Source organism: Trichomycterus rosablanca, chromosome 8 (assembly GCF_030014385.1).
Source record: "Trichomycterus rosablanca isolate fTriRos1 chromosome 8, fTriRos1.hap1, whole genome shotgun sequence".
In the NCBI taxonomy this organism is placed as follows: domain Eukaryota; kingdom Metazoa; phylum Chordata; class Actinopteri; order Siluriformes; family Trichomycteridae; genus Trichomycterus; species Trichomycterus rosablanca.
In genome coordinates, this window is record NC_085995.1 from 20,214,272 (window position 1) to 20,286,360 (window position 72,089).

Consider the following 72,089-nt stretch of genomic DNA (forward strand, 5'->3'; position numbering starts at 1 on the left):
TTCCCAGGTGGAGCAGGCCAGGTCCTTTCTGTGTGGAGTTTGCACATTCTCCCCATATCTGTGTGGGTTTCCTCCCACAGTTTAAAGACATACAGTCAGGTTGACTGGAGCTATTGAAAAAAATAGGTGTGAAGGTATGTGTGTGGGCGTGCGTGTTTGCACTGTGATGGACTGGTGACCTGTCTGAGGTGTTTCCTATGTATCGCCCAGTGGAGCCCAGTAAAGCAGTGGTAAAACAGATAATGAACGAATTACAAGCTTCACACTGAACCCAGGCCCATAGTACCTTGGAGCAGTGTGGTACGCACACGACGTACAGTGCCAACCTTTGTTTATATCTATCTGTTTATTAGCTATTTTATTAGGAACTCTTGCACACATGTGTATCCTTTTGCAGCAGGATAACTAAAAATCATACAGGGGTTAGACAGATGATCTTGGATTTTCATGCACCATCTCAGAAGTACACAGAATGGTTTGGACCAACACATGGAGTGGAGGTCGGTTGCCAAAAATGCCTTGTTAATAATGAAAATGTCCAGTTCTAGCTGATAGGAAGGCTAAACCTTTACAAATATTATGAGCAGAAAAGACCAATTCCACTTCTGCTGGAGCCTATCCCAGCTTTTCAATGGGTGCAAGGCACACAGTCCATCGCAGGGCAGACACATACACACATACACACACCCATTCACCTATAGGGCAATTCAGTGTCTCCAATTAACCTGACTGCATGTTTTTGGACTGAGGGAGGAAACCAGAGCTCCCGGAGGAAACCCACAGAGACACAGGGACTCCGCACAGAAAGGACCCAGACTGCCCTGCCTGGGGATCGAACCCAGGACCTTCTTGCTGTGAGGCGACAGTGCTACCCACCGAGCCACTGTGCCACCTGTTACTTAAACTAGACAGATAAAAATTGCAAAAGGCCGAAAAAAATTTAGATGGTTGGGCTGAGATGGTTGGGCCAGAGTTCAGAGTAAACGGCATGTATCCATGGACACAACTTGCCTTGTGTTTACACCACTAGATGCTACTGGTTGTGTAGTATTATGAGAAATGTTTCCAGAAATATACTTGGCCCCTTATACCAATTAGGTTACAATTTACCATCCTATGGTGCCCACTTGAAGCATGATAAAGTGTCATGTGAAAAAACAAGATGCTGATTTCATGAATGTATTTAGTGTTTACCATATAGCAGCACTTTGTAGTTCTACAATTACTGACTGTAGTCCGTCTGTTTCTCTACAATTTATTTAGCCTGCTCTTACCCTGTTCTTCAGTGGTCGGGACCCCCACAGGACCACTACAGAGTAGGTATTATTTAGGTGGTGGGTCATCCTTAGCACTGCAGTGACACTGACATGGTGGTGGTGTGTTAGTGTGTGTTGTGCTGGTATGAGTGGATAAGACACAGCAGCGCTGCTGGAGTTTTTAAACACCTCACTGTCACTGGTGGACTGAAAATAGTCCACCAACCAAAAATATCCAGCCAGCAGCGCCCCATGGGCAGCGTCCTGTAACCACTGATGAAGGTCTAGAAGATGACCAACTCAAACAGCAGGAATAGATGAGTGATCGTCTCTGACTTTACATCTACAAGGTGAATCAACTAGGTAGGAGTGTCTAATAGAGTGGACAGTGAGTGGACACAGTATTTAAAAACTCCAGCAGCGCTGCTGTGTCTGATCCACTCATACCAGCACAACACACACTAACACACCACCACCATGTCAGTGTCACTGCAGTGCTGAGAATGATCCACCACCTAAATAATACCTGCTCTGTGGTGGTCCTGTGTGGGTCCTGACCATTGAAGAACAGGGTGAAAGCAGGCTAAAAAAGTATGTAGAGAAATAGATGGACTACAGTCAGTAATTGTAGAACTACAAAGTGCTTCTGTATGATAAGTGGAGCTGATTAAATGGACAGTGAGGTGGTCATAATGTTATGGCTGATCGGTGTAAATACCTCCATCATGGGTTGTGATGCATCATGGACTAAAATCTCAATACATTTGTCTTAGTACAGTATTCAGTACTTCTTATGAAAGGGCCAAAGGGCCAGTGAGTGTAATTTTCTGTAAAAATTAAACGTATTACCGTGTTGGGAATTATTTCAATGTAGAGGTCAGGTAAGAATGAAAAATAATCTAATTAGCATAACGTCCCAATAAAAAAACATGTTTCATTTACAGCTCTTGGTAAATGTCCTTACCAAAATGCTCTGCCTCATGAAAACTGCTTGTTATTCATAAGCAGCTCTTCGCTGTGAATATTCATGAGCTGACCAGCTGGCACTGGCTGTGGAAGCACACATGTGGCCAGATGGAGGCTCTCCTGCACTGGCGTGCTCTGTAACACTGAGTCGTGCACAGCATTCTCAGTATTTATTATTAATAAAACTAAAGAAAATGTGGCCCAACATCAGCTCTTAATCCTGGTCTTCTTTACTTTTTTGATGACTGGACATGATTAAAAAGGGCATGCCTGGTTGTACAGCTGGACCTACTCTATTCCAGAAGTGTGGACATTAATATGAACTTGCCCCTCCACCCCTCCATCCATATGGCAGCCCATAGTCTTCTATAAAGTCTGGCGACAAGCTTTTGGGATGCATATGTAGGCATTTTGGACAAAAATGCCTTGCTCATGGCTGTTCAGGTGGTGTGGCGGTAAAAACACGCTGGAACCAGAGCTGTGATCTCGAATACATTGTATCAAATCTTAGCTCTGCCTGCCGGCTAGGATGAGCGGCCACATTCACAACGATTGGCCTGTTGTTCAAATATGGGTGGGATTAAGCTGGATAGGCTCTCTCTCATAACTAATGCAATTACGACCTCTGCTGGCTGATTGATGGTGCCTGCACAGAGATGAGAAAAGAGTGCTCTCAGGGTGTGTCTCTCTGCACACAACGCTGAGCTGCACTGCACTCGTCAAAGTGTAAGTGATAAGATGCATACGGCATGCTGCCCATGTGCAGGCAATTGGACCCACTAAAAGGGTTCAAAAAGGGGAGAAAATGCATAAATTATATATATATATATATAAATAAATATATATAATATTATCCAATATATCCCAAAGCTCAGAGTTAGTCTCTCTCTCTCTCTCCTCTGTCTGTCTGTCTGTCTGTCTGTCTGTCTGTCTGTCTATCTATCTATCTATCTATCTATCTATCTATCTATCTATCTATCTATCTATCTATCTATCTATCTATCTATCTATCTATCTATCTATCTATCTATCTATCTATCTATCTATCTATCTATCTATCTATCTATCTATCTATCTATCTATCTATCTATCTATCTATCTATCTATCTACGTATATATCTATATATATCTATATCTATATCTATAGTGTTCCAATATAACCCAAAGCTCAGAGTTAAGTTAAGGCCAGCTGATCCTCCACTACAAACTACTCAAACCACATCTCTAGAACAGTCATGCTGCAACAGGAAATGTTTTTTTCTAAACAGAGCATATATTGTTATTTTATACACCTGTAAGCATGGGTATAGCTGAAACACCTGCTGTCAATAATCAGAAGGTATCTTCACATAACTTTAGCCATATAGTGTAACTTTAATCATTGTAGCTATCTATGTACTTGAGGATGAAAAAAACCAAGAAATTATGTAATTTATTATTATTTATGTAATTAAAGCTTTGCATACAACTGCATTACCCCAATAAAACATAATTGCCGCCATGGTACCTCATTTAACCATTACACTTAATTTAAAAAGATTGATCAAGGTCAAACAGTCCCCCCCTAATTTCAAGGAAAGACCAGACAAAGGGCTCCAGGACTCCACCAAACCCCAGAGCCAGTATCTCAAAATAACTGAAATTCAGAACAGCTGTGAATCTACCTAGAAGGGGCCAACTTGCTAAAATTTCTTCAGGACCTCTGCTCTTCTAAAACATTAGATTATTACACCAATAGTGAAACATGTTGGTTAAGTGATGTAAGGTTTTAAATGCCTCAATACAACTATAACTATTTAAAGATTTGAAGTAAATGTGAAGCCATTCCTCTACAAGCTGACACAGGCGGAACTGGCGTATGCAGCAAGCCAGATCCAAAAAACAAAGGCTACACTTACATATCTACTTGTATCTATTTCCTCGGCCGCTCCCGTTAGGGGTCGCCAGCGGTTCGTGATCCGCATTATTAATTTGGCAGTTTTTACGCCAGATGACACAACCCTCCCTATTTATCCTGGCTTGGGACCGGCGCTACAATGCACTGGTTTATGCATCCTAGCGGCAAAGTACCTATAGGACAATTCAGTGCCTCCAATTCACCTCACTTGCATGTCTTTGGACTGTGGGAGGAAACCGGAGGAAACCCAAGCAGACACCGGGAGAACATGCAAACAGCACAGAAAGGACCCAGACTGCCCCACTTGGGGATCGAACCCAGGACCTTCTTGCTGTGAGGCGACACAGTGCTACCCACTGAGACACCGTGCCGCTCGCTTAGAATTTTAACATCATGTTTAACACTCTTTGGTTACATTCATGACAGGAACGGTAGTTACTCGTTACACAAGATTTATCAGTTCACAAGTTCAATGTCAAACACAGTCATGGACAATTTAGTATCTCCAATTCATCTCACTTGCATGTCTTTGGACTGTGGGAGGAAACTGGAGCACCCGGAGGAAACCCAAGCAGACACGGCGAGAACATGCAAACTCCACACAGAAAGGACCTGGACCGCCCCACCTGGGGATCGAACCCAGGACCTTCTTGCTGTGAGGCGACAGTGCTACCCACTTAGCCACTGTGCCGCCCTCACATAGATAAATAAATAACTCATAAAACTGCTGTTAAAAAACCTAGCTGGCGAGGCAAATCCTAAGTGACTTCATAATATCTACATATGAAGCTTTTAGCTGTACCTTGTGTAACATAAGTAAGCAGAAACTACAACCCCAAATCAGAAAAATAGTTGGGACAGTCCATCTTCCATAGCAATGTAAAAAAAAAACAAATGTAAGTGCTGAGCTCTAGTCATTGCTGCTAAGAGTGGTGAAAACACATGGGTGTAGGGTTACTTAGATAGAAAATCTCCTGTTCCTTAAGTCATCATTGCACTTTTAATCATAAACAACTCCTAATTTATAAACTAGTCTTCAATTGCCAGCTTAAAGCTGGTTTACAAATATTTTCTCATAAAGATGAACATTATTAGTGGTAATTTTAAATGAAGATTGAAGAACTCTTGAAAACACTGTAGTTTCCTTATTAAGGTGGGAAAAAAAACATCTTCAAAGTCCACAAAAAAATCAGCTCTTTAATCTCTTACATAAAGGATCATGAGTACAATTAAACAATCAAACCAGTGTATGAATCAGATTACATACACCTGAAAGGAGGGATGTTTTGTCGGTTGTTTTTGATTTGCATAAAAGTATAAAGTATAGTGTTGTTCAGTATAATCAATGATCCCATACAGCACACCCCAACATACATACATACACACTAGAATCTAATAAACTCTGCTAGAAAAAACACAGAAACCCATCCCTTGGAAAAGTAAGGAAGAGAAAAGAGAAAAGGCAGAATTTGGTCGTCTGTGTGTGCATGTAATGCTTCTGAATGGCATGGAAGGCTTTACTAGAGTCCCTGCTTTTGACAATACACAGATGGTCCACAGGTACATTCCACTCGGGAGCTGAAAAGGGGGCCTTGCAAACCTTCACGCATCCTCGTACAACTCGCTCATTTCCTAACTTGCATAAAATAAATTTTTCTATGATTTACTCCATGAAAAAACAAATATATTACAGTAAAATATACGAGCCATGCACAGAAAAAAGGGAAAACCAGACACACACAAAATATGAGAATGTGCATACATGTTTGCTTGATTTCCTACAGTACCCAAAATAAATACTGTAATATTACATTGTCTTTGTAAAAAAAAAACTGAATAGAGAAATTTATAGGCAAAAGGTTAACAGGCACTGTGTGTAAGGACACTGAATGACAGCAGTTTTTACGCTTGGGTGAGATTTAAAGAAAAATGCAAAACATTACATTTCTTATAAAAATATTACATTTCCTATGCTATTTTGAAGGCAGCAGCGTTTGCTCATAATTTTATTACTCATGCTGTCTTTCTTTAGTTATAAAATGCATTATTCATTGTTATACATTGTTTTTTATTTTCTTTATGCATTTTCTCCCCTTTTCCTCCCTTTTTAGCGCGTCCAGTCATGCTTCTTCTCCACCAATGCCGATCCCTCCGACACGTGGGCAGCATGCCATATGCATCTTATCACCTACACTTTCTCTGTGCAGGCGCCATCAATCAGCCAGCAGAGATCGTAACAGCACCGGTCATGAGAGAGAGAGAGAGACCCCATCCGGCTTAGTCCCGCCCATATCTGAACAACAGGTCAATCGTTGTTCATGTGGCCGCTCAGCTTCAGCCGGCAGGCAGAGCTGAGATTCGATACGATGTATTCGAGATCCAGCTCTGGTTCCAGGGTGTGTTTTTACCGCTGCGCCACCTGAGCGGCCGTTGTTATACATTTTTAATATTTGAATGAAAAATCTTGCATTTTAATAACTTATTGTCTTGTTGCAAGTATATTTACAAGGTGCAAGTTACTATATAAAAGAAAGTAAAGGATCTTTCCAACATGGGCTTATATATATATATATAAAAAAATGGTATAAAGGGGCTACTCATCGTCATTCCAATGCATCATAATTCTTTTAAGATTTAAAGCAACAACCGAACCTAAATGGAAGTGCAATTACATATTACTCTCTTGTACAAAATCATTGTAACAATTCTGAATGTGGCTCCTTGGTCAGACTGATTACCAGATTTACATCCCCATTGTGTAAAAGACAGAAATTCCGGGTGGGTGTAACTGACATCATTCAAGTACTCTTTGTTTGTAGCTCTTCAAAAATCCTTCATGGTTATGCCTTCCAGAAAGATTGTCCTACCGCACAGCTTCCGACTCCTCTCTTTACTTTCCAAAGTTGGCAAAGTCAGCGAAGGCATCTTGCTTTGGTTGTGCCATGGCAGTGCTCATACCCATGCCTGGCATTGACATTCCCATCCCCATGTTGCCCGTCATGCCCATGCTGGCCATAGGCATTCCCATATTCATGTTCATTCCCATCATCCCTTGATTCAGCGGCATGCCTCCCATGGGGGCCATACCCATGACACCTCCTGTCATGGTAGGTGACATGGCCACGTTTCCCATCATGGGGTTCGCAGGAGGCCGGGCGGGGACAGGAGTAGGTTGCATGCTTAGGTTCATCCCAGCAAAACCCTGTGTCATTATGTTCACTCCTAAAGGATAAAAAGATGAAAAGGAGTTTATTGGGCTTTTGTTCTAGATTGCTTGGTTGCATATCGAATGTTTTGACATGTTGCTACTAATCTACACCGATCAGCCATAACATTAAAATCACCTCCTTGTTTCTACACTCACTGTCCATTTTATCAGCGCCACTTACCATATAGAAGCACTTTGAAGTTCTACAATTACTGACTGTAGTCCATTTGTTTCTCTACATGCTTTGTTAGCCCCCTTTAATGCTGTCCTTCAATGGTCAGGACTCTCCCAGGACCACTACAGAGTAGGTATTATTTGGGTGGTGGGTCATTCTCAGCACTGCAGTGACACTGACATGGTGGTGGTGTGTTCAGACACAGCAGCGCCGCTGCAGTTTTTAAATACTGTGTCCACTCACTGTCCACTCTATTAGACACTCCTACCTAGTTGGTCCACCTTGTAGATGTAAAGTCAGACACAATCGCTTATCTATTGCTGCGGTTTGAGTTGGTCATCTTCTAGACCTTCATCAGTGGTCACAGGACGCTGCCCACGGGGCGCTGTTGGCTGGATATTTTTGGTTGGTGGACTATTCTCAGTCCAGCAGTGACAGTGAGGTGTTTAAAAACTCCATCAGCATTGCTGTGTGTGATCCACTCATACCAGCACAACACACACTAACACACCATCACCATGTCAGTGTCACTGCAGTGCTGAGAATGATCCACAACCCAAATAATACCTGCTCTGTAGTGGTCCTGGGAGAGTCCTGACCATTGAAGGACAGCATTAAAGGGGGCTAACAAAGCATGCAGAGAAACATATGGACTACAGTCAGTAATTGTAGAACTACAAAGTGCTCCTATATGGTAAGTGGAGCTGATAACATGGACAGTGAGTGTAGAAACAAGGAGGTGGTTTTAATGTTATGGTGTGTGTATGGAGCTGAATTATCACCTTGCTGCTGCATCATGTTAAGTGTAGGCTGAGCTTGTTTGGGAGGCTGCATGCCCAGGTAGTCCAGACTGATGTTCACACTGGAATCCGACCAGGTGGACGGCATACTGGCTTTTTTGGCTTCTTGTTTTTGAACTGCAGGCTGATGGGGCATCAGCGGAGTCCCCATACTGTGCAGAGGCTGGACACAACACAGAGGTGGAAAAAATAAGGTCAATTGGGTCAAGACATTTCATTACCATCTTCTAATCATACAAACTTTAAGACACTACTTCTTATATTACACATAAAAACAGTGCGAAAGGTTGTCAAAGTGGAAGGGATTCGTAGTCAGATGATTTTTAATCAGGTTTGTTTATTTGGATTTTAACGTCATGCTTTTTACAGTCTGTGGTTACATTCATGACAGGAACGGTAGCTAATCGATACACAAGGTTCATCAGTTCAGAAGTTTATATCAAACACAGTCATGGACAATTTTGTATCCCCAATTCACCTCACTTGCACGTCTTTGGACTGTGGGAGGAAACCGGAGCACCCGGAGTAAACCCACGCAGACACGGGGAGAACGTGCAAACTCCACACAGAAAGGACCCGGACCGCCCAACCTGGGGATCGAACCCAGGACCTTCTTGCTGTGAGGCGACAGTGCTACCCACTTAGCCACCGTGCCGCCCTTTTTAATCAGGACCTTATCTTTAGTGTCAATCGGAGTCAAGTGTGTATATACTCTGGCTCCCATAATTCATGATTCCTTTTTATTTACTTAAAAATTGTTTATCACGTTAATGCCTAGTGAAACAAAATCAATGCTGGGGAGAGTTCAGTGTAACTCAGAGTAAAAAACTTCCCTAAAACTACGCTGAAACAGTAGAGGCAAATCAGTTATATATACACACATTCTGTTAAATGAAGTCCTACCACCCAGTTCTAGTTGGGATGAGATATAATTGCTGTCAATTGTCTTTGCAATTATGGCAAGACTTCTCTAAAGCGGGGATAATGAAAATATGAAGGTCAGTAAGAACAATTCAGAAGCCCCCTGAGGTTATCAAGTTTCTTAACAGACTGTAACAATGATGACTAAGAAGCTTTGGTTTATTGTTTGCGTGTGCGGGGGCTTTACTTTGTTCTTCAGCCAAACAAATGTTGCCATTTTAAAGTAGGTCAGGTTCTTAGCATGCAAATATTCACTTTATACCAGGCTTTTGTTTCAGTTTAATGGTTTTCTAACTCAAACTTGTTCCTTTTCATTCTGCCAGTCTCTGTGATGGGTGTCCCAGGGGGCAGGGGTTGGTGGATAATGTGGAGGGGGTGGGTGGAAATTGTACCGATGCTGTACGTGTACCCTCTTTGTCTTGCTTTGCTGTAACTTTGCTCTTAAAAGCGCTGGCTTGAAATTTCATACGATATTGTTCTTTCTAGTGTAAATTGCCATTAGGAGACATTTTCACTCTAAATGTATGTCTAATGCTAACTGTTATTTATTGAACAACACAATTAGAGTACATGTCCAAGTGACACCGCGACAGCTTGGAGACCGAGGAGCTTGGGTGCAGTGGTAAATCATGCTAGCTCTAGGGTTCGAATCTCAGCTGTGCTATTGGGCAGTCAGATTTGAGGGAGGGTGGCTGAACAGAGTAGCTATTAGGAGGTGCACTTGTCACTAAACCGGTCCCAAGCCTGGATAAAATAAGGAGAGGGTTGAGTCTGGAAGGGCATCCAGCATAAAAATGTGCCAATACAGGTATGTGGACTAGAATGATCCGCAACCTCTAATATGGGAGCAGCCAAATGACAGCAGAAATAAAACTTTGTTAGCCCCCTTGCTGTTCTTCCATGGTCAGGACCCCCACAGGACCACCACAGAGTAGATATTATTTGGGTGGTGGATGATTCTCAGCACTGCAGTGACACTGACATGGTGGTGGTGTGTTAGTGTGTGTTGTGCTGGTATGAGTGGATAAGACACAGCAGTGCTGCTGGAGTTTTTAAACACCTCACTGTGACTGCTGGACTGAGAATAGTCCACCAACCAAAAATATATCCTGCCAACAGCGCCCCGTGGGCAGCGTACTGTGACCACTGATGAAGGTCTCAATTGTCCCTGACTTTACATGTACAAAGTGGACCAAATAGGTACAAGTGTCTAATAGAGTGGACAGTGAGTGGACACATAAAAATGTGCCAATACAGGTATGTGGACTAGAATGATCCGAAACCTTTAATATGGGAGCAGCCAAATGACAGCAGAAATAAAACAAGGAAGCAGAGGAAAACATATTTAGACATAATCTGTTCTGGAAAACTCTCTCACTTTCTTAACTGCTTATCCAATTAGGGTCGTTGGGGGGGAGGGGGGGTGCTTGAGGGTGCTGGAGCCTATCCCAGCTTTTCAATGGGCGCAAGGCACGCAGTAACACCCTGGACGGGGCGCCAGTCCATCGCAGGGCAGACCCACATACACACACCCCCATTCACCTATAGGCCAATTCAGTGTCTCCAATTAACCTGACTGGATGTTTTTGGACTGTGGGAGGAAACCGGAGCTCCCGGAGGAAACCCACACAGACACGGGAAGAACATGCAAACTCCGCACAGAAAGGACCCAGACCGTCCTGCCTGGGGATCGAACTCAGGACCTTCTTGCTGTGAGGCGACAGTGCTACCCACTGAGCCACCATGTCACCCATTCTGGAAAACTATTTATAGTAAATTTATGTAAAGTAGGAATCAAATTAATATATATTTTGATGGCAAAAATAACAGCTTACTATAAACACCTAAAAATATCAAGATGCTTAAAACGAAAAACACAGACGAACATAAATACAAATACAGTTTGTACAAAATAATCTCTTCCTTATCTTTCTTAATAACCACTATTTCCTCCTTGAACGTTGTGGCTTTTCTAAGCCTTTTTTTTTGTTTTTGCTTTTTTCTACTTTAAATGGCTTGCACTCAGTCAACTGTCAGAGCTGTATTTTGTGGAGCTTTTCTTTTAAGATGGAACTGCTTGTTTGTCTGTCTGGCTGTCTGTCAATCACACCCTCATTAATGCATGCAAAATGTTTCTTGTTGCTGTTCTTTATGTGCATTAGGTCCTGTCAAACTGGTGCTTTTCTTCAATGACATTATGGCTCTGTGTATAGCATGGTCCAGTAAAAATATAAAAATACAAACCACATTTCCAGAAAAGTTGGGACATGAATGCAATAAAAAGAAGAATATGTGATTTGTTAATCAGCTTGAACACTTGTTTTCACTGTGTTGATGCCTGCAACACACTCTAAAAAAGTTTGGATAATAAACAAGAAATGTTGACTGAATATTGGCGGTACAGTGCTTTGAAGCATTCCCCAATAAGCAGGTAAACTGGTAACAGGTGAGGGAATCATGATTGAGTATAAAAAGAGGATCCGCCAAAGGCTTGGTCTGTACAAGCAATGATGGGTCGACAAGAATTGACAATGAGTTCAAAAAGAACATTTCTCAATGCAAGATTGCAAATAATTTAGGTTTTTAACCAGTAACCTTACATAATATCATGAAAAGATTCAGGGAATCTGGAAAAATTTCAGTCAGTGTAAAGCAAAAGCGTAAACCACTACTGAATACGTGTGACCTTCAAGCCCTCAGATGACATTGTGCGAGAAACCATAATGCTACTGTGATAAAAATAGCCACCTGGGCTTGGAAGTCTTTCAGAAAACTGTCACTTAAAACAGTAAACCACTGCATCAACAAATGCAACTTAAACCTCTATTACACAAAGAGTAAAGCCAGACATCAATTCTATGCTGAAACACTGCCAAGTTCTCTGGGCCCAAGCTGAATGATGAACTGATCATCTTCTGTTGTCAGATGAGTCTACGTTTTGTCTCGTTTTCTTAAGAAAAGAACATGGAGTTCCTTATGACAAAGACGAAAAAGACCATCCAGACTGTTCTCAGCGAGAGCTGCAAAATCCAACAACTGTATTGCTATGAGGGTTGCATCAGGTGATTTGCATATGTGTGAAGGTATCATTGACGCAAAGGTGTATATTTAAATTTTTTAAAAGCTTTGTTTAAGAGTTCCGTGCTCCTATAAAGGTGACATCTTTTCCAGGGAAGTTTGTGGTTGTTTCAACAAGACAATGCCAGACCTCATTCCATACACGCTAGAACAGTGTGGCTTCATAGACACATAGTGTGTGTGCACTTGACTAACCTGACTGCATTCCAAATCTGTGTTCTATTGAAAATGTATAGTGCATCATGAAGAGGAGAATCAGACTGTGGCGAAAACGGACTGTTGAGCAAGTGAAGTCTGAACTTTGTTGATTATAGAAAGTACTATAACTGCACTGAAGTTTAAGGCTTGGCTTCCTAATTTCTTGTTAGGGATGATTAACAGTAGGTGGTGACTTTTCTGTGGTCATTAAAATAAGAATTATAAGACTACCCCCACTAAGAAGCACATGGAACAGTGGTCTACATGTACAAACAAACTATAACCTTATGCTGAGGAGAAATGAATAGATGCGATTCAAGAATCGTTAACACCAAGACTTGCTAAAGTGGGTTTTAATCTCAGTGGTGCTTTCAGCCAGCCAGGCTGAAAAAAACACCGCATGTGCGTCATACATAACTTTATCAATTGTAAATATGAGTTGTATTATATTTTTTACTCACTTTTTTGGACAAGAACATTTGCCTTCTGATTTTTTTTAACTACAGAGAAACAACAATTGCAAAAATTCTTAATATCCCAAGACTGCATTGACATACACTATATTGCCAAAAGTATTCGCTCGTCTGCCTTCACACGCATATGAACTCGAGTGACATCCCATTCTTAATCCATAGGGTTTAATATAATGTCGGCCCACCCTTTGCAGCTATAACAGCTTTAACTCTTCTGGGAAGGCTTTCCACAAGTTGGGAGCATGAAATTGTCCAACATTCCTTGGTATGCTGAAGCATTAAGAGTTCCTTTTACTGAAACTAAGGGTGCGAGCTCAACTCCTGAAAAACAACCCCACACCATAATCCCCCCTCCACCAAACTTTACACTTGGCACAATGCAGTCAGACAAGTACCGTTCTCCTGGCAACCACCAAACCCAGACTCGTCCATCGAATTGCCAGATGGAGAAGCGTGATTCCGTGAGTCCAGTGGCGGCGTGCTTTACACCACTGCATCCGATGCTTTGCATTGCGCTTGGTGATGTAAGGCTTGGATGCAGCTGCTCGGCCATGGAAACCCATTCCATGAAGCTCTCTACACACTGTTCTTAAGCTAATCTGAAGGCCACATGAAGTTTGGAGGTCTGTAGCAACTGACTCTGCAGAAAGTTGGCGACCTCTGCGCACTATGCGCCTCAGCATCCGCTGACCCCACTCTGTCATTTTACGTGGCCTACCACTTCGTGGCTGAGTTGATGTCGTTCCCAATCGCTTCCACTTTGTTATAATACCACTGACAGTCGAATGTGGAATATTTAGTAGTGAGGAAATTTCACGACTGGACTTGTTGCACAGGTACCACGCTGGAATTCACTGAGCTCCTGAGAGCGACCCATTCTTTCACAAATGTTTGTAGAAGCAGTCTACATGCCTAGGTGCTTGGTTGTATACACCTGTGGCCATGGAAGTGAATTCAATGATTTGGATGGGTGAGTGAATACTTCTGGCAATATAGTGTACATGTCCCATACAAGTATATGTAAACTTTTGACTTTCACTGTACAGAAAACTGATCACTGATCCATACCATAAAAACTACCAGCCTGATATCGTGCAGGTCCCCATGATGGCACTGAAACTCATTGAGGCATGGATCTCACAAGACCTTGGATGATGAGTTGTACTACGGTATCTGGCACCAAGTAGTTGGCAACAGATTCAATAAGTCCTGTAAGATGCAAAGTTAGGCCTCCATGGACCAGACTGATTGTCTGTCACATCCCAGATACTCTATCTGAGGAATCTGGAGGCAAGTCAACACCCTGATCCACCTATACAAGGCCACTGCCAATCGGGAATACTGTTGCCATGAGGGGGTGTACTTGGTCTGCAATGATGTTTAGGTAGGCGATGCGAGTTAAAGTAACATCCACATGAATACAGGACCCTAGGGTTCCCAGTAGAACACTTGCATCCTGGTGCCATTTCTTACCTAGGTAAGCAACAGACACATCCTTCATGATGTTCACCAGTTGTCCATTAAACCACTTTAGGGATCACTTAATAGATTCAAACCCTTGACAAGTGCCATTGTAACATGACAATCCATGTATCCAATATTTACTTCACCTGTCTGTGGTTTTAATATTGTGGTTAATGGGAGTATGATCGTTACACTTACCTGTGATTTAGACAAAGGAAGGTTTGCGTTTTGAGTGCTGGTCATGGAGAAGCTCATGCTTTGGGAGACATTAATGCTGGTACTGACAGAGGGACCCATGAGATCGAAGAGGTCAGCAGAAGGCACTGTGGAGGCAGGAGCAGCGGGTAGCAGGTCTGTTGCTGCAGGGTTTACAGGCTGAGCTGCCAGCTGATTCTCTCCAAACGCATTCCAGTCCCCAAATCCCCCATTTCCACAAGCTGCTGAGGCTAAACAGAAAAAGGGGTTTAATAGGTTTTATAAGAAACAAAAATTGACATGTTAAGCTTTATATTTTGACACTGCATGAATCTGCTTCTTGGAGCTGAAAGTCAGAAATACGACAGTAAAAAAAAGCCACTTTGAATGCATCAACTGATGACCATGTCATTCCTCTCTCACCAAAAGAGACAGAAAGAAATGTGTTATGCCCAACATGAGCTGAAATGTGTCTGCCCTCATTAGATTTAGCACAGAGCTCAACCATATGGTTTGCCCACCCTTTCCTTTTCAATATTTAGGAGTGTTATGCTCTCTGCATTTCATAAACAGGCAGATGAGGACAACAGGCTGTGGCCCCGTTGCAAATACCAACAGCCTTCTGTTACATTTGTTAAATGATCACAACAGAAAAAAATAAATCATTGGGGAGGGTGAGGGGATATGTAAAATATTCCAGCCAATCCATGTCAAATTTAACCACTGAATTCATAATGTCTGAACCTAAATACATTTATTAAATACAAAATGCATTTGATTAAAATCTACATCTTAAAATTAAGTAATTAATTCCCATAACTATTTTTTGTTTATTTTATTTTATTTACTAAGTTTTGAGTAAATGTGCTATATACATAATTACAGATATTATTACTTGTTTTTACACTCACTGTCCATTTTATCAGCTCCACTTACCATATAGAAGCAGTTTGTAGTTCTACAATTACTGACTGTAGTCCATCTGTTTCTCTACATACCTTTTTAGCCTGCTTTCACCCTGTTCTTCAATGGTCAGGACCCCTACATGACCACGACAGAGTAGGTATTATTTGTGTGGTGGATCATTCTCAGCACTGCAGTGACAATGACATGATGGTTGTGTGTTAGTGTGTGTTGTGCTGGTATGAGTGGATAAGACACAGCAGCGCTGCTGGAGTTTTTAAATACCTCACTGTCACTGCTGGATTGAGAATACTCCACAACCAAAAAAAATCCAGCCAACAGTATCCTGTGACCACTGATGAAGGTCTAGAAGATGACCAACTCAAACAGCAGCAATAGATGAGCGATCGTCTCTGACTCTACATCTACAAGGTGGACCAACTAGGTAGGAGTGTCTAATAGAGTGGACATTGAGTGGACACGGTATTTAAAAACTCTAGCAGCGCTGCTGTGTCTGATCCACTCATACCAGCACAACACACACCAACACACCACCACCATGTCATTGTCACTGCAGTGCTGAGAATGATCCACCTAAATAATACCTGCTCTGTAGTGGTCCTGTGGTGGTCCTGACCATTGAAGAACAGGGTGAAAGCAGGTTAAAAAAGTATGTAGAGAAACAGATGGACCACAGTCAGTGATTGTAGAACTACAAAGTGCTTCTATATGGCAAGTGGAGCTGATAAAATGGACAGTGTGTGCAAGATTTAGACAGAGTTATTGGTTATGGCTTTACAAATAGAGCAGGTGATTTTACAGTTGACCCCTAGCTGCAAACATGCTTCAAAACTGTAGTTAGAAAAACATACCAGCTGCTGAAGGTAGACTGGCTGTAGCTTCAGCCGATGAAAAATCAGCAAACCCGCCAAATAGGTCTGGACAAAGTAAAAGAAAAAAAAAGGCACATATTAAATATTGCATTAAATACTCCATATTTAAGAAAATTACTATGACATGTATAAAGTAGTTGTCATGGTTTCTTTGGGACATCTAAAAGACAAAGCAAACAGGCTTTGATCTATTACTCTGCAGACACATGCATGCACACACTTTCTCCAGTCGTGTTGGATTCAGTGGCTTGTGGTTAGATGGCTGATGCTGAGAGACAGAAGCAGCTGTCTGACTGATGGATATGAGTAAAGTGGGGGAGAGAGAGAGAGTGAGATGGCTGCACATCTGCTTAGCACTCCACTTCCACCAGGGAGCACTTTAACATCTGGTCCTGGCAGCTAAATGCTCCAGTGGACAGGGGCTACTGGAGAGCCCATCTGCTACAGTTTGCACACACACATCAAGCCCCCACAACCACAAGGCCATGCCAATGTCTGTTTTTATAAGCCTTACTGTCAACCTTGATTATGCTTGCTTGCCCTTAGTACTGGGTCACAAAGGTCTGGATTAATATACAGTGCCTTGCAAAAGTATTCAGCCCCCTTGAACTTTTCAACCTTTTGCCACATTTCAGGCTTCAAACATAACGATATGAAATTGTAATTTTTTGTGAAGAATCAACAACAAGTGGGACACAATCGTGAAGTAGAACGAAATTTATTGGATATTTTAAACTTAAAAAAAAAAAAAAAACTAAAAAGTGGGGCGTGCAATATTATTCAGCCCCTTTACTTTCAGTGCAGCAAACTCACTCCAGAAGTTCAGTGAGGATCTCTGAATGATCCAATGTTGACCTAAATGACTGATGGTGATAAATAGAATCCACCTGTGTGTAATCAAGTCTCCGTATAAATGCACCTGCTCTGTGACAGTCTCAGAGTTCTGTTTAAAGCGCAGAGAGCATCATGAAGACCAAGGAACACACCAGGCAGGTCCGAGATACTGTTGTGGAGAAGTTTAAAGCCGGATTTGGATACAAAAAGATTTCCCAAGCTTTAAACATCTCAAGGAGCACTGTGCAAGCGATCATATTGAAATGGAAGGAGTATCAGACCACTGCAAATCTACCAAGACCCGGCCGTCCCTCTAAACTTTCAGCTCAAACAAGGAGAAGACTGATCAGAGATGCAGCCAAGAGGCCCATGATCACTCTGAATGAACTGCAGAGATCTACAGCTGAGGTGGGAGACTCTGTCCATAGGACACAATCAGTCGTACACTGCACAAATCTGGCCTTTATGGAAGAGTGGCAAGAAGAAAGCCATTTCTCAAAGATATCTATAAAAAGTCACCTGGGAGACACACCAAACATGTGGAAGAAGGTGCTCTGGTCAGATGAAACCAAAATCGAACTTTTTGGCCACAATGCAAAACGTTATGTTTGGCGTAAAAGCAACACAGCTCATCACCCTGAACACACCATCCCCACTGTCAAACATGGTGGTGGCAGCATCATGGTTTGGGCCTGCTTTTCTTCAGCAGGGACAGGGAAGATGGTTAAAATTGATGGGAAGATGGATGGAGCCAAATACAGGACCATTCTGGAAGAAAACCTGTTGCAGTCTGCAAAAGACCTGAGACTGGGACGGAGATTTATCTTCCAACAAGACAATGATCCAAAACATAAAGCAAAATCTACAATGGAATGGTTCACAAATAAACGTATCCAGGTGTTAGAATGGCCAAGTCAAAGTCCAGACCTGAATCCCATCGAGAATCTGTGGAAAGAGCTGAAAACTGCTGTTCACAAACGCTCTCCATCCAACCTCACTGAGCTCGAGCTGTTTTGCGAGGAAGAATGGGCAAAAATTTCTGTCTCTCGATGTGCAAAACTGATAGAGACATACCCCAAGCGACTTGCAGCTGTAATCGCAGCAAAAGGTGGCGCTACAAAGTATTAACGCAAGGGGGCTGAATAATATTGCACGCCCCACTTTTCAGTTTTTTATTTTTAAAAAAAGTTTAAAATATCCAATACATTTCGTTCCACTTCACGATTGTGTCCCACTTGTTGTTGATTCTTCACAAAAAATTACAATTTCATATCGTTATGTTTGAAGCCTGAAATGTGGCAAAAGGTTGAAAAGTTCAAGGGGGCCGAATACTTTTGCAAGGCACTGTATATACAGTGTATCACAAAAGTGAGTACACCCCTCACATTTCTGCAAATATTTTATTATATCTTTTCATGGGACAACACTATAGAAATAAAACTTGGATATAACTTAGAGTAGTCAGTGTACAACTTGTATAGCAGTGTAGATTTACTGTCTTCTGAAAATAACTCAACACACAGCCATTAATGTCTAAATGGCTGGCAACATAAGTGAGTACACCCCACAGTGAACATGTCCAAATTGTGCCCAAAGTGTCAATATTTTGTGTGACCACCATTATTATCCAGCACTGCCTTAACCCTCCTGGGCATGCAATTCACCAGAGCTGCACAGGTTGCTACTGGAATCCTCTTCCACTCCTCCATGATGACATCACGGAGCTGGTGGATGTTAGACACCTTGAACTCCTCCACCTTCCACTTGAGGATGCGCCACAGGTGCTCAATTGGGTTTAGTCCATCACCTTTACCTTCAGCTTCCTCAGCAAGGCAGTTGTCATCTTGGAGGTTGTGTTTGGGGTCGTTATCCTGTTGGAAAACTGCCATGAGGCCCAGTTTTCGAAGGGAGGGGATCATGCTCTGTTTCAGAATGTCAGAGTACATGTTGGAATTCATGTTTCCCTCAATGAACTGCAGCTCCCCAGTGCCAGCAACACTCATGCAGCCCAAGACCATGATGCTACCACCACCATGCTTGACTGTAGGCAAGATACAGTTGTCTTGGTACTTCTCACCAGGGCGCCGCCACACATGCTGGACACCATCTGAGCCTAACAAGTTTATCTTGGTCTCGTCAGACCACAGGGCATTCCAGTAATCCATGTTCTTGGACTGCTTGTCTTCAGCAAACTGTTTGCGGGCTTTCTTGTGCGTCAGCTTCCTTCTGGGATGACGACCATGCAGACCGAGTTGATGCAGTGTGCGGCGTATGGTCTGAGCACTGACAGGCTGACCTCCCACGTCTTCAACCTCTGCAGCAATGCTGGCAGCACTCATGTGTCTATTTTTTAAAGCCAACCTCTGGATATGACGCCGAACACGTGGACTCAACTTCTTTGGTCGACCCTGGCGAAGCCTGTTCCGAGTGGAACCGGTCCTGGAAAACCGCTGTATGACCTTGGCCACCATGCTGTAGCTCAGTTTCTGGGTGTTAGCAATCTTCTTATAGCCCAGGCCATCTTTGTGGAGAGCAACAATTCTATTTCTCACATCCTCAGAGAGTTCTTTGCCATGAGGGGCCATGTTGAATATCCAGTGACCAGTATGAGAGAATTGTACCCAAAACACCAAATTTAACAGCCCTGCTCCCCATTTACACCTGGGACCTTGACACATGACACCAGGGAGGGACAACGACACATTTGGGCACAATTTGGACATGTTCACTGTGGGGTGTACTCACTTATGTTGCCAGCTATTTAGACATTAATGGCTGTGTGTTGAGTTATTTTCAGAAGACAGTAAATCTACACTGCTATACAAGCTGTACACTGACTACTCTAAGTTATATCCAAGTTTCATGTCTATAGTGTTGTCCCATGAAAAGATATAATGAAATATTTGCAGAAATGTAAGGGGTGTACTCACTTTTGTGATACACTGTATATATATATATATATATATATATATATATATATCCAGCCAACAGTGTATATATATATATATATATATATACAGTGTATCACAAAAGTGAGTACACCCCTCACATTTCTGCAGATATTTAAGTATATCTTTTCATGGGACAACACTGACAAAATGACACTTTGACACAATGAAAAGTAGTCTGTGTGCAGCTTATATAACAGTGTAAATTTATTCTTCCCTCAAAATAACTCAATATACAGCCATTAATGTCTAAACCACCGGCAACAAAAGTGAGTACACCCCTAAGAGACTACACCCCTAAATGTCCAAATTGAGCACTGCTTGTCATTTTCCCTCCAAAATGTCATGTGATTTGTTAGTGTTACTAGGTCTCAGGTGTGCATAGAGAGCAGGTGTGTTCAATTTAGTAGTACAGCTCTCACACTCTCTCATACTGGTCACTGAAAGTTCCAACATGGCACCTCATGGCAAAGAACTCTCTGAGGATCTTAAAAGACGAATTGTTGCGCTACATGAAGATGGCCAAGGCTACAAGAAGATTGCCAACACCCTGAAACTGAGCTGAAGCACAGTGGCCAAGATCATCCAGCGTTTTAAAAGAGCAGGGTCCACTCAGAACAGACCTCGCGTTGGTCGTCCAAAGAAGCTGAGTGCACGTGCTCAGCGTCACATCCAACTGTGAAAGATAGGCGCAGGAGTGCTGTCAGCATTGCTGCAGAGATTGAAAAGGTGGGGGGTCAGCCTGTCAGTGCTCAGACCATACGCCGCACACTACATCAAATTGGTCTGCATGGCTGTCACCCCAGAAGGAAGCCTCTTCTGAAGTCTCTACACAAGAAAGCCCGCAAACAGTTTGCTGAAGACATGTCAACAAAGGACATGGATTACTGGAACCATGTCCTATGGTCTGATGAGACCAAGATTAATTTGTTTGGTTCAGATGGTCTCAAGCATGTGTGGCGGCAATCAGGTGAGGAGTACAAAGATAAGTGTGTCATGCCTACAGTCAAGCATGGTGGTGTGAATGCCATGGTCTGGGGCTGCATGAGTGCAGCAGGTGTTGGGGAGTTACATTTCATTGAGGGACACATGAACTCCAATATGTACTGTGAAATACTGAAGCAGAGCATGATCCCCTCCCTCCGGAAACTGGGTCGCAGGGCAGTGTTCCAGCATGATAATGACCCCAAACACACCTCTAAGACGACCACTGCTTTATTGAAGAGGCTGAGGGTAAAGGTGATGGACTGGCCAAGCATGTCTCCAGACCTAAACCCAATAGAACATCTTTGGGGCATCCTCAAGCGGAAGGTGGAGGAGCGCAAAGTCTCGAATATCCGCCAGCTCCGGGATGTCGTCATGGAGGAGTGGAAAAGCATTCCAGTGGCAACCTGTGAAGCTCTGGTAAACTCCATGCCCAGGAGAGTTAAGACAGTTCTGGGAAATAATGGTGGCCACACAAAATATTGACACTTCAGGAACTTTCACTAAGGGGTGTACTCACTTTTGTTGCCGGTGGTTTAGACATTAATGGCTGTATATTGAGTTATTTTGAGGGAAGAATAAATTTACACTGTTATATAAGCTGCACACAGACTACTTTTCATTGTGTCAAAGTGTCATTTTGTCAGTGTTGTCCCATGAAAAGATATACTTAAATATCTGCAGAAATGTGAGGGGTGTACTCACTTTTGTGATACACTGTATATGTGTATATATATATATATACATATATATATACATATATATATATATATATATATATATATATATCCAGCCAACAGTGTGTATATATATATATATATATATATATATATATATATATATATATATATATAATGTGTGTATATATATATATATATATATATATATATATATATATATGTATATATATATATATATATATATATATACAGTGTATCACAGAAGTGAGTACACCCCTCACATTTCTGCAAATATTTTATTATATCTTTTCATGGGACAACACTATAGACATGAAACTTGGATATAACTTAGAGTAGTCAGTGTACAGCTTGTATAGCAGTGTAGATTTACTGTCTTCTGAGAATAACTCAACACACAGCCATTAATGTCTAAATGGCTGGCAACATAAGTGAGTACACCCCACAGTGAACATGTCCAAATTGTGCCCAAAGTGTCAATATTTTGTGTGACCACCATTATTATCCAGCACTGCCTTAACCCTCCTGGGCATGGAATTCACCAGAGCTGCACAGGTTGCTACTGGAATCCTCTTCCACTCCTCCATGATGACATCACGGAGCTGGTGGATGTTAGACACCTTGAACTCCTCCACCTTCCACTTGAGGATGCGCCACAGGTGCTAAATTGCGTTTAGTCCATCACCTTTACCTTCAGCTTCCTCAGCAAGGCAGTTGTCATCTTGGAGGTTGTGTTTGGGGTTGTTATCCTGTTGGAAAACTGCCATGAGGCCCAGTTTTCGAAGGGAGGGGATCATGCTCTGTTTCAGAATGTCACAGTACATGTTGGAATTCATGTTTCCCTCAATGAACTGCAGCTCCCCAGTGCCAGCAACACTCATGCAGCCCAAGACCATGATGCTACCACCACCATGCTTGACTGTAGGCAAGATACAGTTGTCTTGGTACTTCTCACCAGGGCGCCGCCACACATGCTGGACACCATCTGAGCCAAACAAGTTTATCTTGGTCTCGTCAGACCACAGGGCATTCCAGTAATCCATGTTTTTGGACTGCTTGTCTTCAGCAAACTGTTTGCGGGCTTTCTTGTGCGTCAGCTTCCTTCTGGGATGACGACCATGCAGACCGAGTTGATGCAGTGTGCGGCGTATGGTCTGAGCACTGACAGGCTGACCTCCCACGTCTTCAACCTCTGCAGCAATGCTGGCAGCACTCATGTGTCTATTTTTTAAAGCCAACCTCTGGATATGACGCCGAACACGTGGACTCAACTTCTTTGATCGACCCTGGCGAAGCCTGTTCCGAGTGGAACCTGTCCTGGAAAACCGCTGTATGACCTTGGCCACCACGCTGTAGCTCAGTTTCAGGGTGTTAGCAATCTTCTTATAGCCCAGGCCATCTTTGTGGAGAGCAACAATTCTATTTCTCACATCCTCAGAGAGTTATTTGCCATGAGGTGCCATGTTGAATATCCAGTGGCCAGTATGAGAGAATTGTACCCAAAACACCAAATTTACCAGCCCTGCTCCCCATTTACACCTGGGACCTTGACACATGACACCAGGGAGGGACAACGACACATTTGGGCACAATTTGGACATGTTCACTGTGGGGTGTACTCACTTATGTTGCCAGCTATTTAGACATTAATGGCTGTGTGTTGAGTTATTTTCAGAAGACAGTAAATCTACACTGCTATACAAGCTGTACACTGACTACTCTAAGTTATATCCAAGTTTCATGTCTATAGTGTTGTCCCATGAAAAGATATAATGAAATATTTGCAGAAATGTGAGGGGTGTACTCACTTTTGTGATACACTGTATATATATATATACACAGTATATATACATACTGATCAGCCATAACATTAAAACCACCTCCTTGTTTCTACACTCACTGTCCATTTTATCAGCTCCACTTACCATATAGAAGCACTTTGTAGTTCTACAATTACTGACTGTAGTCCATCTGTTTCTCTACATACTTTTTTAGCCTGCTTTCATGCTGTTCTTCAATGGTCAGGACTCGACTCTCCCAGGAACACCACAGAGTAGGTATTATTTGGGTGGTGGATCATTCTTAGCACTGCAGTGACACTGACATGGTGGTGGTGTGTTAGTGTGTGTTGTGCTGGTATGAGTGGATCAGACACAACAATGCTACTGTAGATGTAAAGTCAGAGACGATCGCTTATCTATTGCTGCTGTTTGAGTTGGTCATCTTCTAGACCTTCATCAATGGTCACAGGCTGCTGCCCACGGGGCACTGTTGGCTGGATATTTTTGGTTGGTGGACTAATCTCAGTCCAGCAGTGACAGTGAGGTGTTTAAAAACTCCATAAGCATTGCTGTATCTTATCCACTCATACCAGAACAACACACACTAACACACCACCACCATGTCAGTGTCACGCTATGCCCTGAATCAATTATCCACCAGGGCTGAGAGTGATCCACCACCCAAATAATACCTGCTCTGTAGTGGTCCTGTGGGGGTCCTGACCATCAAACAACAACATAAAAGGGGGCTTAACAAAGCATGCAGAGAAACAGAAGAACTACAGTCAGTAATTGTAGAACTGAAGTGCTTCGATATGGTAAGTGGAGCTCATAAAATGGTGGTTTTAATGTTATGCCTGGATATTCCACATTACAAACTTATAGAACAGGGTCGCCAAGTGCTGGAGCGCATAGTGCATAAAATTTTAAGATTTGGACTATTGTATGTTTCTAACTTTGTAGGAGCAGTTTAGGGAAGGCTAATAGAGGCTACCAGCGATGGACTGTTTGATGTCAATGCTCATCCTACAGCGCAACCTTTTTTTACACTTTTTTTCCCTCTCATGTTTTAATGCATACACATGAAATGTATTAATGCAGGTGTGATTACCTGTGGAGGGGGCTGGCTGCACTGGTAAAGGATCTACCGCAAACAAGTCCACTAGGCCGCCACTTGACTGACTTGCACCGGACTCATTTGGCTGAGGCAGAAAAAGATCACATGGTGAAACACTTCCTTGGGTGACTGCTATATTCCATTAAACCATTTAGGAGTAAATTCATATTAATTGCCATAGTATAAGCATATGCTTGAACTATTAAGTCTCTTGGAGTGGTGTCAATCTGGAATTATTAGTTTCACTGTTTAATTTGACCTTTCAATTTCAAGATTCATGACAATACACTAGATGGGGCAATATGTTAAAAATATCACATCCTGATGCATCTGTGGCACAATAAACTGCACTAACCCACTACCATTTGGATCAAGGGTTTGTTCAGGCGTCTAACAGACAATCATGATTGGCTACGTCTGGGGGGATGTTTGGGGGGGGGGGGGGGCACAGCATCATGCAAGCTCTACCCAGCCCCTCCTACATGTCTGCAGTCTTTACACCTGCCAGTAGCGGATTTTAACAGATAGCTAAATTGGGTACAGTGTCACGCTACGCCCTGAATCAGTTATCCACCACTCATGCAGGTGCCTTAACCAGACAGCAGAGATCGCATTTCTTTCTAGAGTAAATTCAGACAACCTTACTTACTCAGGCATAGCTCTTTCATTATAGAGAATCATTAGCACTGCTCTGATTCACACAAACCATATAACCGTATAATGTTTATACCTTGCTGGTGTTTGTGCTTGTGCTAGGTTTATCCCCAGTGTATTGTGCAGCTGCCCCCAAGTCTACAGTTTTTGAGGGTGTGCCTTTCTTTCGAGTGGCGGTGGTCTCTGTGGCCTGAACAATCTGAACACTTTTAGTTGTCACAGTCTCCTCTTCATCTTTAAATTCAGACTTGCCTGACGGCCAGTTTCTGAATTCTCGGTTCCTGTCCTGCTCAATTTCCCTGGAAAAATGAAAACAATGGGTTAGGATTTAAAACAGCATTGAAAGGCATTGAAATACATTTACACCGTTCAGGCATAACATTATGACCACCTTCCAAATATTGTGTTGGTCGCCCTTTTGCTGCCAAAACAGCCCTGCAACTGTGATGCACTGTGTATTCTGACACCTTTCTATCAGAACCAGCATTAACTTCTTCAGCAATTTGAGCTACAGTAGCTCGTCTGTTGGATCGGACAACACAAGTCAGCCTTTGCTCCCCACGTGCATCAATGAGTCTTGGTCGCCCAAGACCCTGTCGCCGGTTCACCACTGTTCCTTTCTTGGACTACTTTTGATTGATGCTGACCACTGCAGACCGGGAACACCCCACAAGAGCTACAGTTTTGGAGATGCTCTGACCCAGTCGTCTAGCCATCACAATTTGGCCCTTGTCAGTGGTCATAATGTTATGCCTAGTCAATGTATATACTACCATTGTGGAAGTAAAAGAAATACTGCACTGACCCGATTCTGTTTGGCGAGTCATCCCTGTCCTTCCTGCGAAACATGTTGATGGTGTCGTCGATGGTGCTGCCAATCTTGTCGCTGATCTCTCCCAGTTTCTCACTAAATGGGAACGCTCCTTTATTATTTTCCCAGTCATCATCCCATTTGGAACGTGATTCGTACCTGTCACCACCTTAATTAGATTTGGAAAAAAGAAAGCAACTTATTAACAGCTAATTCAGTGGCTACCAATTACACCCTATTGAACAACCAAAAACTTTAAAATGTAAATTATAAGCTGTTAGATTAGCCAGTAAATGCTTTGGGACTGTAAACCTGTCCCTCACCGGTCACATGACAAACCTCCTAATTAAGATGTAGACTAAAGTCGTTTAATAGCTCATACCATTTACTGTGTACACCCAGTGACTATTAAGGTAATCTAACATTAAGTACATGCCTATGAAAGCGAAAAGTGTAATTAGAAGAAAATGAACCCATCTTGTTTCATGACTGGAATGAACCTGTGGATGTGGATTACTGTACATATAGGTATACACAGTTTCACAGAAATGCATATGTTAATAAGAATGTTATTGCTGTGCGACAGGTAAATATTAACAACCCTATAACCTATATTTTAACTGCGCATACTGTAAAGACTTATTGCCATCATTTTAAAAGTATTTAGCTTAAAAAACAAACAAACAATTAAGCACTAGTGAAGTGCTGTTATTGTGTATACCAGCATGCTGTATCTAAGTCGTAGGTACGAGGCAGCAGGCACACCCTTGAGTGTGATATTGCTTTTTCACAAGTTTTTACAAGCTCCATTTATTAGTTAACAGCATTAATTGACAACAGATTATTTTATTCATTCTTTCCTGAATTATTTCAACTATTTATTTGACCAGCAAACATAAATAATTCTGAACTGTTCTGCACAAATAATCCAGAAAAGATGAGCCTATTCACACTAGATAACTCCCACTTTGTTTGGTTAGGTATACACCCTCCAGCATAAAGGTGCATTTATTAATGTACATTTATTTGCATGTTTCTATTTATTGTGCATCCGGAAAGGTTGTGTCTGTTAGTCAGTTCGCTGACAACATGATTCTGTTGAGTCAGTACAGTCAGACAGTACTGTGCTCCATCGTTTCATGCTCTCCATGAATGGTGACTTTTAAATCTGTGTACATATGTTCATCATTGCAGTATAATCTAAGCAGTAATAACTTTTAATGTAGCTAGCTAATGGTTATTACACAGGCAACATGGAGTGATACAGAGTAAAACGCTCTAACCCCAGCTTCCAAACAAGCTGGGATATGCGAATGAAAGAGTTCTGTTGTACTGTATACTGCACATGACAAATATGACAAAAAGGCATTCTATTCTATCTATTCTTCTATAATATATGTGTCATGTTGTTATACAACGGACAGCTTAATTATTGAAAATCAATTGATTATTTTGTTAATCTAAAAAGCTTGTCACAGGAAAAATAAGTCCTACTGCCTTATAAAATAAAGCAAGCGCTCACTTATCCGGTAGTGCAAACCTCCAGGGAGGAATCACAGAACAACAACACAGTAAAAACCCTCCGGAATAAACTAACCTCCCAGTTACACCACATCAAGTGACTGTGAAGCACCAGGGTAAGAACAAGAAACTGCATGTGTATTAGCACGAGAGAGGTATTGAAAGCAGGACTCACCATATCTAAAACCGCTCATGCTATCGGAGGACACACCGATATATTTATCCCTGTTTTTTTTGGCCTTCTTCCTTTCTTCTCTGAGCCTGTCGTCATCCTGCACCAGGTCCACCAACTCTTTTACTTTTTGCCGCACGTTGATTCCTTGGTCCTTTCCGTTTTCATCTGCAAAAATGTAATTACACCATGCTGATCAGTATCAGTTGCATACATTTACTAAGCAACATGTAAACTACACCAACCATACACATGAACTTTGTAATTATCCAGTTACTGACTGTAGTCCGTCTGTTGCTCTTAACCCATTTATTAATCGGAAGTGACCCCTATAGGTCCCTAGCTGACCAAAAGATGTTCGGGTGATGGGCCACTGCAATGACACTGTCACGGTAGTTGTTGTATGAGTGTAATAATGTTGACGGGGCGCCCAGGTGGCGTAGCGGGATATTCCGCTAGCTCACCAGCGCCGAGATTCTGAAGTGCTCGGTTTGAAACTCAGCATTGCCACTGGTTAGTGAGTTTGCATAGGTGTAAAAAAGGGTTCCGCTAAGGGCTACCCGCAGGTCGGAGGAGGCGTGAGCAGCAGTATACCCACTTCAACTACAATTGGGGATCCCCTAGCAGAGGAAGACAAATTGAAAAGAAATAGAAAAGAAAATAATGTTGAAAGGTCCAATAAGTGCTGTACATTCGAATGGGTAATTTTATTGCAAAAAGGTAACTAAAAGAAGACGAATTTTATATCTCTGATTTACAATAGGACCTGTAACCCTGTGAGGTTCACAAAACTGAAGTTGTAGCATAACACAACAGTGCCGATGACTTACCTATGCAGTGATAACTCTCGATGGAGCGCAGGTCATACAGGTGCTCTCTGGCACTGGTGACCACCCGCTCGGATCCGTTTCGTATCAGGTAACCCAGCAGAAGCAGAGACTGAGAACACAGGGTGTGTCAGTAAAAACCAGACACAAACTAAAAACTTTTATCAAACAACACATCAACAGGTTAGGCTGAGCAATGAGGTATGAAAACCTGTTATTACAGTAGCAGTCAAAATTATTCAACCCCTCTAAACCCTAATTGGTTTATTAGCAAAATTGTAACTTTTACAGCTTCTGCAATATACCAATCAAATAATAACAATTGAAACAGCTCAACACATCCAATATAATGATGGCTACTGCAGACTTAAAGTTATTCATGTCCCTGAATAGAATAGAATCTCTTAAAAGAGCATGCATCAAATGCCTAGACTGGCTAGGAGTCTGCTGACTGTGAAGTTTGACTGCATTCGAGTCCAAATAGTTAAGAAAAACCTGCATTGCACAATCAAGGAAACAGATGCCAAAAGATAGCAACAGCGAAACCACTTGTTATGCTCACACTACATGACTTTCGTGGTTTAGATAGCTGTACAGTTCACACTACACAACTGGATCTCCTGCACTCGGGAGTCTTTTCAGTCGTTGTGTAGTTCACACTAAACGACTGATCGGCGATAGGGAATTACGCACTACACGATCTACCATCAGGAGGAATCGCAGGCGAGTCTGTCTAATCTCCCAAACTACATTTTGTCACGAAATGCGAGAATTGACGAGGAGTTTAAGTCTACTACGTCCAAAAATGCACGTCAACAATAAGCGAGTGATCAAAGTTGTTTGTGCGCTGATGTGCAGCGTAAAAGCAAAGAGGAAAAATAAATGAATCTGAATTGATTGTGCTACGCGACCAGCATGGACTGTTCTGTAGTGAGTTGGAGTTTAATGTATATTTTTTGCAATGCAGCGTTGGTATTATGTTTTGTCAAGAACGATAAGGTCGGAAATACTCTAAAACATGTGTTGATGTATTCTGATAGAAACTGTATTATGCCCCTGTCTTTTTACACCCCTCCCCTGCCAGTTGCCCGACTGATATCCAGATATTTAGCATGCTAGATATTTCTCTTCTGTCGGCGAGCGCTCGGCAAGCCGCTCGGATCGAGTCGTTGAACAGTCCACATATAGCGATCGAGAGCAGAATTTTGATCGTTGAGCGAACGGCGAGTGCCTCCGGGCAAATCTAGTGGCGACCAGTTGGTGAGCGAAAATCAGGGCAAAAATCGTGTAGTGTGAACTAGGCATTAGTTCCGTTGACCTATTTAAATTGTTCTTGTTTATTGGTTTATTGCAAACAACTGAAAGCTGCAAGTTTTACAAATAAACCTAATTTGCAATGGGGGTTGAATCATTTTGGTTGCAACTATATAACAGTTGAACCAACACTACATAGCACCAATATTAGCAAATAATCTACAGCACATTGCCAGATCTGCTACCAGATTTGTATTTCAAAAGAGGGGTATCACAGTGTCACAGCTGGGAAAAAGTATGCCGCACAGTATTATGGTTTATAAGAACATGGGTTCAGTTTTCACCTCCTGTCATTGTCTGTAAGGAGTATTAAGTGATCCAGACTGTTTTCTCATTTGTTTCCTTGAGTTACTCTGGGTTTCCTAGCAAGTCAGCTGGCAACTCTAAATTGCCCCTGGGTGTAAGTGATTACATGTGTAAGTGTTGCCCTGCACTTTACTGGTGTTCTGTCCGGGGTATGCCTGCCTTTAGCCCAGTGTTTCCAGACCCACTGCAACTCGGACTAAGATGAAGCAGTAAATAATAATAATATTACAATAATATAAAATGTAAGACCCAATAAAATCTGCCTTTTTAATTATGTGCAACTTAGCTTTGAATAGGAGAATTTAATGGGTTTCTTTCTTACCTTGCATAGTAATAAAAATAGGGATGTCCCGATCACGTTTTTTGTTCCCGACCCCGATAATTAATTTTGATCCTGATCCGATACCGAGTCTCAAACCGATACTTGTATTTTCTAGATATTGTCTAGATAAGAACTAGATAATACTGTTCACACAGTGCACACTTCAAGTACATTTAAATGAATCCAATGTATATGTTTAACAACTGAATAGCTTTGCAGTGCTGTAGGAAAAAAATTGCCTGCATCCAAGCTATTGCTTAATGTTCTTTTATTTTTACAAAATAAAAGTAAACAAACTTAGTTGCAGCATTGTAGTAGTAACACTAGAACACTCAAAATGAGTGAGATAATTACAGTTTCACTTTGAACTTTACATTTAAAGAACATAATTCTGTTTAATGCAGTGATACACTAAAATGAACAGAAATCTCCACTTAAAAGTGGTGTAGCAGCTTAACTTAACAGCATTACAGTAAAACCTGAATACCAAAATAAAATGGAAAGTCACTCTGCCAGTTCTTAAAGTGCTTGAATTGTGACAATGGTTTGATGGACGTTTCTACGTGAAGTGAGTGTGTTTTGACCCTTTGGGGCTTCCATAGTGCATGGAATAGCGTGCTTGGCTCTAGCTGTCCGCTATTTGGTACCGTAACAGAAGACGTTAATAAAGTGTTATGCTCCCGAAAATTTGTGAATATACCGTGTATTTATTTCTTTATTAAGCAAGTGCATCACTACGACGCTCGGTTACATAACTAAGCCAATCAGAGTGCTTGATACTGAGATGTCGTTCAGTCTTGTAACACGTAAACTCGTAAAAGCTGTATGTTATGGTCCTGAAGTTTTCATACTCAGATTAAAAGTTATTGTTTTGAGCCGCTCAGGTGGCGCAGCGGTAAAGTACGCTAGCTCACCAGAGTTGGGGTTTCCAGATACATCGTATCGAAACTCAGCTCTACCTTTCCGACTGGGTTGGGCGGCAGTATGAACAATGTTTGGCTGTTGTTCAGGGTTAGGGGTAGAAGTCGGAGCATAGGTCCTCATGACTGGTACAACTGCGGCCCCTGCTGGTTGACTGACAGCGCCTGCACAGGGCTGAGGAATAACACTAAGGGGGGTGTGACCCTCCGTGCGCAGTGTCTCTCGGTGTATGAACTCGGCTCGTGCAGGTGAAAAATGCAGGCTGTACTGACTGCGTGCAAGTCAGTTGAGTGGCGTCCTCAGTCAGCGGCAAAAGGGGCGAATCAGTATAGAGGACACAATCAGGGTAATTGGACACGATTAGAATGGGGATAAAAGTTGGGGGGAAAAAGTGGGAAAAAATAGATAATAATAAAAAAAAAAAAGTTATTGTTTTGTAAACCGGAGTGATCCTTGACTCACACACCATATAAATAGTAAAATTCTACAGTAATGATGAGCTCTGCTACTACCGCCTCGTGAAACGCTCGCATTGCAGACATTACACTTCACTGTTGGACTTGTTTCACTTTCCAATTTAAATTATTTCCACACAGCGGACATGTTGACGTAAAACGAAGGATCGGGATTACGATCGGCATTAGTAAAGCCGATACCGATCAGTTAAAAAATGCCTTGATCGGCCCCGATTCCGATCTTTGAGATCTGATCGGGACATCCCTAAATAAAAATAATATAAATGTAATGGTGTAGCTATATAACCAAACAACACTAAGGTAATGTTAGGTTAAATTTCAAATGCTAAAAAATAATTACCTTGTAAACTCTCCGCCAGTTTTTCTTGTTGTCCTTAAGCATTCTGAACCACAGCATGTTCATCACCTCTGGAAACTGCTCATACATGAATGTACATCTACAGGTAAAAATACAGAAAGCAATGTTATAAGCATTAACTAAGCATCAAGCAAAAAACATGTGAATATCAACAGGGGGGTCATCAAAATCCTTTATACTCACTTTGCTATTTCTCCCATTATCTGTCCAGAAGGCCCCCATGGGTCATCGTTTGTGGCCTCTCGAACTTTCGATTCATTTTCTGAATAGTTCATGACAACATTGGTTCTACAAAAGAGAGAAAACACACATACAGAATATTTATAAGCAATTTAATTAGGAGAAATTAATAGGATCTAAAAGAAGTAATTGCGGTGCCATGTTTTCTTATTTAGAAAATACAGAAGAATTTAAAAATATTGGCCGCTCAAGTGGCATGGAGCAGCCTAGCCATTGGAAAGTGTTTATTTATTTAGATGTTTGACGCTGTGTTTAAACAATGGTTATATTCACGGCAGGAAAGGGTAAATAATTTTGATATTAGTCTAAAGCCCGTAGTTTTAGTATGTTGTTTTATATGCGTTCTTTTAGACCTTTTTTTTTTTTTTCAAGAATTTGAGGATTGTTTTTACTTTCATTGGAAAGTGCAAATATCAGTGCACTCTTAGTGCAGGTCCCAAGCCCGGATAAAATAAGAAGGGTATCTGCTGTGACGAGCCCTGAGGTAAACTGCGCAAGCCTACTACCGCTGGGATCCAGGGTTTGAATATCCAGCGGTTTCCCACCAGAATCCAAGTCAGCCGGACCCACCGTGACCCTGACCAGAATAAAGTGGAGGTTTGTTTGTTTGTTTATTAGGATTTTAACGTCATGTTTTACACTTTTGGTTACATTCATGACAGGAAACGGTAGTTACTCGTTGCACAAGGTTCATCAGTTTCACAAGGTTATATCGAACACAGTCATGGACAATTTAGTATCTCCAATTCACCTCACTTGCATGTTTTTGGACTGTGGGAGGAAACCGGAGCACCCGGGGGAAAGCCACGCAGACACGGGGAGAACATGCAAACTCCACACAGAAAGGACCCGGACCGCCCCACCAGGGGATCGAACCCAGGACCTTCTTGCTGTGAGGCGACAGTGCTACCCACTTAGCCACCGTGCTGCCCAATAAAGTGAAGGTAAAACATGAAAATTATGATAAATTACTTGATACAATGCAAGACTACTAAACTAGAGCACAGAAATGTAGCTAGTATCTAAAAAAGGGGGGGGGGGGTAACATTTTAATGGCAAACAATTCTTTTGGGAAATTTGTTGTTGTGATAAGTCAGTTCACATACCTTATTGCGAGAGCTTATCACAAAGGCATGGTTATGAAAACCTAAGGCACACGAGACTAGCAGAAACCTGTTTAGCACGTCAAGGGCATAAATAACAGAAAACTGTCATTCTGGTTCTGCAGGGGACAAAAGCTGCAATACTAGGTGTGGTTACAGAACATTCAGCCAAAGCAGCTGCCTGACTAAACAGGGTGGATCAAACAGACACCCCACGAACACCTTCCAACACGGATTTGGAATGTATACAACGTCTACTTTCTTTTTACTTTTACTAACTCTCTACCGAGATACTAAATAAGCTGATCAAGGTGTACATACTGTGAAAAAGTATGTGCCCCTGTTTGATTTCTTCTATTTCTTATTGTTTATTTGTAACAATTAAATGTTTCAGATCTTCTACCTAATTTTAAAACATGAGTGAACCCAAAATACAGCTTTAAATAATTATTACCATCACACTACCACTACCAGGTTTTACTGTTGATATTGTTCTTACGGCGAATGTGGCTCTTTCACCTTTGACTCATTGCAGAATATTGTCACAGATGGGTAATTTTGGGGGTCATCTGGGTATTTTTTGACAAATGTAAGACAGGTCAGCAGTGGTTTGTGCCTTACAAGTCTCCCATAGAAGTCCAGTGTCTTTCTTATTGTGGAATCCTAAACAGTGACCTTAACTGGGGCATCAAGGCTGTTGATTCTTTAGACGTTTGTCTAGGTTTAGTTGTGACCTCCTAGATTAGTCTTCAATGCATTCTTGGTGAAATTTTGGTAGGCTGGCCACTCATGAGAGGGTTCACCAATGTTAAGTTTCCATTTGTGGATAATGGCTCACTCAGTGCAGTCCCAAAGTCTTAGCGATGACTTCTGTAAAATCTGTATATGTATCTGTTTTTTTTAATGCATTTCCTCCCCTTTTTCTCCCGACTTTTAGCGTATCCAATTACCCAATTGCATTATGCTTCCTCTCTACTGATGCCGATCCTCGCCCTGATTGAGGAGAGCGAGACTGACACACGCCCCCACCGACAGGTGTGCAGTAGCCGACTGCATCTTTTCACCCGCACGAGGGGAGTTCATATGTGGATCAGCTTTGTGTACGGAGAGCCACACTCTGATCAACGGATCATCCCTCAGCTCTGTGCAGGCGCCATCAATCAGCCAGCAGAGATCGTAATTGCCCTAGTTATGAGGAGTCCCTATCCGGCTCCCACCCTGTATGAATGACAGCCAATCGTTGTTCATGTAGGCGCCCAGCCCAGCCGGATGAGTTCAAAACGTCAGCTCTGGTGTGCTGCTTTTTAAGACCTTCTTCACATTAGGGCTGCCACTAACGACTATTTTTCTATCGATTAATCTATAGACTATTTTATCGATTAATCTAACGATTCATTTTTCTTCAAGTTTGTTTGTTTATTTGGATTTTAATGTCATGTTTTACACTCTTTGGTTACATTCATGACAGACACATGGTAGTTACTCGTTACACAAGGTTCATCACTTCTCAAGGTTATATCGAACACAGTCATGGACAATTTTGTATCTTCAATTCACCTAACTTGCATGTCTTTGGACTGTGGGAGGAAACCGAAGCACCCGGGGGAAACCCACGCAGACACGGGGAGAACATGCAAACTCCACACAGAAAGGACCCGGACCGCCCCACCAGGGGAGAACCCAGGACCTTCTTGCTGTGAGGTGACAGTGCTACCCACTTAGCCACCGTGCCGCCTTTTCTTCAAGAAATGTAATTCAGAATCTTATTTACGTTTCTTTTATTTTAACAACAAACTGTATGGCATAATAATATGGCACAAAACTAAACAGGGTTTAGCTTATATGAATGGAAACCTAGTAGAAATGAAAAAGGATAATTTGTAAGCATAGTTTTAAAAACGATGCATCGACTTAAAATATTGACGTCGACGTCATCGACTAGGTCGACCAGTCGCGGCAGCCCTACTTCACATTGCCAGACAGATTTTATTTCAGTGATGTTAGGTTTTAACAGGTCTGGCAGTAATTATGCCTGGGTGTGGCTAGTAAAATTGAACCCAGTTGTCAATTAAATTCGGTTAACTGGTTGGTTTTGTAGCTAAGGAGACAATTACATTTTCCACACAGGACCAGTGTTTATTATCTGAAACATACAAGCATGACAAATATGCAAAAACACAAAAATCACTGTACACACATGCTGAGAAGCCTGAAATATGCAAACTATCAAATATGAAAGCATTCATACCAATATGAGAACCTAAAACACTGAGTCAGCATCGGATTGAATTTCATAGATATTCTAATCTGAACTGCGTAATACCTCCATGCACCAACATCTACAGTTTACAACCACAGTAAACTGCATTCACTATCTTGCAAATAGTAAATAAAGAATTTACTGCGGTTGGTTTTGGTGAGAAGTGAGAAGTTTCTTATAAATAAAACTGTTGACTGCACAGAATACAGCACTTACATATCTTTTAAAAACACTAAGCAGTCCAACCAATTAAGAGGAAAGGCTTTGCTCATAGGTCCAACAGAGACAACCTAGCAGATTTAGGGCTTAACTGCTGCGCTACCACTGCTTATACATAAAAATTAACACACTATCACAACACCATATACAGTATTTAAGATAATGCTGGGTAAGATATTACTGGGTAATTTCTATCGTTAAATAAACAATTAATTAATTATATTACTAGTCAGGAATACGCATATAATGCCAAAATCAAGGCACATAAATGACTGCACATTTATTAATTTTCACAAACCTGGACAGGTGCCAGACCATTACAGTGAAATGCACACTTACAAACTTACTCAATCACATATGCAGTTTCAAGCAGCTAATCAACATTCCGCATGAAGATGAGAGAGACAACTGAAACCCAGAGGAAGACAAGGGAAGAACATGCAAATCCTCTCAAACACAGGAACCGAGGGCGATGACCTATGTTGCTGTGCAGCACCTAGGATACTAGCTGTGCCTTTGTGCACCGCTGTTTATTCATATTAATGCCGTATTATTTAAATAGATCAGAAAAAGAAAATAAAGAAAATCAGTGCTCTACTCAAAGAGAAAATCAGAGCAAAGTGAACCGGATTTAAATGAGCACCATTCTCACGATGACAATTAGGAACGGTTGCTAGAAACATAAATCAAAACATGAGGCTGAAACGTTGATCTATGTACATAAAAATTATAAGATTTTATTTCTATACTATTTTATGTTGTATGGTTTTCAAGAACAACATAACTGCAGAACAACCTGTTTAACTGGACGGGAAGTTGAATCATATATCTATAATGAGCTTTAAATTGAAATGTACTTAACATTAACTAGAACATTTTAATCACAAATAATTGCAGCACGTTTTCTGACCTTACACAACCAATCAAACGTTTCGGTTGTATTTTAAATGAACAATCAACATTCAACAATCAATCAAAGTTTTATTTTATACTTAACATAATTATTGTTATTTATATTTTATTATGTTACACACACCGAGACCTAAGTAAGTGCATTTCGTTCTAATCATGTACATGGTTTTTATTTTATTTTTTAAAATTTTTACCCCTTTTTCTCCCCTTTTAGCGCATCCAATTGTTCAATTAGCATCGTGCTTCCTCTCTGTCTATGTCGAACCCTGCCCTGACGGAGGTGATTGAAGCTAACCCGTATCCCCTCCGAAACACGAGCAGCAGCCAGATGCATCTTTGCCACCCACACATTGACGAGTTTGGCGCCACCTAGCGTTGCATGCGGAGAGACACACCCTAAGGGCACCCTCTCCCATCTCTGTGTAAGCGCCTCCAATCAGCCGGCAGAGAACGCAATCGCATTCTGACAGAGAGAGACCCACATCCGGTTCTTTGTCCCACCCCCCACATGAGCAACCGGCCCATCGTTGCTCATATAGCCACTCAGCTTCGAACCGGTAAAGCAAGGCTGGATTCGATACCACGCTCTCAGAATCCAGCCCTGGTTGCAGCGCGTTTCTTTTTACCGCTGCGCCACCTGAGCGGCCCCCATGTACATGGTTTTGAATGACAATAAAGCTGAGTCTGAATTCAAGTGGTAAAAACACACGCTAGCGCACCAGAGCTGGGATTTCGAATACATCGTATCGAATCTCAGCTCTGCCATACGGCTGGGCTGAGCGGCCACACGAACAACGATTGGCCAGCTGTTCACATAGGGGTGGGGTATTAAGCCACATGTCGGAGGGGGAGTGGGTTAGGTTCGTTCTCCTCAAATCAGAGCGGGGTCAGCATTAGTGGAGAGGAAGCATGACGCAATCGGGCAGTTAGACGAGCTAAAGACTTTTATATAAGTCTATATATATATATGTTTATATGCCATAGATCATCACAACTGTGATGTTATTCGCGATAACACACAACCTCAAGTGTTCTATTGCTTTTATACAAAAGTTTTTACAAAATAAAGAAAGAAAATAAATCAAAGAAGCCCTGAATATATGAAATATGCTTTAATATTGACAATACCTTCCGCCAAAAAGTAGTTCCACAAACGAATGAGTTGCTGCTATGCAACGGTAAAAATGTCCTACCCTGCCTTAACACAGTAGGCTAAAAAAGGCATATAGTTTAACACTACAAAGTAACGCTAGTTTGGAATAAAAATAATAAGCAAATATGAATAAGCAAAGATGAAAGGAAAAGGAGAAAAAACTAAAACTAAAATTAATTAAGCATTAAAAGGTAGAATTTAGTTATTTATTAGAGTTATTGTGTTATTCTGGATGTGTATGAGCACAAATAGGCCTACAAAACAACCGGCGGCTTGTGTGCATGAAGCTTGTCGTTACTGGCAACGCGTCAGCAGAGTAATACAGTTGTGGTGTGAAAAGGCTGTGCTGTTTTCACAAATATCAGCACGGTTAGAACGCTTCTCAACCAATCAGACTGTAAGGTCGGAACTAACTGTTGAATAAATATATATATTTTTATATATATATATTTTTTTTATATATATATAAACACAGCTTAACTTACAAGTGTAGATCAGTACCACAAACACAGTGAGCTGAACTAGTTACAAGGGATGATGAAACAGTAGGCATATACCAGGTATCTTAAAGCGCTTTCTGACAACATTAGTGTAGTTAAAAGTTTAGCCTGCAGTCGGACTCCATAATGATGCAAAACAGCTTCCTCATTATGGTTTAAACTATTTTAAGTAAGAAATAGCATACCATTTATGATCTTACATTTTAATGCTTAATAGACCCGTCATTCAAAATTTGTATGATACAAATCTTTCCATGACAGTATATCAAACAATGCCAAACAAACCTGGCACATGCCCACTGAGTATGGTTGAGAATGAGTCACACTTTGCATCTTCTCTTTATACCGCTTGCTTTTGTAAAAGAGATTAGTAGCATCAGCTACTTTAAATGAACTTGAATAACATTTTTAGCTGACAACAAAAATTAAACAATAGCAGTTATCGGTTTATCAGTTAATCATCAACCTCCCTATATTTAAGCCAATCTGCCATAAGACTGGAAAAAAAGCAAACAAAAAACTCTGAGTCAGCCTGGCTTCTTAGTACTTAACTTGCCATTCTTCTTTAAGACATACGGGTATGAGTGTTCTACTCCACCCATGTCCTCACTGCTCACAGATAAAAAAAACATGACAGACTAGCTTGCTAAATACCCGGCATCTTATGATACTGTTGGTTTCTCTTTACCTTTACCACTAAAGCCAACATTGTACCATGTAGCTTTAATAAGTTTTAATGCTTTAAAAACCTAGTGATCTACTTTATCAGTATTCATCTACAAACTATGTGGATTGTGTACAAACTACACAACTGTCTAAGTGGAGCAAACTTCTTATTTGCAACATTCTATAAGGATTACTTGTTTGATGTACGTCGATTATTAAAGTGGTTCTCAACCAAAGGGCCGAGGGGCCTCAGTGAGCCTAGGAAGGAAGGAATAACATGTGACAGGACAGGAAAATCAACAGGCTACTGGCATATGAGAGATTTCTTGTGATGCCATATTGTTTTACTTTAAACTGCCAGGCGGCACTGTGGCTAAGTGGGTAGCACTGTCGCCGTACAGCAAGAAGGTCCTGGGTGCAAACCCCAGTTTGGGTGGTCCGGGTCCATGTCCGCGTGGGTTTCCTTCGGGTGCTCCGGTTTTCTCCCACAGTCCAAAAACATGCAAGTGAGGTGAATTGGAGATACAAAATTCTCCACGACTGTGTTCGATATAAACTTGTGAACTGATGAATCTTGTGTAATGAGTAACTACCGTTCCTGTCATGAATGTAAAAGTGTGTTAAAATCCTAATAAACAAACAAATAAACAAACTTTAAACTAGCTACGTTGGTTTGCCCACCACAAAAGTGCAGAGGTCAATGGACGGGGACTATGAAATATTCTGATTCAGTTGTTGATAAAGATCACAATACATTTTGTCATCCTTGCTGAAAGTGTAAGAATAATATAATAACCCGTATTAAAGGGGTTCGATCCCCAGGTGGGGCGGTCTGGGTCCTTTCTGTGTGGAGTTTGCATGTTCTCCCCGTGTCTGCGTGGGTTTCCTCCGGGTGCTCCGGTTTCCTCCCACAGTCCAAAGACATGCAGGTGAGGTGAATTGGAGATACTAAATTGTCCATGACTGTGTTCGTTATAACCTTGTGAATGGTGTAACGAACATAAAAACATGACGTGAAATCCTAATAACTAAATAATATTTTTCCCCCCACTTTTCTCCCCTAATCTAGTCGCGTCCAATTACCCTGATTGTGTCCTCTATACTGATTCGACCCTTCACCGCTGACTGAGGACGCCCCTCAACTGACATCCGGCACGTACAGACTGCATTTTTTACCTGCACGAGTCGAGTTCATACACCGACGGGCACTGTGTATGGAGGGCCACACCCCCATCAGCATTATTCCTCAGCCCTGTGCAGGCGCCATCAGTCAGCCAGCAGGGGCCGCAGTTGCACCAGTTATGAGGACCTACGATACTTTTTACCCTTCTAACCCTATGAACAACAGCCAATCTAATCCAAGCTAATGTAATGTCATTTCCTCTGTTTGCTATGTAGGGAAAGCAAGGTTGCATTCACTTACTCACTTCATCTGGCACCTTATAATGTTTGCAAATGACACAAACACTTCAAGTATAACCAGCACCAGTCTGTGATGACAAAATAATAACAAAAAAGTTCCAGCAGCTATAAACGTCTTACAACTGTTGAATGACAATCTACTAACAAATCTCAGTATAATTTATAGCTAAATCTGATACTTATTAACCTTGTCAAGTACTCAAAGCAAAGAACTCAATGACAGTTCTTACTAACAAGCCCACGCAAACGCATTTAAATACCTAAATATATGATAATCCACCTTCTTGAATAGTGCTGTGAAATTTAAATCTGTATACTGTAAATACCGAAAACGTCATATTAGCAAAGTTGTCAAAATAGCTAACCAAGATAACGCATACTTAGATGAGTTTAATACTTATTTATCAAACAATTAATAGCTAATAAATAGACGTGGCTACTTCTTAAGACTAGTTACAAGTTTGGTAAGAGTATGTAAAACGCTTAGCTGACACTGTAAATTATTTGAATGGTTTAAGGGGAGTTTAATACGGAGCTAGCTACTTAGCAGACGTCGCTAAGAGCTACTAAGCTAAATTGTTGAGGTGTAAAGTTAATACACTTTTACTCAAGTTTGTTTTTAAACGACACTTTACTATTTAAAGAACTACGGCTGGTCTAAAAGATGTCACCTATATATTTATATATTTACAACTACGCGCCTTAGCTACTTAGCTAAATTAGCAATAAAGGCTAAAGGGGTTAGCGAGCTAATGCTAACTAGCCAGCTCGTAAGGAAAGACTGAGGTGTGACGTCAGGAGAGAGTACGTGTCTCTGTGTGTGAACAGGTACAACTCCGGAACACTGAAACAAGCGCCGAATATCGTCAAAAACATCGACATTACTTACGCTTTATCAACCAATTCTCTCACTTTCCACATATTCAGCATCTTGTCGGTAGGGATTCAGGCTTTCTGTCGCGAAAACACGGTCTCCAGCCCCTTAAATCCAACAGCTGTGGCAGGCGAGCTGTCACCAAAGCAAAACCCTGAACTATGTGAACTAGTGCAGTTCAGTTCAGCAGAGCGCCGCCAGGTTACAACTCAACAAAACTGATCCGTCCGCCTGCCACATACAGCCCTTATTACGCAATTCGCTTTTTTTCCATTCACTTCATCATTCAAAAACAGGTTTAACCTGATCAGGGTCGCGATACGCAGACATCCCAGGTTGCAAAAACTCATTTCAGGGAGGTACCCCCGGACCCGGACCCCGACCCCCCAAGCCCCCAGATAGTGTGAAAGATAATAGATTTGGGTCATTCCTAGCATTCGGTGCCATTTGAGTCCCATTGACATAATATGGTATATTTTGTGTAAAATTTGGCTAATACTAATTTCTAAAAGCTTGTTTTACACGACTAACCCCCCCTCTACCATAGAAAACAACTATGTGTTCCCAGGATTATTTAATTTGAAATAATCACTCTAATTTTAGCTCAAGTTGGCTAAACTGCCATGTCCCCAATCATGTTTTCTTAAATTCATTCACAAACAAAAGTAATAAAAATCAAACAAATTCTACATTTGTCATTATTGTTGTATAGCCTTATTTATAATATACCTCACCAAATGTTATTTTTTGTTATTAAAACATGTTTAATACTTAAAGTCTTTAAAATAAGTTGTGTCCCTAAGTCAATTGTCCCCCCTGTTACTGTCATGGAAAATCTGTCTGAACATGCCCCCCCATGACTCTTCCTCTAGTCACATGACTTAGGAAGTAGCATACATTTTTGTAGGAAAATCATCTACAAGAAACAGAGTAAGTGTCATTCTTTAATCAATCTTTTTTCAATGTTTTAGAAAGGATCACCGATGTGGTAAATCATAACATGTCCACTCTGTTATGCTTATTAATAGTGGAAACTAATAATTTTTTGTGATTTTGAAAATATGGTTAATAAACATATTAAAAATATTCATCTATGGTCGCCATGAACTAGCCTGTTGTTCATCACATGAGCAGTAATGCTAACATTAAGCATAAAATGTCCCTCCTGTTACTGTCCACCCTGTTACTTTTTTTGCACAGTAACAGGGTGGACACATAGTAATAAATGTGTAAGATGAATAGGTGTTTCCAGCAAGTATTGGTATTTATTACAAATTTAATATGAATGTATTTGTTATATACTATAGACTAAAGATAAGTTAAATGGGATGCATATATTTGCCAGGGAATGGCACCGTTGTCTGCTGCAGAAAAGCAGAGGTGCTACAATGCCGTGATGCAGACCCTGAAAAAAGACCCTGTACAGCCAAGCCAGCTTGCTCAGCCCTGTGTTAGACATGGTGAGGGAGAGATTCCATGGAAATGGGGCTCCAGATGGTGTTGGGGCTACCCTTAAAAGATCAGCTGACAAAATTACCATAGAGGAGAGAGAGACCATGTTTTTCCAGTTCCAAGGAACATGGGCACTTTGCTGGAACTATTTCTGGGAGAAGGAGATGTTGATAGCCTGTGAGAACAGGTAAGCCCACATTCCATTGAAGAACTATCATGGCCTGAGGTCATCATGAAAGAAAATATTGGGCAGTGGTGCATTGCAACTACAGCAATGAACCCTACCCAGGAATCATCCTAGAAGTTTAAGAAGATGTAGGAGTGAAATGCATGCACAAGAATGGGACAAACAAGTTCTATTGGCCAAGTCCGTGAGATGACCAGATTGTATACCTGATGAAAGAGCAACAACCTTTAATTAAGAGGTCCGTCCAGCTAGAGAAGACGTGTGGAATTTCCTAAAAAAACACCTGGGCTGCTGGGTTGTTACATAACTTACTGTAGCTGAAACATCTATGATATCACTAGACTTAAAAATGTTCCTGACAATTACTTTAGGTGTTCAGAACATTTGATGATTGAAGGTTGGGGGTGAGGGTGGGGGACACGAGTTGCCTTTTTTTTTTAATGAAATGTACTGTTGTTCACTGATATGATGTCCACCCTGTTATGTCCTGTCCACCCTGTTTCTCCTCTGTCCACCCTGTTACCTGTGTGCTTTTTTTATATTAATTAAATAAAATCAACAATGAGTATTCATATATTTGTGGTTACATGCAGGGAATGAATCAGTAAAGTGAAATCATTTAAAAATTGAGCCAAATTTCATTAAAATTCTTTTTTATTCTAAAAGAAATGTATTCAAATTACATTGTGCCTTACAATACAACATATCTTTTTTTAGATAATGCTTGTTTATTAAAACGTTCTTAAAATAAATTTGCAGGATAAATTGAGGGACATTTTAGCTCTTAGAAAATGTAAATATTAAAATCACTGTGCATTTAAAACACTTATTAATAGAGAAGAGAATGTCCTGTAACAGGGGGGACATTTGTCCTACGTCACATGCAAAGAATTTGGTCAAAATTATTAGAGTATAATATCCTGAGCTGGACCAATATATATTTCTTATAGTTTAACAAGCTCTCCTTCAGATAAAATAATAAAATCATGGAAAGTTTTGCATTTTTTGATAAGAAGTTACCAAGCTGAAATGGCACCGAATAGTAGGAATGACCCATTTACGTTCCCTACATAGTGCACTAGATTGTATATAAAAAAAAATGTTTCTTACTTAGTGCACTAGATAATGTACTAGATAATAGACTTATGTTTCTTATGTTACTTTAGGTAACGTAATGGTTAACGGATTTAGGTTCCATACATAGTGCACTAAATTGTATATCAGATAACGGTTTTATGTTCCCTACATAGTGCACTAGATAATTTTTAGATAATGCATTCATGTTCACTACATAGTGCACTAGAAAGTATAACTATATGATGATTTGTGTTCCTTACATAGTGCACTAGATAGTGTATAACATAATTAATTATGTTCCCTACATAGTGCACTAAATTGTATAGCAGATAACGGATTTATGTTCCCTACATAGTGCACTAGATAGTATTTTAGATACGAACTTATGTTCCCTACGTAGTGCACTAGATAGTGAATTAGACAATTGGTTTATGTTCCCTACACAATGCACTAGATTGTATATAAGATCACAGATTTATGTTCCCTACATAGTGCACTAGATAATTTTTAGATAACGCATTCATGTTCACTACATAGTGCACTAGAAAGTATAACTAGATGATGATTTGTGTTCCTTACATAGTGCACTAGATAGTGTATTACATAATTAAGTATTTTCCCTACATAGTGCACTAAATTGTATATCAGATAACGGATTTATGTTCCCTACATAGTGCACTAGATAGTGTATTACATAATTAATTATGTTCACTACATAGTGCACTAGAAAGTATAACTAGATGATGATTTGTGTTCCCTACATAGTGCACTAGATAGTGTATTACATAATTAATTATGTTCCCTACACAGTGCGCTAGGTTGTATATCAGATAACGGAGTTAATACACGATCGGGAATAAAGTCTGTTTCGCCTGCGTGCGCGTGTGTGTGTCGCTCTTGGTCGCTCGTTCTAGATTCAGGGAGAATTTATCTGACTTGCGGGCATCAGGGAGCCGCTATGTATATGCGGGAGACTCCCGTAACTTCCAGGAGACTTGGGATGTCTGGATACGCCATGGACAGGGCGCCAAGACATCGTAGGGCATTGCACTCACCTGTTTACTAACTCACTCTCAAGTCGGAGTGGCTAATACACCTGCTGGAATTTTTAAGAAACACATGGAAACTTTAGCGTTTAGATTAAACCCACAGGGACACAAAAAGAACATGCAAAACTCCTGAGATTAAATCCTAAATAACTATTTTTCTGTACAGCACCCACACTACCTGCTACATTACTTTGTTGACAGTCATTAATTTCAGTGGGTTTCCTCCCACAGTCCAAAGACATGCAAGTGAGGTGAATTGGAGATACAAACTTTTGACATTAAAACTTGAGTAATAAGTAACTGCTGTTTCCTAGATAATTATATATATATATATATATATATATATATATATATATATATATATATATACACAAATACACAGATACCAAGTAATAAAGTGTCTTAGGTGTTATTTTGTCCCATTCTTCATGCAAACCCATTTTACAGTGTGCAACAGTTTGGGGTTGTCGTTGTCACATTTTTCATTTTCAAATTTCCCACACATTTTCTTTTGGGGGACAAAACAGTGTCCATTTCCTCAAAAAAAGATGACGTCTTGAAGAAGCATATGTTGCTCTAAGATCTCAATGTACATTTCTGCATTACTGCTGCTATCACAGAAGTGTAAATTATCTTTGACAAGAGCACTGACACAGTCCCATTCCATGACAGACCCTGGCTTTTGGACTTGTTGCTGATGACAGTCTGGATGGTTCTTTTCGTCTTTGGTCCGAAGCACACAGCGTCCATTTTATAAAAAAAAAAATGGAATGCTGATTCATCTGACCACAATACACGTTTCCACTGTGTGATGGTCCATCCTAGATGCCTCCGAGCCCAGAGAAGTTGACGCAGCTTCTGGACATGGTTAACATAAGGCTTTTTTTCACAGTAAAGTTTTAAGTGGCATTTGTCCCAGCCTTCATCAGGTCATCCTGTAACACAGGTTTTTTTCTTGGTTGTCCTGATGAGATTGCTAAGAAATTTTGGCCTTCCCCCACAGTCAGGCAGGTTTGTTGCTGTGCTGGCGAACACTCCCAACATTTCTGCAGGAATGTTTAAGGTCCTGAAAATGTTCTCCTACCAAGTACTTCTCTGGTGTTATGAAATGATCTCCTCTCTTAGCTTTAGTGACAGCTTCTTTATCTTTACCATGACTGCAACACACATTAAACACGTCACTGGGTGGTTATATAACTCTTATATAGCTCTGCGGTTATTTATTAGGACGTCATGTTTTACACTTTGGTTACATTCATGACAGAACCAGTAATCACTGGTTACACAAGATTAATCAGTTTATGGACAATTTTGTATCTCCAATTCACCTCACTTGCACGTCTTTGGACTGTGGGAGGAAACCGAGCTCCCGGAGTAAACCCACGCAGTCACGGGGGGAACATGCAAACCGCCCCACCTGGGGATCGAAGGACCTGCTGTGAGGTAACAGTGCTACCCACTGAGCCACCGTGCCAACCCAGCTCTGCGGTAAAGTTTAAAGTTATAAATCCTTATTTTTTGGAGGGGTGGGGATTGAATATTTCTGATTGTAACCATATGTGCATTGCAATGTTTTGCCACAAATCTCCAAAAATCCTATTTACTTGTCGGTGCTAAACCCATGATTAACCAAATCCATGAATGTTAAACCCTCGGATATTGAGAAAAAGCTGTACAATCAAATTTTAAATTTTATGCCTGCAGCACACTCGGAAACGTTAAAACAGTGCCAAAATGAAAGTGAAACGTTTATAGAATATGTAAATTTGAAACATTCCAGAATAGGTAGGCAAATTGATAACAGGTGAGGGTATCATGATTGGGTATAAAAACCGATCCACTAGAGGCCTTTAGAGGTCTTTGCTAAAAAAGATAATGACTCACTACCTTGTGCTACTTTGTCAAATTATAAGAATAAAGAAATCCAGGGAAACCTTAGTCTCTGAGGGCGTAGAGGTCATGCACATTGCCACATGGACTTGAGAGTACTCCAGAAAGCTGCTCTCACTTAACACAGTTGGGTTTTGCATCACAAAAAGCTGCCTGAAACTCTATTATGCAAGAGAAAGCCATACGTCAATTCTATGCATACACATTGCCTAAGTTCACTTGGCCTAAGCTCATCCTAGATGAACCAAAAGATAATTGAAACATGTTCTGTGGTCAGATAAATTCACGTTTCAGCTTTGTTTCTAGGAAAGATGGTAAACAGTGCTACTGTCCCAACTATTTTACTGTTGCAGACATCAAATTCTAAACTTCTTTATACAACCCCAAATCAGTAAAAGTTGGAACAATTTGGACTTTGAATTTGACTTTTATTTCATTGCAGACAGTATGAACCTGAGATATTTCATATTTCCATTTGTTAATATACATCCATTCCTGCATTTCAGTAATGCAACACGTTCCAAAAAATTTGGGATGATAAAGTATTCACCATGTTGTTATAATGTTGCTATTCCTTCTCACAATACTTAAAAGACATTCTGGCACAGAGGATACCAAGTAATAAAGTGTTTTACGTGTTATTTTGTCCCATTCTTCTTGCAAACCCATTTTACAGTGTGCAACAGTTTCGGGTTGTCGTCACATTTTTCGTTTCCAAATTTCCACACATTTTCTTTTGGGGACAAAACAGTGTTCATTTTCTACAAAAAAGTTCCTCAGAGCCCAGAGAACTTGACACCGCTCTGGACATGGTTAACATAAGGCTTCTTTTTTGCACAGTAAAGTTTTAAGTGGCATTTGTGCATGTAACTCGTATTGTAGTGCTTGACAAAGGTTTGCCAAAGTAATGTCTTTATATGTGGTTATATCAACTATTAATGAATGATGGTTCTTGATGCAGTGCTGTCTGAGGGATTAGAGATCATATGTGTTCAGCTTAAGTTTGCATAAAGACAAATATCTGGCTGCTTTTGTAACAAATCAGTATGAAATGCAGGAATGTACTTCAACAAATAAAATAAAGTTCAGAAATTGTAATTTCTTTCCATGATGTCCACATTAAGGGGTCGCCGCAGTGGATCATTTTGGTTCACATACTTGATTTGGCACAATTTTCATGCCGGATCATTTTCCTGACTTAACCCTCTTGTTTTTATCCGGGATCCATGGATCTCAGTGGTAGTGGGTTTGCATATTTTACTACTGCACCATCTAAGAGCCATTCTGGAAATGTACAGTAAACTCATAAAAGACCTCAAATTTATGATTCAATTTCCTCTTGGTATACACTGATCAGCCATAACACTTACCATATAGAAGCACTTTGTAGTTCTACAATTACTGACTCTAGTCCATATATTTATCTACATGCTTTGTTAGCCCCCTTTCTTGCTGTTCTTCAATGGTCAGGACTCTCCCAAGACCACTACAGAGTAGGTATTATTTAGGTGGTGGATGATTCTCAGCACTGCAGTGACACTGACATGGTGGTGGTGTGTTAGTGTGTGTTGTGCTGGTATGAGTGGATAAGACACAGCAATGTTGATGAAGTTTTTAAACATCTCACTGTCACTGTTGGACTGAGAATAGTCCACCAACCAAAAACATCCAGCCAACAGCGCCCTATGGGCAGCATCCTGTGACCACTGATGAAGGTCTAGATGACCAACTCAAACAGCAGCAATAGATGAGCGATCGTCTCTGACTTTACATCTACAAGGTGGATCAACTTGGTAGGAGTGTCTAATAGAATGGACAGTAAGTGGACACGGTATTTATAAACTCCAGCAGCGCTGCTGTGTCTGATCCACTCATACCAGCACAACACACACTAACACACCACCACCATGTCAGTGTTATGGCTGTTCGGTGTATGTAAGCTTTCTTAAAAGTGTGAATTTCTAAGTAGTTGGAAATTTGGTTGAATAATTATTTTTATTGGATTTTACCCTTTTTTTTTTTTTACTATTGGCACATACTCTAAAAACCATGAGCCTCTGTCGACTGTTATCAATCACATGCAACTGTAAGGCATCAGCAGTGACACATGAATACTCTAAGTTCCCAAGTGTCAGCTCCAATAGCCAGTCCATTTCTCAGGAACATCATGCTTGTGTATGTTCTATAGAAAGTGGCATTGTGATGACGGGTGAAAATGGAGGCTCCTCCAGGCTTACACATGACTTTCTCCTCATGGGACAGAAATGAACCTCTTATGAAAAACAAGAATTATGGGCCTCTTAAACACTAAAAAAAGATACATATAAAAAGAACATTAAAACATAGCTGACAAAAAGAGCAATTTTATAAAATACTGAGTGACAGATGACTTCACTTAATGTTGCTGAACGTGCCACACCCCTGGGAACTGCTTCAGTTAGTCATTGGATTAAGAAAACCTTGACTGAAATGAATTAAGAGATAGATGGATAGAAAGAGAGAGTAGCAGTAGTGTGTTGATTGACAATTCCATTTGAACAAAATGCTCCGAGCTTACAATGAAGCACTAATAGTTGCAATTCCATACACGGCTATTAAAAACGTGTGCCTAAGTGCATTTCTTTTCATTAAAAGACCTTTCTGGTAACCAAGCGTTTTGTGATTTACTGTATGATATTGCACTAATCCAATTCTGTTTCGTTTGCTGATAGAGGAGGCTGAATAGCACGACAAAATGTCTTATTCTCTACCACTGATTGAGTAGTTTACACCTGGCCCTTCCTACAAAAATACGGTAGTCTTGTGGGTAGGGCTTTGAGATTTTAACTGAAAGGTGCAGCCACTGTTGGGCCCTTGAGCAAGGCTCTTAACCCTCTCTGCTCCAGGGGCGCTGTAACAATGGCTGACCCTGCGCTCTGACCCCAGCTTCCAAACAGGCTGGGATATGCGAAGAAAGATTTTTGTTGTACTGTACACGTGTATATGTGTATATGACAAATAAAGGCATTCTATTCTGTAGCAGTGGCGGCTCCTGCCAAATCTCTCAGCTCGACGCTGATTGGACTACGATATTCAGAGGCAAGACAGACTGTTCAGAACAGTCACAGCTAGTTTAACACTGGTTGAATGTGATAGAAAAATTTCTTCCCTTTCGCCCTTTGGTGGTGCGTCGCCGATCGCCCTAAGGAACATGTTCTGTAGTGACCAATCTCCAAGTTCCATAGTTCCATCTTTTGCCAGGTATTTCTACCCAGAACTGGATCAAGATAAAACATTTAATAAATATTTCAACTTGAATGTGACCATATGCAATGTGTACCTAAAAGCACTATTATGGGTATGTGAGTTATTACTGAAAAATAAAAAAATCTGATGAGTTGATCAAATTCACAAACAATAAACATTTAATGTAAAGCTTTAAATGTACTCTGTCCTATGGGCCATGCATATCTATCTATCTATCTATCTATCTATCTATCTATCTATCTATCTATCTATCTATCTATCTATCTATCTATCTATCTATCTATCTATCTATCTATCTATCTATCTATCTATCTATCCATCCATCCATCCATCCATCCATCCATCCATCCATCCATCCATCCATCCATCCATCCATCCATCCATCCATCTATCTAGGCCATATTCCTCCTTCAGCACTTTATGGACCCCATTATTAATCCCTGTCATAACAAAGGCATTGTCAGTCCCTATCCCCAGGAGTTTCTCTTTTTTAAGACAACACTTCTACAGTAAAGCCACAACAGCTCGGGCTATAGATCTGGCATCTCCTCCCTCCAAATCCCAGACATGTTGAGACAATTGTGTGTTTGTTGTCACTACAGTACCTTATCACAACCCCAAGGTACTTAGAAACACTTACTGCAGAACGATATGTGCTTTCACGTCCGAGTCTCCAAAAGTCACCAATAACACCAGAAAAAGTCGCTAGATTTGTCGCTAGTTTTTTTTTTTTTTTTTTTTAATTTTTTTTCCTCCCCTAATCTAGTCGTGTCCTATTACCCTGATTGTGTCCTCTATACTGATTCGACCCTTCACTGCTGACTGAGGACACCTCAACTGACATACGCCCCCTCCGGCACGTAAAGTCAGTACAGACTGCATTTTTCACCTGCACGAGTCGAGTTTATACACCGACGGGCACTGTGTACGGAGGGCCACACCCCATCAGCATTATTCCTCAGCCCTGTGCAGGCGCCATCAGTCAGCCAGCAGGGGCCACCAGTTATGAGGACTTATGATCCGACTTTTTACCCCTAGCCCTATGAACAACAGCCAATCGTTGTTCATGCAGCCGCTTAGCCCAGTCGGAAGGCAGAGCTGAGATTCGATATGATGTATTCAAAACCCCAGCTCTGGTGTGCTGGCGTACTTTACCGCTGCGCCACCTGAGCGGCCCTGGACCCCATTATTAATCCCCGTCATAACGGAGGCATTGTCAGTCCCTATCCCCAAGTGTTTCTCTTTTTTAAGACAAAACTTCTACAGCAAAGCCACAACAGCTCGGGCTATAGATCTGGCATCTCCTCCCTCCAACTCAACAAGCCCCAGAAATGTCGAGACAATTGTGTGTTTGCTGTCACTACAGCACCTTATCACAACCCCCAGGTACTTAGAAACACCTACTGCAGAACGATATGTGCTTTCACGTTCGAGTCTCCAAAAGTCTCCAATAACACCAGAAAAATTCGCTAGATTTGTTGCTAACCGCTTTTTTTTTAAAAAGAGTCGCTAGAGGGGTCTGAATACTCACTAAATATAGTGACAAAGTCACTGAAATGTATACATTTTCATAGTAAAAAGACACAAATCACAATCACAATAATTCACAAAGCATTTATATGATGTGAAGCCCAATGATAATGTATAATTGTATGAAACATTGTTGCATATGAGACTGTGACACCATGTTAGTCAGTATACTGTTTAATTCGTGCACCAGAATAATCTACATTATATTATATATTATATAAGGTACTTATTAAAAATAATATTAATTCAAATGTACTTTAAAAATTAGACATGACTAGAGAAGTTCAAACAGAGCGAGGTTATTTACTGCGAAATATACATTTAGTGGATGCAATTCTAACGCTACACCACTAGGTGGCATTAGGCTTTCATTTATTACTTTACCATTATAAAGTAATATAATTGCTGCCTAATATTACTTTAACTCCCCTCTTTTTAAATACAGAAAATGAATCTTCGAAACGGCAACCAAAGGTTTGTTCCAAATCACGTAGTACCAAATAGTGTCTCAATTTAGTACAGAGCTAAGGGAAACCCATCACAAACATCCCAGTGACTGACAGGTAAAATGTTGCTGGTTGATTAAATATAAAGTGGCACCACCATTTTCTTCTCCTATTAATTCTGGAGCCTGGGCAGCCACAGAAACATCTTGCCTAAATGTATATTTTATTGTCAGTCCCGTGAGGACACACAACTCTGATCCTAATACTGCTGATCTTAAAACCTACTGCTAGTCGGTATGACCTAAAGTTGGGTTACAACATGATTAAACCATTGTAAAGTCAATAAAGATCCTCAATTTTATTCGGCTGATATGTGTTACATAAACACCACTCAGATACACTGATCAGTCATAACATTAAAACCACCTCCTTGTTTCTACACTCACTGTCCATTTTATCAGCTCCACTTACCATATAGAAGCACTCTGTAGTTCTATGATTACTGACTGTAGTCCATCTGTTTCTCTACATACTTTTTTTTTTTTTTACCTGCTTTTACTCTGTTCTTCAATGGTCAGGACCCCCACAGGACCACTACAGAGCAGATATTATTTAGGTGGTGGATCATTCTCAGCACTGCAGTGACAATGACATGGTGGTGGTGTGTTAGTGTCTGTTGTGTTGGCATGAGTGGATCAGACACAGCAGCGCTGCTGGAGTTTTTAAATACCGTGTCCACTCTATTAGACACTCCTAGCTAGTTGGTCCACCTTGTAGATGTAAAGTCAGAGACGATCATTTGTCTATTGCTGCAGTTTGAGTTGGTCATCTTCGAGATCTTCATCAGTGGTCACAGGATGCTGCCTATGGGGCACTGTTGGCTGGATATATTTTTGGTTGGTGGATTATTCTCAGTTCAGCAGTGACAATGAGGTGTTTAAAAACTCCATCAGCGCTGCTGTGTCTTATCCACTCATACCAGCACCATTAAAATGAACCAGTGATTCACCATTAAAATAATACCTGCTCTATCATGGTCCTGTTGGGGTCCTGACCATTAAAGAACAAGGTAAAAGCAGGCTTAAAAAGTATGTAGAGAAGATGGACTACAGTCAGTAATTGTACAGTAGAACTACAAAGTGCTTCTATATGGTAAGTGGAGCTGATAAAATGGACAGTGAGTGTAGAAACAAGGAGGTGGTTTTAATGTTATGGCTGATCAGTGTAAAACACCAACAATGTTTGAATGAAACTATTTTCTGAGGTAAAATCAGCAGGTTTTTAGGCTTCCAGGTGCCAAAAAATCATCAGTTACTATGCTATTGGGTGGCACGGTGGCTTAGTGGGTTGCCTCACTGCAAGAAGGTCCTGGGTTTGATCCCCAGGTAGGGCGGTCCGGGTCCTTTCTGTGTGGAGTTTGCATGTTCTCCCCGTGTCTGCATGGGTTTCCTCTGGGAGCTCCCATAGTCCAAGACTGTGAGAGATACAAAATTGTCCATGACTGTGTTTGACATTAAACTTGCAAATAGACAACAGTACAATAAATACAAAAAGGCCTAAAATAAATACAAGAAGACATTTCTAATCTAAAAAGTAATTAAAGGAGACAAGGCTAGAGACAAGTGTTTTTATATAGCTTCAGAGATAAGAGAGTAAGGTGCAAAAATGCAAAAAGATGCAGGTAATACAGTCACAGTAGTACAATATAATAGTTGTATGTATTTAAGTTGTGTGTGTCAGAGTTTATCATGTCAAGTCAAGTCAAGTCAAATTTATTTATATAGTGCCTTTTTCCATTGAACATTGGCTCAAAGCACCTTTATAGAATCCAGGACCAACAGATCAAAAACCCCTATTGAGCAAGCCGAGGGTGACAGTGGCAACTCCCTTAAAATTACAGGAAGAAACCTTGAGAGGAACCAGACCCAGCAGGGACCCCCATCCTTCTTGGGTGGCCTGGAGGATACTTTAAATAACATGACATTGAAGTGAGGTAGGGGTTGTTGATGTGTTCGAAGGTCCAAAGTTTCTAAAGCATTTTACTTGGCAACTAATTCTCTTTACAGACATACACTATATTGCCAAAAGTATTCACTCAACCATCCAAATAATTGAATTCAGGTGTTCCAATCACTTCCATGGCCACAGGTGTATAAATCCAAGCACCTAGGCATGCAGACTGCTTCTACAAACATTTGTGAAAGAATGGGTCTCTCTCAGGAGCTCAGTGAATTCCAGCGTGGTACCATGATAGGATGCCACCTGTGCAACAAGTCCAGTCGTGAAATTTCCTCACTACTAAAAATTCCACAGTCGACTGTCAGTGGTATTATAACACAGTGGAAGCGATTGGGAACGACAGCAACTCAGCCACGAAGTGGTAGGCCACGTAAAATGACAGAGCGGGGTCAGCGGATGCTGAGGCACATAGTGCGCAGAGGTCTCCAACTTTCTGCAGAGTCAATCGCTACAGACCTCCAAACTTCATGTGGCCTTCAGATTAGCACAAGGACAGTGTGTAGAGAACTTCATAGAATGGGTTTCCATGGCTGAGTAGCTGCATCCAAGCCTTACATGACCAAGTGCAATGCAAAGCGTCTGATGCAGTGATGCCACCACTGGACTCTAGAGCAGTGGAGACGTGTTCTCTGGAGTGACGAATCACGCTTTTCACTGAGTCTGGGTTTGGCAGTTGCCAGGAGAACGGTACTCGTCTGACTGCATTGTGCCAAGTGTAAAGTTTGGTGGAGGGGGGATTATGGTGTGGGGTTGTTTTTCAGGAGTTGGGCTCGGCCCCTTAGTTCCATTCAAAGGAACTCTTAATGCTTCAGCATACCATGAGATTTTGGACAATTTCATGCTCCCAACTTTGTGGGAACAGTTTGGGGATGGCCCCTTCCTGTTCCAACATGACTGTGCACCAGTGCACAAAGCAAGGTCCATAAAGACATGGATGAGTGAGTTTGGTGTGGAAGAACTTGACTGGCCTGCACAGAGTCCTGACCACAACACCTTTGGGATGAATTAGAGTGGAGACTGAGAGCCAGGCCTTCTTGTCCAATGTCAGTGTCTGACCTCACAAATGCGCTTCTGGAAGAATGATAAAAAATTCCCATAAACACACTCCTAAACCTTGTGGAAAGCTGTTTGTTGAAGCTGTTATAGCTGCAAAGGGTGGGCCGACATCATATTAAACCCTATGGATTAAGAATGGGATGTCACTCAAGTTCGAACACTTTTGGCAGTATAGTGTATATCAGAGATCCATAACCAAATTCTAAAAGTAAGACTTAAGGTGGTCTTCAGAATTCACCGTATAATATGGTGACAAAGTGCAGCTGTTTCAGTAGGGGGCAGTATTACACCATGTTATTACATTACATCATACAGTATATTGTAAAAGTTCAGCTGTCGTACGTACATACATAGTGACTATTTACATTTAGCTTTTTTAAATGAATGTGTCTCTCTTTCTCAATACTCATTATTATATTAAATTTTAATTTGAATTATCCAGTGATTTAAACAAGTTTCAAGGTATTTTTTCCCATAAGGATGTATGTTGTACCTGTTAATGCGTTCCATGGTAACGTGGACTTGCATATATTTTAGGCTTATGTAAAATAATGGGGTTGTTTTTAACTTATACACCGAAAATAACACAAATATAATATAAAACACTGAAAAAAGCTGATTCTTACAATTTCTCAGAACATCGAGCTGTAACACAAGTTTAAAAGTAAAACAGTAAAGAAAAATCCAGCTAAACTCAGATACATGTAGAACTTTCAGAGTGAATTTGATGGTTATTCCACACAAATGCAGTTTCATCTCATATGCACACTGATGATGTACAGTATTACCGCACCGCTCAAGTCGAGCACTGAACATGTTGAGTTTAAGGATACAAATGTCTCAACAAAGGGCGTTGAGTTTCAAAGATTTTGAGTTTAGGGAACGTTGAGTTACAAGGTACCACTGTACTGTACACACACACACACACACACACACACACACACACACACACTTACACCGATCAGCCATAACATTACAACCACCTCCTTGTTTCAACACTCACTGTCCATTTTATCAGCTCCACTTACCATATAGAAGCAGTTTGTAGTTCTACAGTTACTGACTGTAGTCCATCTGTTTCTCTGCATGCTTTGTTAGCCTCTTTGCATGCTGTTCTTCAATGGTCAGGACCCCCACAGGACCACTAGAGAGCAGGTATTATTTGGGTGGTGGATCATTCTCAGCACTGCAGTGACACTGACATGGTGGTGGTGTGTTAGTGTGTGTTGTGCTGGTATGAGTGGATCAGACATAGCAGTGCTGCTGGAGTTTTAAAATGCTGTGTCCACTCACTGTCCACTCTATTAGACACTCCTACCTAGTTGGTCCACCTTGTAGATGTAGAGTCAGAGACGATCGCTCATCTATTGCTGCTGTTTGAGTTGGTCATCTTCTAGACCTTCATTAGTGGTTACAGGATGCTGCCCACGGGGCGCTGTTGGCTGGATATATTTTTGGTTGGTGGACTATTCGCAGTTCAGCAGTGACAGTGAGGTGTTTAAAAACTCCATCAGCGCTGTTGTGTCTGATCCACTCTTACCAGCACAACACACACTAACACACCACCCAAATAATACCTACTCTGTGGTGGTCCTGGGAGAGTCCTGACAGTCAGTAATTGTAGAACTACAAAGTGCTTCTATATGGTAAGTAAAGCCGATAAAATGGGCAATAAGTGTAGAAACAAGGAGGTGGTTTTAATGTTATGGCTGATCTGTGTATACACACTTATACATGCAACACAGAATATTTTGGTGGAAAGCTTGAGTGACCTGTCATACAGACAGAGGTCAGATGACGGATGACACGTGGGTGGTTCGGTCACTTGGGAAAATGTCCCGGGGGCTGACTGTGGGCTGCACAGAGGCCAACAATAACATCCTTAAATAAAACAGCCCAGAATGAATCTCCATATCCCACCGCCAGTGTACTGATAGTAAAGCTGAGAAGTCTGAAGTATGCCAAGTTCAGCCATTGGCACATTAAAATGTAAATAAATGCCACAAACAAAGCACATTGTTCTGTAATAGCTTTGCAAAGTGGGGGAAAAAAACCCAAATTGAAAACAAATGTGGGACAAAAAAACTTGTTGATTTGCTGTTCAAGTAAAAAAAAAACATTTGCACAACATTCTTTGCTCTGAAATGTTCTGACCACATTTATCATGGGAAATTTGGCAGTATAAATAGTGCCTTTTATAACAATTATGGACATTGACAAGCATTTATTGTCCTGCCGTTCTCTTAAATTCAATCCAGAATTCACTGATCTCTTTAGGCCGGTGTGCCAGCAAGCATGTTTTAAACATTACAGTTCAATATGAAGATCTATTTACTGTAGTTAAACATCAGGTGCAGGGCTATGCAAAACACTTTAAAAGAGAAGGTGTTCAAAGTAAAAAAATCTTCATGCAGAGCATTAAGAACAGATTTTATAGCTTAAAATATACCAGTTGTATACACCATAATTATGTTAAGTGAGCTTGCAGCGCATAGTTTTGTTAGCTGCTATTTATAATCAGTCCTCACCTTATAACCTAATTCGTGTCCGTTTAAATCTCACTTTTTTAACCGCTTATCCGATCAGGGTCGTGGGGGGAAAGGGGGCACTGGAGCCTATCACAGCTTTTCAATGGGTGCAAGGCACACATTAACACCCTGGACGGGGCGCCAGTCCATTGCAGGGCAGACACACACACACACACACACATACACACACTCATTCACCTATAGGGCAATTCAGTGTCTCCAATTAACCTGACTACATGTTTTTGAACTGTGGGAGGAAAGCAGAGCTCCCGGAGGAAACCCACACAGACACGGGGAGAACATGCAAACTCCACACGGAAAGGACCTGGACCGCCCCGCCTGGGGATCGAACCCAGGACCTTCTTGCTGTGTCTGCTGTGTCTGCGCCAGTCCATCGCAGGGCTGACACACATACATACACCCATCGGGCCATTCAGTGTCTTCAATTCACCTGACTGCATGTTTTTGGACTGTGGGAGGAAACCGGAGCTCCCAGAGGAAACCCACGCAGACACGGGGAGAACATGCAAACTCCACACAGAAAGGATCTGGACTGCCCCGCCTGGGGATCGAATCCAGGACCTTCTTGCTGTGAGGCGACAGTGCTGCCCACCGAGCCACTGTGCCACCCTTGTTAAGAACAAAATTGCAATATCCATCCAATTGAACAAAAATACATACAATTCAGCCCCTAAATGATTTTAAAATTTGACCTACTCTGATAAAAACACACACACAGTTAATCTACATTGTGAATTATGTTAAAAGACCAATTAAAAAGACCAAACTTTTTAAAAAGAACATTAATGTTGAATGGAAATAGGAAAAAAACTTAATTCTAAATTATTAAAAAAGTTGTTTCCAAATAAATCAATGAATTGCAAAGAGACTATTTATCTTTTTATTTATGCATTTTCTCCCTTTTTCCCCGATTTTTAGCGCGTCCAATTTTTACCCAATTGTGTTACGCTTCCTCTCTACTGGTGCTGACCTCCATCCTGATTGTGGAGAGCAAACTGACACATGCACCCTCCGACACGTGAGCAGTAGCCGACTGCATCTTTTCACCTGCACGAGGCGAGTTCATATGCGGATCAGCCTTGTGTATGGAGAGCCACACCCTGAATGCATTATTCCTTTACTCTGTGCAGACGCCATCAATCAGCCAGCAGAGGTCGTAATTGCATCAGTTATTAGGTCCCTATCTGGCTCCCCCCCTGAACAGCCAAACGTACAATGCGATGTACAATGTATTCAAAATCCCAGCTCTGGTGTGCTAGCGTATTTTACCACTGCGCCACCTGAGTGGCCCAAACAGACTTTTTTTTGTGGCTTTTTAAAAACAAATAATTATTAAACAGGTATTTACTTTTTTCAGATCCGAAGAAGAATTAAGACCATCAACAAGGCACCGGACCGAGCTTAGTTCAGTCAATTAAACAAGTAAAACAAGCCAGGTGGCACAGCAGGATATTCCGCTAGCACACCAGCGCTGAGATTCTGTACACCCCGGTTCGAATCCCGGCTCTGCCACCGGTCGGCTGGGCGACATCAAGAGGGCACAATAGGCAGTGTCTGCAGCAAACAATAATTGGCCACCGTGTCTGCTGGGTGGGATGACTAAACTTAGTAGGTGGGGTCTTCAAATGCTGTGTAAGGACCCTGGTTAGCAGATAGAGGCACCTGTGCAGTAAGCATGGCCGAAAAAAAGGGGGCCACTAGGACAGTGCACAGGTCAGAGGAGGCGTGAGTAGCAATATACCCTCTTCGAACGCAATCAAAGACCGATTGACTATGCTAAAAATTGGAAGAAAAAGGGCAGAACATGCATAAATAAATAGAAAAAAACAAGTAAACGAAATATGAAACTACAGGCACACTTCCTAGTTAAGGCCACCAAGACTAAAGTCAAATAATTAACTTCAACTTAGGGTACTCTGACAGGAAGTGTCCATCTGAGCTGCAGAATCTAGTACCTATAACTGAAGATGATTTTTACAGCCATATGATATGTTATGTAAGAACTTAAAGGTAGAAGTCCTTAGGGTAAAAAGCACAGATTGCTTAAAGCTTGCATTAAACTCTAAGTAGTACTTGGAACATAAGTCTTACAACCCTGCAAAAAGAAAGAAAAAGCACAGACCAGCATTAACTGGTTGTTAGTCTAAGCTGGTCTATACTGCCAATTATAGATCTGTTGCTGGTCCAATCTTGGCAGGGCTATTTATTGTTCAAAACACAGCAATTAATAGCCATAATAAGCAAAACGCAGCAGAACCAACATGAATATGTGACATTATGTTGGTGTTTGCTTGTCACTGACCATCACTTGTTGTGTTTCATATGAAGAGTGTTTCTCTAACATTAAGTCAATGGACCAAAGGACACCAAAGAACCACTGGACTGGTTTAAAAGGAAGAAATTTGATGTCCAATCAAAAACCTGGGGCAAAACCTAAAAATTGCATATATCACCTTACCCCAAACAACCTGGTAGAAGAAAAAATCTACAACCCCAAATTGTAGACTACAAATATACACCAACAAAGTTGGGACAGGGGCAATTTAGGTCTAGTAATGAGGTGAAAAAACTAAATAATGATGTGATTCCAAACAGGTGATTGTAATCATGGTTTGGTACAAAAGCAGCATCCAGGAAAGGCTGAGTCTTTGATAAGCAAAATTAGGCAGAGAATCTTCAGTTTGTCAACAAATGTGTGAGAAAATGATTGAAATGTTTACATGCACAAATGCCACTTAAAACTTTACTGTGAAAAAAAGAAGCCTTATGTTAACCATGTCAAGAAGTGGCGTCGACTTCTCTGGGCTCGGAGGCATCTAGGATGGACCATCACACAGTGGAAACGTGTATAGTGGTCAGATGAATCAGCATTTCAGGTCTTTTTTGGAAAAAATGAATGCCGTGTGCTCCGGACCAAAGACGGAAAGGACCATCTAGACTGTTATCAGCAACAAGTCCAAAAGCCAGGGGTCTGTCATGGTATGGGGCTGTGTCAGTGCCCTTGGCAAAGGTCATTTACACTTCTGTGATGGCAGCATTAATGCAGAAAAGTACATTGAGATCTTAGAGCAACATACGCTGCCTTTAAGATGTCATGTTACGTATTGATCGTACTGTTGCACATCTTAAGTTGTGTTTGCAGGAAGAATGGGACAAAATAAAAAGACCAATAGCTGTAACAGATGCTAATTGTATCAGGACAAGTAATATTATTTGCTTTAGTTTGTGTTACTGTTTGTGGTCATGATTGCATTATTTGTTGAATATGGTGTTAGTACCACACAGTCTGGTTCCACTTAAGATTTCTTCCTGTAATTTTAAGGGAGTTTTTCCTTCCCACTGTCGCCCTCGACTTGCTCAGTGGGGTTTTTGGTCTGTCAGTCCTGGATACTGTAAAGTTGCTTTGAGACAATGTCCATTGTAAAAAGTGCTATACAAATAAATTTGACTTGACTTGACACAGCGCCAGGGTCCCGGGAAACTATAGTCATGGCTAAAAATATAGACACCCTTTAAAATCTTTCAAGAAAATGCAGCACTTCTCCCCGTAAAGTGTTGCAATTACAAATGCTTTGGTGTTTTTGTTTGCATTGGAACAACTTAAAAAGCTGAAAGAAAATAAATTTATTATAAATAATAAGTATCATGCTTGTAAAATCATGACAACTTAAAAGCAAATTTAGTGATGCTCGGTAAACAGAGGGTTAAATTTCAAGCCTATACAAAATATCTTTCTGTCATGTACAGCATGTGCCTTGTGTTCTGGGCCTAAAAGCATCTGCTCTTTTATAGCCGGATTCAATTAACAATTTAACTGAATAAAAAACAAGGAGAAAACATCTGGAGTCGTTAGTTGTTAATGTGATAAATAGTGGGAAGAATAAGATGAGAAAATATGCCAGTGCGTGATTTTCAAGGACATGGAGTGCATAATACATGGCAAGTTTGTTCCACAGACAGGTCTTTAAAACACATACTGTACACTTACATCTGAATGGAATGTACTGACATAAGTACTGAGCGAACAGCACTCATGACTGTTCTATATATTTGAAATAAATTTTTTTGATATAGGTCTCCATAAATATTAAAATACATGTAATAAATGGGAAAGATTTGTGAAAGGGTCCTTCTATCTTCACACACTCACAGATTCTAATAGACTAATAGACTATAGTGATTAATAGACAGAAGTATTGTTGGCTTGAGAATTACAATTGCAAAACAAGCCAAAAAATGATGGGAAAATAATAAAAAAACAGATATAAATAAGATCCAGCTGTGGAGAGGCATTCTGCTCATGGGAGAGAAATCACTGTCGAGCTGATACATAATTAGCAAGGCCACAAGAGAGTGTAATGGCTATACAAACATGACAAAAATTTCTGTTATTCAAACATACACTGATCAGCCATAACATTAAAACCACCTCCTTGTTTCTACACTCACTGTCCATTTTATCAGCTCCACTTACCATATAGAAGCACTTTGTAGTTCTACAAATACTGACTGTAGTCCATCTGTTTTTCTACATACTTTAAAAAAAAAATGCATTTTCTCCCCTTTTTCTCCCCCCTTGAGCGCGTCCAACTGCCCAATTGCATCATGCTTCCTCTCTGCCCATGCTGATCCCTGCTCTGCTCTCCCTGCTCTGGAGATCGAAGCTAACCCACGCCCCCTCCGACACGTGGGCAGCAAGCCGTATGCATCTTATCACCCACACATTGACGAGTGTTGTGCCACCTAGCGTTGTGTACGGAGAGACACACCCTAAGAGCACTCTTTCCTCATCTCTGTGTAGGCGCCTCTAATCAGCCAGCAGAGGTCGTAATTGCACCAGTCTGACAGAGAGAGACCCATGTCCGGCCTAGTCCCACCCATCTGAACAACAGGCCAATCGTTGTTCATGTAGCCGCTCAGCATCAGCTGGCAAGGCAGAGCTAAGATTTGATACGATGTATTCGATATCCCAGCTCAGGTGTTCTAGTGTGTGTTTTACTGCTGCGCCACATGAGCGGCACTTAAAGTAGCTAACAGTTTATTAGCATTTAGCAAGTTGGCTACTATTATGTCATGACAGATGGACTTTTTAACGTCTTTATAAAATTGCAAATTCTTTCTAAAGACTTTCTAAATTTGCAAATTCATAATTTGTAAATACTGGTATTCACTCTATAAAGAAGATACTATAAAGTAATACTGCCATTACACTGTAGCAAAATACATTACTCAACACAGATTTTTTATAATCGTTTGAAACTACAGGTTCAGGGGAATTTTAAGAAAACAGTACTATGACATTGGGACTTAAAACTTGCTTTAGGTAAAAAAGACATAGTAACCATAGTAAAAATAAACAGCATTTTAGTAGGTGCTGTAATACACTGTGTACTAAAACATAGGCCTGCCACTTGCAGTGATCACTGCCAGCTTCTGGCAGAAATTAGCCTGTTGAGCAAACTGCAAATGATGTAATTTAAATCATGTAGGTTTTTACATAAACAGCAGAGATTTATTGTGCCAGCAATATAAGGATGGTCAGTTCCCACAGTTAGGGAAGCATGGTTCACTGAATAAGGTTTATTGGTGCTTCTGTGCCAGGCTGCAATTAGAAATGTTCTCAACATGGAAACTATTTTTTTATCAAGTATTAGGTACATGGGGAAGGGGGGGGGGGCTTTAATTACAAATAGAATATATAAATTTAGCATGAATTTTCACATAAAATGTTGTTGAAATGCAGTAATGAATGCTAATAGTGTAACCTAGGTTTGCATTGGCAGAGAAAACTTAGATCTGCAGTTCGTTATCCTAAAGTTGGTAAGAACAAACTTATAAAGAGCTTCAATAAGAATTCCAACAAATCATGCAATATTCATAAATATCTCACCTCCTTGTTTCTACACTCACTGTCCATTTTATCAGCTCCACTTACCATAAAGGAGTACTTTGTAGTTCTACAATTACTGACTGTAGTCCATCTGTTTCTCTGCATACTTTGTTAGCCCTCTTTCATGCTGTTCTTTAATGGTCAGGACCCCCATAGGACCACCACAGAGCAGGTATTATTTGGGTGGTGGATCATTCTCAGCACTGCAGTAACACTGACATGGTGGTGGTGTGTTAGTGTGTGTTGTGCTGGTATAAGTGGATCAGACACAGCAGCGCTGCTGGAGTTTTTAAATACCATGTCCACTCACTGTCCACTCTGTTAGACACTCCTACCTAGTTGGTCCACCTTGTAGATGTAAAGTCAGAGACGATCGCTCATCTATTGCTGCTGTTTGAGTTGGTCATCTTCTAGACCTTCATCAGTGGTCACAGGACGCGGCCCACAGGGCGCTGTTGGCTGGATATTTTTGGTTGGTGGACTATTCTCAGCCCAGCAGTGACAGTGAGGTGATTATAAACCCCAGCAGCGCTGCTGTGTCTGATCCACACACACACCACCACCATGTCAGTGTCACTGCAGTGCTGAGAATGATCCACCACCCAAATAATACCTGCTCTGTAGTTGTCCTGTGGGGGTCCTGACCATTGAAGAACGGCATGAAAGGGGGCTAACAAAGCATGCAGAGAAACAGATGAACTACAGTCAGTAATTGTAGAACTACAAAGTGCTTCTATATGGTAAATGGAGCTGATAAAATGGACAGTGAGTGTAGAAACAAGAAGGTGATTTTAATGTTATGGTTAATCGGTGTATGTGTGGTATTGAAATGCTGTTTTCATTCAAGATACGACTTGATTGTACAGTTTAGTGAAAAATCTACATATGTGATTTAGCACACAATGCTATTTATAACTTGCTTTAATCAGACCCTCATTTTTAGGGCAAAAACAAAAAGTTAAGAAAACTTAGTCAAGCCACATTTGGCAGCTCTTACAGCCAGTAAAATTTTAGACAGGTCTATTTTTAATGTGCTTATTATGATGAAGCAATTTTGACATATGTCATCTCTGCCAGGTCAGTTGAGGAACGGTGGTGTATTGCACACGGATGTTAAATGGGTTTATGATCAGGACTTTGACTTAAATCCTTCCAGTGTTGCTTTGGCAGAGTGGTTTAGATAAATGACACATTTCCTTTCCTGTTTAGGCTTTCTGACAGAGCATAAGTTATTAATAATTTTTCTATACAGTGCATCTTTCATTTTTCCATCATTTCCAACAATCTTTCAAGTTAATGCAGCTAGATGATTACCTATTACCTGCTTAAGTTGCAGATTAAAACACAGTGGCTCAGTGGGTTGTACTGTAACCTTACAGCAAGAAGGTCCTGGGTTCAATTCCCAAGTGGAGTGGTCCAGGTCCTTTCTGTGTTTTCCCCATGTCTAAGTGGGTTTCTTCCGGGAGCTCCAGTTTCCTCCCACAGTCCAAAGACATGCAGTCAGGTTAATTGGAGATACTAAAGTCCTCCTAGGTGTGTGTGTGTGTGTGTGTGTGTTTGTCCTGTGATGGACTGGCAACCTGTTCTGGCCAGTGTTTCCCACTGCGACCCTTAATAGGATAAAGCGGTGGTTAAAAACATATACAATTGTTTTCTATTATTTCATTATGAAGTCTTTTATAAGTGATGCTTTGCAAATTCTTTCATAGCAAAAGTATGCGGTTTAATTATTATAAAAGCTTTTTAACACCTTGAATATCATTTATACATCAATATTACTCACATTTAAAGCCAATAACTTCTGTAACTTGGTCAAAGTGACAGTTGGTGTTACAGTGGCCTTTCTAACAGAGTGGCCTAGCTTAGGCAGCCCAGCGTTATCTTTATAGTGGCTAACAGAGCTCTATGTTTAGTGCTTTTGATAATTTGTCTTCAATCCATCCATGCATCCATGCATCCATCCATCCATCCATCCATCCACCCCATCCATTCCATCCATCCATCCATCCATCCATCCACCTCATCCATTCCATCCATCCATACATCCATTCATCCATCCACCCCATCCATTCCATCCATCCATTCCATCCATCCATACATCCATCCATCCATCCACCCCATCCATTCCATCCATCCATTCCATCCATCCATACATCCATCCATCCATCCACCCCATCCATTCCATACATCCATACATCCATCCATCCATCCACCCCATCCATTCCATCCATCCATCCATCCATCCACCCCATCCATTCCATCCATCCATTCCATCCATCCATACATCCATCCATCCATCCACCCCATCCATTCCATCCATCCATACATCCATCCATCCATCCACCCCATCCATTCCATCCATCCATACATCCACCCCATCCACCCCTTCCATTCCATCCCATCCATTCCATCCCATCCCATCCCATTCATCCATCCATCCATCCATCCATCCATCCATCCCATTTTAGTGAAACTGTTTACGGCATAATAACAGTAATACTATATATAATATATACTCTACGCTATATAGACAAAAGTATTGGGACACCTCTTCCAGTTACTGAATTCATGTGTTTCAGCCACAACAATTGCTAACAGGTGTAATAAATCAATTATATAAAGTAAATTATAAGCTTCCAAATTTGCAGCAACAGTTAAGGGAAGGTCTTTTCCTTTTCCAGCATGCTTATGTGACTGTGTGACAAGGTCTATAAAGACATGAAGAAAAGCTTGGTCTTAAGAAACTCCAGTGGCTTGCACAGAGCCTTGACCTCAGCCAGCTTTGGAATGAACTGTAACATCAATTGAGGCTTTCTTGGCCAGGGCACAAATTCCCAAAACATAGTTTAAAGTCTCGTTAGATGTTTTATCAGAAGAGTGGCAGTTGTTATAGCTAAAAACAGTTATTTTAAATGGGATGTCCAACAAGCTCACGTGTTCAAATATTTTCTGGTTTAATAATTAGAAGGGTTGTTCCAATACTTTTGTCTATATAGTGTAGTACAAATCAACTCTCTTTACTGGCTCTTTCTAATTCCAACTTACTTAGCCCACACTACATCCCTTTATCTTTCTTCATTTTCCCTGCAAATGCACCAAGATGATTAACACGATCTTAATGACTTGCAAAAACAAGTCGGCTTGTGCATTTCTGCAGTTTGCTTCGCCCCCGTTCCCCCTCCCACCATCCATAACCGAGGGAACAGTATCCCCTGCCTGGCTCTCATAAGGATTCATTACCCTGCGCTGAGGTTTCCAGGCCAGGTGAGGAAAGCGTTATTTCCCCTGTGTTGGCTCTCGCTTTGGCAGGGCCATTACTCTTAACACTCCTGTGCTGGGGCTAATGGGGCAGCTTTACTGAGAGAACGCGGAGGAGAGAGAGGTGGAGAGCGGAGGGGGAGGCATGCATGGGGGTTGAGATGATATGGTAATTAGAGAAGGACAAGATTTGGGAATTCCGAAAGGATGGAAAAAGTGGAAACGGAAGAAATTGTTTAGCGAAGCTGCAGTAGTTGTTGGGTTGGGTTGGACTATTAGAAAATGAACTCAAATCCTGTGAGAATGCTATCCGTTGCATATAATCAAATTATACAGTTGAGTTTTTAAATAATTAGACAGTTGTTTGTTGTGTTGGCTCTGTTCATAGGATTTAAAATGAAACAATATGTAGTTAATGTAATATAGATGTAAATACTCTAAAATTAAAGTTGAGATTCTAAACTGTAAGTTTATAGTTTTCTGTCTTACTGCACTGTTACTAATAGACTGCGCTCAACCATTTTTCTTCATTGTATATCTGGAGTATATTATCAATGCTTTAGGGCTGTACGTTTGATCTAAGTTTTAATTCAGTTAAATAATAATGATAAATACAGAAAAAAGAAAATGTACGAATCTGTAAAAGACCCACCAGCCATATAGTTAGGCAGGAGTTTATGGATTAGAGTGTCATGCCTACCTGCTATGCCATTAATAGCCGGTACAGTGGCATGGACATGCAAATGACTCATTGTGTCAGTTACTTAAGCTGACAGTATCTGTTCCTCATTGAGTGTTAATTCACTTAAGGTGGAAAAAGGTCTATCAAGGTTTCCCTTCTCACAGAGTTGCTGGCCTCTCTTTCTGCAATCTGCTCCTTTTGAGCTTGGCTTGATCCTGGACACTTTATCTTCTTTCTAGGGAACTCAACCAGTATTTTGTCAACTTTTTGGGGCTGTCACAACCGAACTTCTCTGGATGGGTGAGCTGCCTCTAGCAATGGGGTGATGGCCCTGTCATTTGGTGGTGTGGATACCACTCTATTTTTTGCCACTCCTTTGTACTGAGCACCTTTTCTCCATTGCTTTTTTTTCAAGAACTCAATTGTAACAATCGCTTCTCATTCTGATTCTTCCCTTTTCTGTCCACTATCTCTGCTACAGAAGGAGAATGTTGTTTTATACTTTTGATATATTTATTTTGGCCATCCCTTACTTTAATCATTGGTTGTGGCTCCGATCAGCCATAACATTAAAACCACCTCCTTGTTTCTACACTCACTGTCCAACTTATCAGCTCCACTTACCAAATAGAAGCACTTTGTAGTTCTGCAATTACTGACTGTAGTCCATCTGTTTCTCTACATGCTTTGTTAGCCCCCTTTCATGCTGTTCTTCAATGGTCAGGACTCTCCCAGGACCACTACAGAGTAGGCAGTGCTGATTGAGTTTTAAAACACCTCACTGTCACTGCTGGACTGAGAATAGTCCACCAACCAAAAACATCCAGCCAACAGCGCCCCATGGGCAGCGTCCTGTGACCAGTAATGAAGGTCTAGAAGATGACCAACTCAAACAGCAGCAATAGATGAGCGATCGTGTCTGACTTTACATCTACAAGGTGGACCAACTAGGTAGGAGTGTCTAATAGAGTGGACAGTGAGTGGACACAGTATTTAAAAACTCCAGCAGCGCTGCTGTGTCTGATCCACTCATACCAGCACAACACACACTAACACACTACCACCATGTCTGTGTCAGTGCAGTGCTAAGAATGATCCACCACCCAAATAATACCTGCTTTGTGGTGGTCCTGTGGGGGTCCTGACCATTGAAGAACAGGGTGAAAGCAAGCTAAAAAGGTATGTAGAGAAACAGATGGACTACAGTCAGTAATTGTAGAACTACAAAGTGCTTCTATATGGTAAGTGGAGCTGATAAAATGGACAGTGAGTGTAGAAACAAGGAGGTGGTTTTAATGTTATGGCTGATCGGTCTATGGATATATAAATAGTACTTGAGTACCATGACTGCTTGTATTTTATTAATTCAGACAGACTGTTTGTGTGACAATCTGACTTGAATTAAGATCAGATTACATTTAATAAATAATTGAAAGAATTTACAAACCTTTCCTGCACATGTACTGTAAAGTCCATGCAAAACCCCAGGAAATAAGACAGAGAATACTTAAATTATAATTTAAATCCAGTGCATTTATTAAAAAAAAAACAACACAATTTTTATTTAAACATGAAATTGAACTCAAGGCCGTTCATCATCATTCCTCGCTCAAGCTTAATCTGATACACATTTTTGTGAACTTAAGAGACCAACAGGCCTGCACAATGTGATCGCAGAAAAGCATTTTAGTCTTTCGGTACACAATGTCATCATCTCCCACAATGCACTGCTTCACCCTGTGCCCTTGAGTTTCCTCAGTCCGTAGTCTCAACCAATCAGCCACCTCCTCATGGGACCAAACCTCATTAACTGCTCACAGAAAGATATTCTCTGTTTAATTGCCCCTCTTAATAGAGCTGAGGAGCATGGAGGAGTGGCAGCTGTACACCCACATAAAACACACATTTGCAAGCATAACACATGCACACACACATACACACACACATTCAAAGTGCATGCCAGCCTGCCATAGTTTTAGTACGAGCTGTAAAACATCAAATTTTATTTTTTTTTTTTGGTACTCAGCATGAAGTTCCTGACATCCACCGACATTACACATGTGTACAATGTCTAACTGGGACAGATAGAAGAGCAGAATGCAGGTATCAGTGGTCATAAAGTAGGATATCAATATGAAAAGTCTTCTGATCTTTTAAAGTCCCATGTGGTCCCAATTGGCTGAGCCTGAAAGAGGAAAAACTGCATTTAATTGCCGCTGTTCAATTGTTTGATATGGTTTTCTGTGCGACTTCAGCAGCATTTCTAAATAGATATATGGCTTTCTCTTAGCATAACAAGAGTTTCAAGTTGCATTTTTCATACAGTGGTGGACTGTGTTAAGTGACAACAATTTTCTGAAGAACTCCTAAGCCCATGTGGCTGTGATAGGATGACACCTGTGCAACAAGTCCAGTCGTGAAATTTCCTTGCTAATTCCTCGCTGACAGTCAACTGTCAGTGGTATTACGCATAAAATGACAGAGCGGGGTCAGCGGATGCTGAGGCGCATAGTGTGCAGAGGTCGCCAACTTTCTGCAGAGTCAATCGCTACAGACCTCCAAACTTCACATGGCCTTCAGATTAGCTTCCATGGCCGAGCAGCTGCATCCAAGCCTTACATCATCAAGCACAATGCAAAGCGTTGGATGCAGTGGTGTAAAGCACGCCGCCACTGGACTCTAGAGCAGTGGAGACGTGTTCTCTGGAGTGACGAATCACACTTCTCCGTCTGGCAATCCGATGGACGAGTCTGGGTTTGGTGGTTGCCTGGAGAACGGTACTTGTCTGACTGCATTGTTCCAAGTGTAAAGTTTGGTGGAGGGAGGATCATGGTGTGGGGTTGTCCTTCAGGAGTTGGGCTCGGCCCCTTATTTCCAGTGAAAGGAACTCTTAATGCTTCAGCATACCAAGAGATTTTGGACAATTTCATGCTCCCAATTTTGTGGGAACGGTTTGGGGATGGCCCCTTCCTGTTCCAACATGACTGCGCACCAATGCACAAAGCAAGGTCCATAAAGACATGGATGAGCGAGTTTGGTGTGAAAGAACTTGACTGGCCAGCACAGAGTCCTAACCAGAACACCTTTGGGATGAATTAGAGCGGAGACTGTGAGCCAGGCCTTCTTGTCCAACATCAGTGTCTGACCTCACAAATGCGCTTCTGCAAGAATGGTCAAAAATTCCATTGAACACGCTCCTAAACCTTGTGGAAAGCCTTCCCAGAAGAGTTGAAGCTGTTACAGCTGCAAAGGGTGGGCCAACATCATATTAAACCCTATGGATTAAGAATGAACTCAAGATCATATGCCATAGCTTGGCAGTGTACACATACTTAAATGTGTGTTTACTGTTTTATAAGAATTTCTTTACCATGACAATCAGAGATTGAGTACCTACTGGGAAAAACCCTCTCTGCTCCAGGGGTGCCATACAATGGCTGACCCTGCGCTTTGACCCCAGCTTCCAAACAAGCTGTTAATACGCAGAATAAGAACTTTATTGTACTGTACATGTGAATATCTATGTATGACAAATAAAGGCATTATATATGTCATTCATAAAAAATGACTAATTCTATACATGTGGCTAGTTTTTCTTGTTCAACATTTAATAAAAAGTACTATTATAATCATGTTTGTACATATAACTTTATATAAATTGCTTTAAAGGTAATGAGCGCATTACTTGCACAAAACTTAAGATTTACTGTGAACGCATTCTGTATAATAAGTAGGCTGTTGATTCCTTTTACCATAGAGCTAACTCAGTTAGCCATATTGTTACTTTACTGAGTTTGATGGAAAAGTAATTACTTATGGGAATCTTTATTTCTGTACTGCTTTACCACTAGCATTAGTCATACATGAAAACTAACAGAAATGACCGAACTCAGATCCCCAGGTCCCATGTCACTGTTCAGCACCCACGCTTCCAGATG

At 41.0% G+C, this 72,089-nt stretch overlaps 1 protein-coding gene across 1 annotated transcript; it reads right to left on the minus strand.

Moving 5' to 3' along the window:
- Positions 1–5,296: 5,296 nt before the first annotated feature.
- Positions 5,297–41,969, minus strand: clint1a (clathrin interactor 1a). Its single transcript, XM_063000554.1, has 12 exons — positions 41,836–41,969; positions 32,655–32,759; positions 32,454–32,550; positions 28,778–28,886; positions 27,951–28,115; positions 26,249–26,423; positions 25,520–25,742; positions 24,784–24,874; positions 16,407–16,472; positions 14,635–14,882; positions 8,285–8,465; positions 5,297–7,341 (listed from the first exon to the last, which is right to left on the minus strand). The coding sequence occupies exons 1-12, from the start codon at positions 41,874–41,876 to the stop codon at positions 7,010–7,012; spliced, it is 1,833 nt and encodes a 610-aa protein (XP_062856624.1). The 5' UTR covers positions 41,877–41,969; the 3' UTR covers positions 5,297–7,009.
- Between the last annotated feature and the right edge of the window lie 30,120 nt (positions 41,970–72,089).

Bases quoted from the DNA above. Each gene is read 5' to 3' on its own strand.
- clint1a (XM_063000554.1), bottom strand. From the start codon at position 41,876: ATGCTGAATATGTGGAAAGTGAGAGAATTGGTTGATAAAGC. The intron at 16,473-24,783 runs GTAATCACACCT...TACTTTGTCCAG, and splicing joins GCAGCCAGCCCCCTCCACAG to ACCTATTTGGCGGGTTTGCT. The intron at 14,883-16,406 runs GTATGTTTTTCT...TTTTCTGTTTAG, and splicing joins CAGTCTACCTTCAGCAGCTG to CCTCAGCAGCTTGTGGAAAT.